The sequence below is a fragment of the Hordeum vulgare genome, chromosome 6H (genome assembly GCF_904849725.1).
Source record: "Hordeum vulgare subsp. vulgare chromosome 6H, MorexV3_pseudomolecules_assembly, whole genome shotgun sequence".
In the NCBI taxonomy this organism is placed as follows: domain Eukaryota; kingdom Viridiplantae; phylum Streptophyta; class Magnoliopsida; order Poales; family Poaceae; genus Hordeum; species Hordeum vulgare.
Window position 1 is genome coordinate 3,663,178 of NC_058523.1, and position 71,493 is coordinate 3,734,670.

General features: G+C 47.0%; 4 protein-coding genes and 1 long non-coding RNA gene across 5 annotated transcripts; 4 read left to right on the top strand and 1 right to left on the bottom strand.

The window, feature by feature from the left end:
* The first annotated feature begins 14,951 nt into the window (after nt 1-14,951).
* On the top strand, nt 14,952-19,506 carry LOC123401200. Its single transcript, XM_045094936.1, has 4 exons — nt 14,952-16,122; nt 16,226-17,644; nt 17,759-17,879; nt 18,988-19,506. The coding sequence occupies exons 1-4, from the start codon at nt 15,373-15,375 to the stop codon at nt 19,197-19,199; spliced, it is 2,502 nt and encodes an 833-aa protein (XP_044950871.1). The 5' UTR covers nt 14,952-15,372; the 3' UTR covers nt 19,200-19,506.
* A 763-nt stretch (nt 19,507-20,269) lies between these two features.
* LOC123403933 (ferredoxin-thioredoxin reductase catalytic chain, chloroplastic-like) lies at nt 20,270-22,538 on the top strand. The gene is made up of 6 exons (XM_045097840.1): nt 20,270-20,482; nt 20,581-20,717; nt 21,049-21,098; nt 21,232-21,303; nt 22,054-22,114; nt 22,215-22,538. The coding sequence occupies exons 1-6, from the start codon at nt 20,383-20,385 to the stop codon at nt 22,257-22,259; spliced, it is 465 nt and encodes a 154-aa protein (XP_044953775.1). The 5' UTR covers nt 20,270-20,382; the 3' UTR covers nt 22,260-22,538.
* Nucleotides 22,539-22,659: 121 nt separating this feature from the next.
* On the top strand, nt 22,660-25,003 carry LOC123403931. The gene is made up of 3 exons (XM_045097839.1): nt 22,660-23,392; nt 23,486-24,844; nt 24,875-25,003. The coding sequence occupies exons 1-2, from the start codon at nt 23,378-23,380 to the stop codon at nt 24,821-24,823; spliced, it is 1,353 nt and encodes a 450-aa protein (XP_044953774.1). The 5' UTR covers nt 22,660-23,377; the 3' UTR covers nt 24,824-24,844; nt 24,875-25,003.
* LOC123403930 (protein disulfide isomerase-like 1-4) lies at nt 24,976-29,982 on the bottom strand. Its single transcript, XM_045097838.1, has 12 exons — nt 29,341-29,982; nt 29,131-29,260; nt 28,155-28,320; nt 27,923-28,041; nt 27,741-27,821; nt 27,487-27,573; nt 27,278-27,352; nt 26,806-26,874; nt 26,642-26,722; nt 26,426-26,560; nt 25,513-25,569; nt 24,976-25,352 (listed from the first exon to the last, which is right to left on the bottom strand). Exons 1-12 carry the CDS (start codon nt 29,910-29,912, stop codon nt 25,164-25,166), a joined length of 1,761 nt encoding a protein of 586 aa, XP_044953773.1. The 5' UTR covers nt 29,913-29,982; the 3' UTR covers nt 24,976-25,163.
* Nucleotides 29,983-32,257: 2,275 nt separating this feature from the next.
* LOC123403934 lies at nt 32,258-33,044 on the top strand. The gene is made up of 2 exons (XR_006611595.1): nt 32,258-32,431; nt 32,767-33,044. It is a non-coding gene; the product is annotated as an uncharacterized LOC123403934 (long non-coding RNA).
* Nucleotides 33,045-71,493: the final 38,449 nt, after the last annotated feature.

Genomic DNA, 71,493 nt, shown 5'->3' on the forward strand with positions numbered 1-71,493 from the left:
GGTCGTAGATGTACCCGGCAGCAGCGTCAGTCTCGGGGTCTACCGGTAAGAAGAGGGGGAAGAAACAATAAATAATAGCACCGATGCAACACAAAGCATGACATGGAAAGATGCAGGCTAGACATGAGCTAACGCAGCAACATCCGTCATAGAGGCTGAGTTGAGCTGCGGTAGATCGCAGGGTTGAGACGACAGAAGTCTTGCAGTGTCACGCCTTGTGGTTGGTTCATGTTCGGCCTTTGGAACTGATCCATGAGCCCTTGCATAAACTGACGGTTCAGCTCAAACTGTTGGATCATCCCCGCCATATACTCAGGAGGCGGGGGTGGTGCATCGTTGGCAGGGCCACGCGGGCGGCCAACTGGTCTAACCATCCTGTTAAATATTTAGCAGGGGTAGTTTAGCTTAAAGTAATTGAAAGGCATCGCACGCATTCATGACGTAATCAAGCATAATGAAAGGGAAATGCGATAGATACTCCATAGTAGTTGAGTTCGACATACAGACCCATACATAAGTTCGATTACAGACTAACGATTAAAAACTCAAAATTTGGCGATAGCCCGGACGCATTTGACGATACCCTGGACTCACTAGGCGGCGCGCAGGCACGCGGTGGAAGAGTACCACAACGAGATGTAGCGATAAGGCTACATCAACGTCGGAGAGGACGATCGAATCCTGGTAGCTGGCGGTGATAGAAGGTAGGGACAGAACCCTGTGTCCCGTTGTGACTCTGGTGAGGGTACCGCATCCAGTCAAGCAGCTGAGGTCCAAGTGCAGGGGTTCTACCCCCAACATCAGTCCACTCGAGAGCTGATGGTAGCTCTGTCCTGCTCAGCTCGCGGATGCACATAGGTGGAACCCTCGGACAGTGTGATGGCTGCACCTCTGTCAACGCGTCGTAAAGACGAGCGCGCGTAGCATACAACTCCACAGTCAGAGCTCGGAAAGCACGATCCATTGCCTCAGTGTACTGCACCAGAATCCGCGCGTCGTAGCGACGCGTCACGTAGGGGGCGCAGACAGCGACGTAGGAACGGTCGCTGCGCTCCCGAACGTCAGAAGCATAGGCAGTGAGATCAGACCCAGTCTCATCCCCAGCAGGAGCATGCGGGATGTATCTGAAAGGGCTCTCCTCCAGGTGAGGGTACGCTCGACGGAGACGGGTGATGGCGATGTAGGCCGCATCATGGACGGCCATCTCGACCGACACTCCAATACCACAGAACACGTGGCGCTCGAGGGTCTCGCCGCCCCTCTGGTCGAAGATGCGAACCTCAGCCTGGTACTGGCACTGGTTGTACTCGCGGAAATCCTCGAACACAGTGTACTCGGGGTACCAGCGATATCCCAGCCTGGTCAGAAGATCGACCAAAATGGCCGGGAACCCAGTCGTCTCAGTGGCCTGTGTCAGGCGCACGTGCTGTCTTGCGGGACGCATCTGAAAATAAGATTGACGGATGTCAATGACAGTGTGTGTAATACATATTCAGTAGAAAAAGAGTAGATAGTCCAGCGCTCCGGATCGATGTGATTCGAGAACCTAATGTTAGAGTTAGTAAAATCTTTGACCCGAAAGAGAAGAGAAGGTAGAGCCCAGAGTATAGGAAAGGAGTAAAAGATACTAATACCACCCAATTGAGATGTGGGCCCGTAAGCCACAACATCAGTGTTAGTAAAGTTTTTCAAAACACCAGACTCAACTTCGGCCAAGGAGTTGGAAAGGGGGCTACCTACAGGCAGTTGGCTCTGATACCAACTTGTGACGCCCTCGGCTTAATCGTACGCTAATCATACACGCAAAGGCGTACGATCAAACCCAAGGACTCACGGGGAGATATCACAACACAACTCTAGACACAAGTAAAATAACATCAGCTTCATATTACAAGCCAGGGGCCTCGAGGGCTAGAATACGAAAGCTCGATAAACACACGAGTCAGCGGAAGCAACAAATATCTGAGTACAAACATAAAACATGGGGTGCCTTAGAGAAGGCTAGCACAAAGATACAACGATCGAACGAGGCGAGGCCTCCTGCCTGGGGACCTCCTAACTACTCCTGATCATCAGCGGCCTCCACGTAGTAGTAGGCACCGTCGGGGGTCCCACACTCGCGGGGTTGCGCGACAGAGGCGTCATCGGGAATGGTGAAAGAGGAATCACCCTCGATAACCACGACCGACTAGCTATACTACAGAGATATCATCAGGAGTACTTAGCGAGGTGTCACCCTCGGTACCCGATAGTATCTCTGTAGCGTCGTACAACGAAGGGGGGGGTGAATGTGCTGTGTCGGGTCTGGCTCGTCGATCAGAGATCGAGATTTGAAAACAAGCGGGGCAACTGAGCTACGGGGTCAGAAGGGATGACTGCTCCACCTATACTAAGCATATTAATTTAATATTAATATTAATTTTCAAAGTTTTATTAATTATTTAGGAATTAAAAACAGATTTAAAAGATTTAATAAAATCCTATTATGACATCATCGCGATGTCATGCTGACATCAACATTTGACCGGTCAACTGACCTGCGGGTCCCGAACGTCATAGACACAAGTTTTTATTAAGATTATTTATTTATTAATCAGATTAATTCAACGAGGGACCCACGTGTCATACTCTAATTATGTTAATTAATTAATTTAACTAATATATCTATTTATTTATTTATTTAATAAAAACATTATTTTTATAATTTATATTTCAACTAACGCGTGGGGCCTCCCTGTCATAGACAGCGGGTGCATTGGCCCCACCGGTAAGTGACCTAAGGCCAAATACACATTCTAAAACATAAATAAATAAACATACAAGTGTCGTATCTCTCCACATGCCTATATACGCAAATACATACATAATACGGGTATCGAATACATACATACATACATACGCATCTAATACATCTCTTGATTTTATTTCTTTTCTCTCAAAAACTCTCGACACTCATCTCCCTCTCTCTGTTAACAAAGAGAACAACTCTCTCTAACTCCACCTAGAAGAACACAAACTTCAAATCTTCCTACCGGAGTCCACCGTCGACGGATCGAGGCCCCGTTTGCCGGAACGGAACCGGGACGTCGAGGAGAACGACAAGGTGGGAGGAGCCCGAGGAGGGGCTCACCGACGGTGACGTGACGGCCCGGTGAAGCCGGAGTTCGCACGAAGGTGACGGTGGAGACGGCGTGGTTCCGGTGGAGACGGGCGTGCCGGCGAGGAGGAGCCGGCCGGGGGTTCGCCGAGAGGGGCCCCGGTGAGGAGGGGCCCCCAGAGATGGAGCCGCCGACGGGGAGGGGCGGCCACCGTAGAGAGGGCCGCCGGAGAGGGACCTCCCGGAAGGGGCCGGCCGCCGAGATGGGGGGGCCGAGGTGGCCGGCGCCCCTGCCGGCGGGGTGGAGGCCGAGAGGTGGGGGGGGCGCCGGGAGAGGATGGTCGGTGGAGGGAGGCGGCCGTGGGGAGAGGAGGCCGCCGGCGGGAGGAAGGAGGTCATGAGGGGCGGGGCCGCCGGGGGAGGAGAGGAGCCGTGGGGGGGGGGCTCGCCGGCGTGGTGAGGGGGACCGAGGGGGGCCGCCGTGGGAGGAGGGAGGAGGATGGATCTGGGAGAGGAGGCGAGGTGGAGAGGAGGGGGGCGACGGGGGTGGGATCTGGCGTGGGATGGGGAGGGGGCGAGATGGGGGCGACGGGAGTTACGGGACCGAGAGGGGGGGAGATGGCGCTGTCGGCGGGGGGGGGGGGGGTGGGGCCCCTGTCGGTGGGGTGGGGTGGTCACGGGAGAGTAGGGGGGGGGTGGCGGCGCACAGGGAGGGGGAGGGAGTAGCGAGGGGAGGAGGCGGCGGCTCCCTCGCCAGGGGGGTGGCGCTAGGGTTTTGGAGGGTGGGGGTGGTGGCCGGCTGGGCCTTTTGGCCCAGTTGGGCCGGTTGGTTTTCCTTTTTTTTTTATTTGTTTTATTTTGTTTTCTCTTTTCTATTATTTCTTATTCTAATCCCTTTTTCTTTATTCTATTCTTATTTACTTTTCTTTCATCGTTTATTATTTATACTTTTAGTCCTTTCTTTTGTTTATTTATCTTCATTTACTATATCTCTTTACTTATTTTGTTGGAGCCCCTTTCTTAATATATCGGGATCATCAACGATTCCAAAAGTACCCGACTTGATATTATAATCTGTTAGGGAATCTTTATAACTCCCCGACGTTGTTAGGTCAACAACATAAAAATCTTTCCACGTTTGACTTAATCCCGAAGCTTCGAATTATGATTCGGTTTCAACCATCACGAGAACATTGATATAGTCAACGGTGACGTGGCATCATTAGCGGGTGATCACTGTCGCTTAATTACAATAATTACTGTAGCAAAAGTCGAGGATGTCACAATTCTCCCCTACTAACAAGAATTCTCGTCCCGAGAATTAAGGGGTAGAGGGAAAGAGCCCGGGGTATTCATCGCGAAGATGATCCTCGCGTTCCCAAGTGGCTTCATCTTCAGAGTGATTGGACCACTGCACCTTAAGGAACTTAGTGACCTTGCGACGAGTCTTACGTTCAGCTTGGTCGAGAATGCGGACCGGATGCTCTTTATAAGAGAGGTCTTGTTGTAGCTCAAGCATATCGTGATCCACTGCTCGAATAGGGTCCTTGAAGCAGCGACAGAGCTGAGAAACATGGAAGACATCGTGAACCTGAGAAAGGTTCGCCGGTAGTTCCAATTGATAAGCCACTCTTCCACGCCTTTCGAGAACAGTGAAAGGACCAATATAACGAGGAGCTAACTTGCCCTTGATTCCGAAACGGTGTGCACCTCTCATTGGTGTGACACGAAGATAAGCCTTTTCGCCAGGTTGATAGACCATATCTTGATGATGACGGTCATACTGACTCTTCTGACGAGACTGAGCAGCCTTCAGATTCTCATGAATAATGCGGACTTGATCTTCGGCATGTTGAATAATATCCGGACCGAAGAGTGACCGTTCTCCAGTTTCTGACCAATTCAGAGGAGTCCGACACCTTCGCCCATACAATACTTCGAAAGGGGCCATCTTCAGACTAGCTTGATAGCTATTGTTGTAAGAGAACTCGGCATACGGGAGAGATTCCTCCCATTTCTTACCGAAGGAAATGACACAAGCTCGAAGCATGTCCTCGAGAATTTGATTGACTCGTTCAACTTGTCCCTGGGATTGAGGATGAAATGCAGTGCTGAAGGACAGATGAGTCCCCATAGCCTTCTGAAAACATTCCCAGAATTTTGAAGTGAACAAGCTGCCACGGTCCGAACTGATTACCAACGGAATACCGTGAAGTGAAACAACTCTTGACATATAAAGATCTGCCAGTTGACTAGCATTAATTGTTTCCTTGACGGCCAGGAGATGTGCAACTTTGGACAGTCGATCAATGACGACAAGAATAGCATCATTACCTTTCTGAGATCTGGGAAAATCAGTGACAAAGTCCATTTCAACATGGTCCCATTTCCACTCGGGAATAGAGATAGGCTGCAGAGTTCCAGCAGGCTTTTGGTGTTCTGCTTTGATACGCCGGCATATATCACATTCTGCCACATAGCGTGCAATGTCTTGTTTCATATTGGGCCACCAGAATCTTTGCCGGATGTCTTGGTACATCTTGGTACTACCCGGGTGAATAGATAATGGTGTGTCATGAGCTTCTTCCATCACCTTCCCAGTCATCCTGAGATTTTCCTTCTTATTTGGGACGAATAGGCGACCCTTGAAATACAAGGCGCCACCTTCATCAACACTGAAAAAGGAGGGTTTACCCTTTGCAATATAGCTCTTAATCCTGTCGACATCATCGTCAAAGTTTTGTATATTCTTTATGGAGCTCACAAGATCTGGTTCAACCACTAGGTTACTGAGGGAACCCTGATTAACAACACGGAGGTTCATCTTTTGATACTCTTCAGGAGGGGGAACAAGGTAACCCTGAGGAACAATGTGGAGGTTCAGCTTACGGAATTCCTCTTGCAAACGATCGTGAACCTGATGAACCTGGAGGTGGTTGCAGTATGACTTGCGACTTAAGGCATCAGCCATTACATTAGCCTTGCCAGGGGTATATGATATACTACAGTCAAAATCTGCTATACGCTCCATCCATCTTTGTTGACGCAGGTTCAGCTCCGGTTGAGTGAACAAGTACTTCAGACTTTGATGGTCGGTGTAGATTTCACAGCGATTACCGACAAGGTATTGTCGCCATTCCTTCAATTCATGAATGACTGCGGCAAGCTCGAGATCATGAACTGGGTAGTTCTCTTCATGAGCACGCAGTTGACGTGAAGCATAAGCGATCACCTTGCGATCCTGCATTAGGACACAACCTATTCCTTGACGAGAAGCATCACAGTATATGACGAAATCCCTTTTCGTATCTGGAGGAGCAAGTACTGGAGCGGACGTCAGTTTGTCCTTGAGCGCCTGGAAACTTTCCTGACATTTATCAGTCCATTCATACTTAACACCTTTGTGAAGCAGGTTGGTTAAGGGCTTCGCAATCTTGGAGAAGTTCTCGACGAATCGACGGCAATAGCTGGCGAGTCCGAGAAAACTTCTGACTTGTTTGACATTCTTCGGGGGAGTCCAGTCAAGAATAGCTTGAATTCGTTCGGGGTTGACCGCAATACCATCCTTGGAAATCACATGACCAAGGTAAGTCACTTCGTCTAGCCAGAACTCACATTTGGAATACTTCGCATAGAGTTTATGCTCCCGAAGCTTATCCAGTACAAGACGAAGATGTTCAGCATGCTCTTCTTTGTTCTTCGAAAACACCAGAATATCATCCAGATATACCACGACAAATTTGTCGAGGTAGTCCATGAATATATAATTCATCAGTCGAGAGAAGGTTGCCGGTGCATTGGTTAAGCTGAAGGACATGACGGTGTACTCGTATGATCCATATCGAGTAACAAATGCGGTCTTTGGAATATCCTCCTTGCGAACACGGATCTGGTGGTATCCCAATCTGAAGTCGAGCTTAGAGAAAACGGTGGAACCAGCAAGTTGATCATACAAATCATTTATTCGCGGGAGAGGATATTTGTTCTGAATAGTGGCCTGGTTGATAGGACGATAGTCTTGAACCAATCGATTTGTCCCATCCTTCTTCTTAACAAAGAGAGAAGGTGCTCCCCAAGCAGAGGAACTCGGATGGATGAAACCCAGACGGAGCGAGTTGTCAATTTCTTGCTTAAGTTCAAGGAGTTCATGTGGTGGCATTTTATAAGGACGCTTGGCAATAGGAGTGGTACCGGGTACCAAGTCAATGACAAACTCGACAGCTCGAGCAGGGGGAATCCCCGGAAGTTCTTCTGGAAAGACATCTTGGAACTCTCGGACCACTTGTATGTTTTCAATCCCTTCAAGAGGCGACGCATTTAATGCATTCAAAGAAAACAGCCGCGCCTCAGCATTACGGACGAGATGAGCATGGTAGCTTACTAGTTCATCTGAAGGGTGTAGGAGGTGGATGGTCTTGGTGGCACAAACGATCGATGCCGTATGAGCTTTCAACCAGTCCATCCCCAATATGAGATCAATGTTGGATGACTTTAGTAGGATGGGGTTGGCAAGGAATTCTAATCCTTCAATTTCAACTGGAACATGGGGGCAAACCACAGAGGTTCGGCATTCGCCCCCAGGGGTGTTTACCACTATCGGGATGTTCATCTCTTCGCTCCTAATGTCATGCATGTATGCAAAATGTTCCAACATAAAGGAATGCGATGCTCCTGTATCAAACAATACAGAAGCAGGTACTGAGTTAACGAGAAGTGTACCCTTTACGGTAGCAGGCTGGTCTTGAGCTTGACCCATATCAATGTTGTTGGCCTGACCACGAACATAAGCAGGCTTAGTGTTGAAGTTGCGGTTCTGGTTGTTGCCACGGCCAGTTGCGGGAAGTGCCAGCTGATTCGGATTCTGCCTGCAGTCTCTAGCACGGTGACCTGGACGGCCACACTTGAAGCACAGCCCGTCGTCAGGACGGGAAGGAGGAACTCGAGGCGGTGGAGCTGGAAGCCTCGGCTGCCTAGGTGGTGGAGGAGGCAGGCGAGGTGCAGCATAGGACGGCCTCGGAGTAGGAGCAGGTGCATGGTACATGTTGTTGGGGATCCAGATCTTCCGCTTCTGTGCAGATGAGCCCGAAGATGAGCCCATGTCACGGTTGCGCTTGCTGCTATCTTTGTATTCTTGCAGACCAGTCTCAACCTGAATAGCCTTGTTCACGAGGGTGGCGAAATCAGCATAGTCCTGAACGAGGAGTGTCAGCTTGATATCAGGGTGGAGGCCTTCACGGAACTTCTCCTGCCTGCGTGCATCAGTCGCAATGTCTTCTTCAGCATAGCGAGATAATTCCAAAAATTCCCGCTGATAAGCATCCACAGTCTTGTTGCCCTAGACCAAGTTGCGGAACTCACGCTTCTTCCGGTCCATGATTCCCTGGGGAATGTATCGAGCACGGAAAGCAGCCTTGAACTCTGCCCAAGTGATGATAGTTCCATCGGGCTGAGAGCGCCTGTGGCTGTCCCACATTGAGCAGCGGGACCCTTCAGAAAGTAGGCGGCAAAGTTGACATAGCTCGCCAGGGGCACATTGGCAGACTCTAGCTCATAAGAAATGTCACGGAGCCAGTCATCAACATCTAGAGGCTGAGTTGAGCTGCGGTAGATCGCAGGGTTGAGACGACAGAAGTCTTGCAGTGTCACGCCTTGTGGTTGGTTCATGTTCGGCCTTTGGAACTGATCCATGAGCCCTTGCATAAACTGACGGTTCAGCTCAAACTGTTGGATCATCCCCGCCATATACTCAGGAGGCGGGGGTGGTGCATCGTTGGCAGGGCCACGCGGGCGGCCAACTGGTCTAACCATCCTGTTAAATATTTAGCAGGGGTAGTTTAGCTTAAAGTAATTGAAAGGCATCGCACGCATTCATGACGTAATCAAGCATAATGAAAGGGAAATGCGATAGATACTCCATAGTAGTTGAGTTCGACATACAGACCCATACATAAGTTCGATTACAGACTAACGATTAAAAACTCAAAATTTGGCGATAGCCCGGACGCATTTGACGATACCCTGGACTCACTAGGCGGCGCGCAGGCACGCGGTGGAAGAGTACCACAACGAGATGTAGCGATAAGGCTACATCAACGTCGGAGAGGACGATCGAATCCTGGTAGCTGGCGGTGATAGAAGGTAGGGACAGAACCCTGTGTCCCGTTGTGACTCTGGTGAGGGTACCGCATCCAGTCAAGCAGCTGAGGTCCAAGTGCAGGGGTTCTACCCCCAACATCAGTCCACTCGAGAGCTGATGGTAGCTCTGTCCTGCTCGGCTCGCGGATGCACATAGGTGGAACCCTCGGACAGTGTGATGGCTGCACCTCTGTCAACGCGTCGTAAAGACGAGCGCGCGTAGCATACAACTCCACAGTCAGAGCTCGGAAAGCACGATCCATTGCCTCAGTGTACTGCACCAGAATCCGCGCGTCGTAGCGACGCGTCACGTAGGGGGCGCAGACAGCGACGTAGGAACGGTCGCTGCGCTCCCGAACGTCAGAAGCGTAGGCAGTGAGATCAGACCCAGTCTCATCCCCAGCAGGAGCATGCGGGATGTATCTGAAAGGGCTCTCCTCCAGGTGAGGGTACGCTCGACGGAGACGGGTGATGGCGATGTAGGCCGCATCATGGACGACCATCTCGACCGACACTCCAATACCACAGAACACGTGGCGCTCGAGGGTCTCGCCGCCCCTCTGGTCGAAGATGCGAACCTCAGCCTGGTACTGGCACTGGTTGTACTCGCGGAAATCCTCGAACACAGTGTACTCGGGGTACCAGCGATATCCCAGCCTGGTCAGAAGATCGACCAAAATGGCCGGGAACCCAGTCGTCTCAGTGGCCTGTGTCAGGCGCACGTGCTGTCTTGCGGGACGCATCTGAAAATAAGATTGACGGATGTCAATGACAGTGTGTGTAATACATATTCAGGAGAAAAAGAGTAGATAGTCCAGCGCTCCGGATCGATGTGATTCGAGAACCTAATGTTAGAGTTAGTAAAATCTTTGACCCGAAAGAGAAGAGAAGGTAGAGCCCAGAGTATAGGAAAGGAGTAAAAGATACTAATACCACCCAATTGAGATGTGGGCCCGTAAGCCACAACATCAGTGTTAGTAAAGTTTTTCAAAACACTAGACTCAACTTCGGCCAAGGAGTTGGAAAGGGGGCTACCTACAGGCAGTTGGCTCTGATACCAACTTGTGACGCCCTCGGCTTAATCGTACGCTAATCATACACGCAAAGGCGTACGATCAAACCCAAGGACTCACGGGGAGATATCACAACACAACTCTAGACACAAGTAAAATAACATCAGCTTCATATTACAAGCCAGGGGCCTCGAGGGCTAGAATACGAAAGCTCGATAAACACACGAGTCAGCGGAAGCAACAAATATCTGAGTACAAACATAAAACATGGGGTGCCTTAGAGAAGGCTAGCACAAAGATACAACGATCGAACGAGGCGAGGCCTCCTGCCTGGGGACCTCCTAACTACTCCTGATCATCAGCGGCCTCCACGTAGTAGTAGGCACCGTCGGGGGTCCCACACTCGCGGGGTTGCGCGACAGAGGCGTCATCGGGAATGGTGAAAGAGGAATCACCCTCGATAACCACGACCGACTAGCTATACTACAGAGATATCATCAGGAGTACTTAGCGAGGTGTCACCCTCGGTACCCGATAGTATCTCTGTAGCGTCGTACAACGAAGGGGGGGGGGGTGAATGTGCTGTGTCGGGTCTGGCTCATCGATCAGAGATCGAGATTTGAAAACAAGCGGGGCAACTGAGCTACGGGGTCAGAGGGGATGACTGCTCCACCTATACTAAGCATATTAATTTAATATTAATATTAATTTTCAAAGTTTTATTAATTATTTAGGAATTAAAAACAGATTTAAAAGATTTAATAAAATCCTATTATGACATCATCGCGATGTCATGCTGACATCAACATTTGACCGGTCAACTGACCTGCGGGTCCCGAACGTCATAGACACAAGTTTTTATTAAGATTATTTATTTATTAATCAGATTAATTCAACGAGGGACCCACGTGTCATACTCTAATTATGTTAATTAATTAATTTAACTAATATATCTATTTATTTATTTATTTAATAAAAACATTATTTTTATAATTTATATTTCAACTAACGCGTGGGGCCTCCCTGTCATAGACAGCGGGTGCATTGGCCCCACCGGTAAGTGACCTAAGGCCAAATACACATTCTAAAACATAAATAAATAAACATACAAGTGTCGTATCTCTCCACATGCCTATATACGCAAATACATACATAATACGGGTATCGAATACATACATACATACATACGCATCTAATACATCTCTTGATTTTATTTCTTTTCTCTCAAAAACTCTCGACACTCATCTCCCTCTCTCTGTTAACAGAGAGAACAACTCTCTCTAACTCCACCTAGAAGAACACAAACTTCAAATCTTCCTACCGGAGTCCACCGTCGACGGATCGAGGCCCCGTTTGCCGGAACGGAACCGGGACGTCGAGGAGAACGACAAGGTGGGAGGAGCCCGAGGAGGGGCTCACCGACGGTGACGTGACGGCCCGGTGAAGCCGGAGTTCGCACGAAGGTGACGGTGGAGACGGCGTGGTTCCGGTGGAGACGGGCGTGCCGGCGAGGAGGAGCCGGCCGGGGGTTCGCCGAGAGGGGCCCCGGTGAGGAGGGGCCCCCGGAGATGGAGCCGCCGACGGGGAGGGGCGGCCACCGTAGAGAGGGCCGCCGGAGAGGGACCTCCCGGAAGGGGCCGGCCGCCGAGATGGGGGGGGCGAGGTGGCCGGCGCCCCTGCCGGCGGGGTGGAGGCCGAGAGGTGGGGGGGCGCCGGGAGAGGATGGTCGATGGAGGGAGGCGGCCGTGGGGAGAGGAGGCCGCCGGCGGGAGGAAGGAGGTCGTGAGGGGCGGGGCCGCCGCGGGAGGAGAGGAGCCGTGGGGGGGGGGGGCTCGCCGGCGTGGTGAGGGGGACCGAGGGGGGCCGCCGTGGGAGGAGGGAGGAGGCGAGGTGGAGAGGAGGGGGGCGACGGGGGTGGGATCTGGCGTGGGATGGGGAGGGGGCGAGATGGGGGCGACGGGAGTTACGGGACCGAGAGGGGGGGAGATGGCGCTGTCGGCGGGGGGGGGGGGGGGTGGGGCCCCTGTCGGTGGGGTGGGGTGGTCACGGGAGAGTGGGGGGGGGGGTGGCGGCGCACAGGGAGGGGGAGGGAGTAGCGAGGGGAGGAGGCGGCGGCTCCCTCGCCAGGGGGGTGGCGCTAGGGTTTTGGAGGGTGGGGGTGGTGGCCGGCTGGGCCTTTTGGCCCAGTTGGGCCGGTTGGTTTTCCTTTTTTTTTTATTTGTTTTATTTTGTTTTCTCTTTTCTATTATTTCTTATTCTAATCCCTTTTTCTTTATTCTATTCTTATTTACTTTTCTTTCATCGTTTATTATTTATACTTTTAGTCCTTTCTTTTGTTTATTTATCTTCATTTACTATATCTCTTTACTTATTTTGTTGGAGCCCCTTTCTTAATATATCGGGATCATCAACGATTCCAAAAGTACCCGACTTGATATTATAATCTGTTAGGGAATCTTTATAACTCCCCGACGTTGTTAGCTCAACAACATAAAAATCTTTCCACGTTTGACTTAATCCCGAAGCTTCGAATTATGATTCGGTTTCAACCATCACGAGAACATTGATATAGTCAACGGTGACGTGGCATCATTAGCGGGTGATCATTGTCGCTTAATTACAATAATTACTGTAGCAAAAGTCGAGGATGTCACACATATCACTCATATAAATAGAACAACCATTATTCTCTGACTTAAATGAGTAGCCGTCTCGCATTAAGCAAGACCCTGATACAATATTCATGCTTAAAGCTGGTACTAAATAACAATTATTAAGGTTTAAAACTAATCCCGATGGTAGATGTAGAGGTAGCGTGCCGACGGCGATCACATCGATCTTGGAGCCATTCCCGACGCGCATCGTCACCTCGTCCTTGGCCAGTCTCCGCTTATTCCGCAGTTCCTGCTTTGAGTTGCAAATGTGAGCAACAGCACCGGTATCAAATACCTAGGAGCTACTACGAGCGCTGGTAAGGTACACATCAATAACATGTATATTATATATACCTTTAACGTTGCCGGCCTTCTTGTCCGCTAAGTATTTGGGGCAGTTCCGCTTCCAGTGACCCTTTCTCTTGCAATAGAAGCACTCAGTCTCAGGCTTGGGTCCATTCTTTTTCTTCTTCCCGGCATCTGGCTTACCGGACGCGGCAACAGCTTTGCTGTCTTTCTTGAAGTTCTTCTTACCCTTGCCCTTCTTGAAACTAGTGGTCTTGTTGACCATCAACAAATAGTTCTAAATTTAACATCAACGCGCTGGTCTAAATAGGTTCAAATAGTTAAACAAGAAACACTCGAAAGCGACATTTGGATAAATTTAAGGCAACGCTAACAACCATGCCTTCCCCATTTCCATGGGCGCCTTCATTAGAGCTTCAAGGGAACGCTTATCAAGAATCAACTTCCCATATGACCGCAAACATGTTTGGCTCTGCCAAGTATGGTAATCAACTAAAGTGCAGCGGGAGTGGTAGCTTTTGGCAGCAGAAGTGGACCGGTTGTTTTCGAAGCATCCTTGAAAGTAGCCCTCATTTCTCCGCAATTTTTATATAGGATTAAACATGCATCACAAAACACTTCTAGATTTTGCCGCTAAAAGAATTTTTGTTGAGATTGATGCTAATGCTGCTTATGAAATAATAGAGGGGATATTGAGGGTTCCGCCACTCAAAAAGGGATTTACTTTTACACAAGAAGGAGCTCAAACATTTAATTTTTTAATATAGGATTAAACATGCATCACAGAACACTTCTAGATTTTGCCGCTAAAAGAATTTTTGTTGAGATTGATGCTAATGCTGCTTATGAAATAATAGAGGGGATATTGAGGGTTCCGCCACTCAAAAAGGGATTTACTTTTACACAAGAAGGAGCTCAAACATTTAATTTTTTAATATAGGATTAAACATGCATCACAGAACACTTCTAGATTTTGCCGCTAAAAGAAATTTTGTTCCGTGGGTCGAGAAAACAATTGTTGCAAAAAGAAATTGCTGCAAACAGACCAACACGTATCTGCGGGTCAAGAAAACAATTTTAATGCTTACTTTATGGGGATCAAACATCTCGGTCAGAGATACGTGCTTTAGAGCGACATCCCTACGAGAAAAGAACAATGCTCCAATCGAGCGCTCATTTAATAAAAATATCGCTCAATTATTTGGTTTTATAAGCGATTTTACCAATTGTCGTGAGTGAATTGAATGAAAATACTTGGGTTGGCATGGGGTCAATATCCTATATTAGAATTTTAACATTAACCCGATAAGATACAATGCTCGCAAATTCGAGAAATGATTCAATTGCTTACTTCATGCCGCTCAAACTTCTCATGCTTCAGCTTGATGTTGACTCGATAAGGTGCAGAGCTCCTCGTCACCGCCTCAATCGATGGGAGAAGGGTGGACGAACCGGGTACTCGCTCCAACATTTACCATAATTATAAAAAATAAAAGAAACACTAAAAGAACCGGACGAAAACACTTTCGGCGGTGCGGTTTTTGCTCATGCGACACAGAGTAGCCAGAGATGAACCGAAACCACCCCGAAAACCCACCTCCCAAGGCTCTAGGGGCATTTTTGAGGGGGGTTTGTGGAGTTCAGGGGGGTGATAGGTTATTTCCTGAGACCCCAGGGGGGTATGTGGACTTTATCTGGTCTGCTCGTTCTAGTACCTTCCGGCCGGCCGGGCCCACCGTCAGTGCCTTCCTTGCAGCCCACGCCGGACGGCGCGCGGGCCCCACCGATCAACCGGCGCCGTCGGATTCCGATCGGACGGCCGGGCTCGCGTCATCTTCCACCTCTCGTCGGCCTCGAGGCGACCCCCCCCCCCCGCTCTCTCTCCTCCCCTCGATGAGAGAGAAACCCTAATCCCCCAATCCACTCGTCCAAATCCATCCCCTTTCCGATCCACCCCCCTCCGATCCGCCCGCCGCCAGCCGCCAGCCGCCAGCGGCAGATCTCGCCGACCGCCGCCCCGATCTGGTCCCGCCTCGCCGCCCCCGTCGGTCCTGGTCCGTCCCCCGATCTGGTCTCGCCGCCCGGTGGAGGGAGGGGGGCGGCGGAGGAGGAGATTCGATTCCGGAGGAGGATGGTCTGATGGGCGGCGGCGGGGCGTCGATGTTGGATGAGGACGAAGCGCGCCGGATCTGACCGCGCACGGCCACCCCCACCGCCCATGCCGGCCGTCGGGGCGCGGCGCTCCACGCGGGTCTTCCTGCCCAGGGCGCACAAGCAGGCCCCGCGCTCGCCGGAGCCCGCCAGGGTCACGCGCTCCGCCAAGCGCCTCGCCATCTCCTCAAACCACTCCCACTGGCTCGGCTGGGAGCAGCGCGCCGCCAGCACCAGCGACGACGACGACGACGATGACGGCCCCAAGCCGCGCACGCCGCAGCGCGAGCCGTCGCCCGACCGGCCCATGTCGCCGAGGTCCTTCGGGGCCGTGTACAGACGGAAGCGCCGCCAGAGGCCGCCGCCCGAGCCGGAGGACCTCGCCAACGGCGACGGCGACGACGGCAGCGACAGGAGGTTCGGGCTCGTGTTCACCAGGAAGCACAAGCGTGCCAAGCTCGCCCCTTTCGGCCTGTGCTCCTCGTCCAGGGAGTTGGCTTCGACCGTCGGGCTCCTTGAAGACGCACATTTTCTGGGTGGCGCTGTCGGCAGCCGCAGCGCCGTGCTCGTCGTCCTCGTGGACGCGTCTTCCCCCGGGAGCTCGAGCCGGTTCTCGCGCCTCCTCCTGCCGGTGTTGCTGTGGCTGCGCCGGCGCCAGCGGAGCCATGTCCGGAGCCTGGCCTCGTTTCTTCTGGCCTCGCCGGCTGTTGCCACCGCGTTTGCTTCGCACGGGGTGCACTTTATCAGGCTCCAGCGCCAGAGAGCTGTAAGCAGCTTCTGTTTCATTCTATACAGCTTCTGTTCATTCATGTGCCTGCACTGCATCGACTGTTTGATTGACGCAGGTGCTTTTTTTCTTCTGTATGTAGAGTGCGTTGCTGCAGAGGCCTACGGTGAACTGCGGGTGGTGCGAGCTCCGTGGTGCTGGCCCGTCTCGGCAGCCGGTGCTGTCGGTCAACTTCTCGGCGTTCCCTTCTTACTTCCAGGGCTTGCATTCTGCGACAGCTCTTCGTTTCATATATCTGCCAGCCGTGATTCGCCGGGCCATGGGTTTGGCTGGAGGAGCTGAAGAAGAATCGTATTCTCGAGATCATCCAGAGGTGGATTCTGGGTCTCCGAGCACCGGGGACGCCACACCCGCTGTCGGATCTTACGGAGCGGTTCAGGATTATGTGCCCCTTGAGCAAGCTCCAGGAGTGGTGCTGCATGGTCTGCGGCTGAAGAAGCACCAGAGGAAGCGAAGCTCGATGAGGCATCCCCTGAGCCGGCGCCGCCGTCTCACAGTGAGATTTTCTGACAAGGAAATTGGAGTGAAGGAGGGCACCGTGACCTCTCAGACGGAACTGCAAAATCCACCATTGACCGGAGGCCCTGAGGTTTCCGAGGAACCTGTCCAGCCCAAGCCAGCAATGGAAATTTCTCTTGATCTGCTTGATAACATGGATGACAGCGATGTCTCGACGCCCATGGGACCAAGTGGGAAGCAAAAGAGGTCTTTTTTCAAAAGTCCCGTTGACCGCACGAGTGAAAGGCCGGCCCTGTCAGAGGTTAGGCAGAATATAGATACCTTCCGCTGCAAAGCAAACCTCTTGATTATTCAGGCTGATAGGTGCTGGAGGGAAGAGGGAGCTGAAGTTATGCTGGAACTATCAAACTCCAACGGGTGGTGCGTGGCTGTGAAGCTACACGGTGTCACTAGAGTCTCTCTTAAGCCTTCAGAGCAGAGGTTCTATGTCGTCAACCGGCACACCCATGCCTACGTCTGGGCGGTCGAAGATGGATGGAAGCTTGAGTTCCCTGACAAATGGGACTGGCTTTTATTCAAAGAATTGCACATCGAGGGCCGGGAGCGCAATTCTCAGGGAAAGATCATCCCGATTCCAGGTGTGCATGAGGTTTCCGATGGCATGGGAGGGACTGTAGCAGATCCTTTCTCACGCCCTGTGACAGACTATATCAGAACGGCGGATGATGAGGTTGCGCGGGCCCTCTCGAGAGATTCAGCTTATGACATGGACTCGGAGGATGAGGAGTGGCTCATTCAGCTGAAGCATGGGCCTTCCGATAGAAGGAGGACCCGCCTGAACCAGATTTCCTACGAAGATTTCGAGAAATTAATAACCTTGTTCGAAAAGGACGCCTACAATAATCCTGAGGAAGCTAATGATGTGGATCAGCTTCTCTCCAGGCATCCTGCTTTAGGCAAGGGTGACAATGTCCTTGCCATATACGGATACTGGACTAATAAGAGAGATAAGAAAGGCACACCACTGCTTAGGATATTTCAGGTAAAGCCGGAGTATATCCCTTGCCTAATCCCCTGATGTGATCTTTACCGCAACCATCCTTTTTATTATGCCTTCTTTCATATTATCTAACCCAGCGAAATTGATTTTCCAAAGGGTGCACCTGCTGTAAGGCGAGGACGGCCGTCGCAGAAATCTTCTGTAAAAAAGAAGAGATCCGTGAAGAGACCACAAAGAAGCCAACCTGGCCGTGGGAAGCCTGGGTTCTTCTTGCAAGGTATTTAAAGCTCTGTAACATGCCCTGCTTTTGGATGCCGCAAAATCATTTTTTTAAAGTTTGCTGTACACAAATCGTGATGCTAGAGATCTTCTGTGACAGGGAACAATCAATGTCTTGTCTTTTTACGTTTTGCCATTTGACATAGTAACAATTAACCTCATTATGACCGAACATAGTGAACATTGCCGAGCTCAAGATATAGTATGTCTGTTGGCATTACCTTGGTTGTATATCTATTCTACCTCAGCATTCAGTTGCTGAAGTTATGGAACAATCTAACCTGTAAGGTATTTAAAGCTGTGTAACAAGCCCTGCTGTTGGTTGCCACAAATATTTTTTTTGTTGGCTTTGCTGTATTCAAGTTGTGATGCTAGAGATCTTTTTATGGGAACCACCAATATGTAGTAACTTTTATTTATGTCTCGGCCTTCTCCATTTGCCATTGGACATTGTAACAACCAGAGCTCATTATGCCCGAACATAGTAAACATCATTGTTCCCAATACATAGTATAACCACCCCCTTAGTTGTATATCTACTATACCTTAGCATTCAGTTGCTGAAGTTATTGGACAGTCCTGCTGCGGGTATTTAAAAACCCTGCTGTTGGACAGCACAAAATCTTCCTTTGTCTTTCGTGTAGTCAGACTGTGATGCTAGAAATCATTTGTGACAGGGAACCACCCGTACACTTGATGACTTTATAATACGTGACGTGTATGTCTTGTATTTTTGTGTTTGTCATTTATTTGACAATAGTATCATTTAAACTTCATTATGCCTGGATGAGCGTAGTAAGTAGGCATCATCGTCGCCGGCGGAGCTTAGTGTAGTCTTGGGGGGGAGGGGCACAGCCCTCCCAGCTTTGCACAATTCTTTGAAGGAAAAAAAAACAGAGGGATTAGTTGAAAGAAAATTAATAGTTTACTTCCTGAAATGTTCACTGATCATCGTGCTCAAAATATAGTAGTAAGCTTGTAATCATCCTCTTAGCTGTATATCTATCATGCCCAAAATATAATTCATTCAGCTGCTGAAGTGATGTAGAACAGTCTTATCTGGCCTGTACTCATCATCCTTGTGTTGTGCATTCTGCTGTGTGCAGGTGGCGAAGGTGAGGCCTTGCAGAGGGTGGTGGAAGCCGACCGTGCCGCGAAACAGGCCGTAGACAAGGCCATCCAGCTGCGCAGCAGAGCCCAGGCCCTCATGGAGCGGGCCAACCTGGCGGCGTACAAGTCGGTGATGGCCGTGAGGATCGCCGATGCCGCGAGCGTGTCTGAGAGGTGCCGGGACGTCGTCTGGAGGAGCCTCGACTAGGCCTTGCTTCTTTCTTTTGTTCCCGCCGCATGTGTGATATCATTGGCTAGTCTGCGAGGCTGTGTTTTTTTTTCGCCCCATCCTCCTCTCCTCCGGTTGTAACTATGCGCAGAAGAAGCAGAAGCGGAAATTGATGGGTCCCGGGTCGGACTCGTAGACAAAGAAACTGTAATTCGTTTGTGTAAATGATATAGTTTGGTAGCTAGATGTTGGTGGATGGATGGATGGATCCGTGCCTGACGACTCTGTATGTTATATGTAGTGCCCATGTTTTGACAGAGAAAAAAGATGAGGTATTGTTAGATCATAGAGGAGGTGAAAACAGTTGAATGAATGAACGAGTGGATGAATGGATCATCTGATCTGATGAGAGTGGCGTAAATGCGATTTTCCCTGAAACCTCCCATTATGAATGAATCATCTGATCTGATGAGAGTGGCATAAATGCGATTTTCCCTGAAACCTCCCATTATGAATGAATGAATGAATCATGTGATGAGCTGTGGGCCTGTGGTTTTGTTTGTTTGTTTGTTTTATCAACAGAGAAGAGATTGGCTTTAATCTTGGAGGATGAATGGACCTTGATGATCATCTTCTACTCCCTATGTGAATAGTATAGTAAGCTGGAGAGATAGATAGGAGGATGATCATCTTGTTTAAAAAAAAATTATATCATTTCATTATCTTGGGAAAGTGAAATCTTGTGTTCGATTAACCTTGTGGGGGGTGTGAAGTCTGATTTATTTAAAACGAACGGAACCTCGCCTCTGTATTTTTATATATACAGTATAAATTTGTGTATATTTCACAGCTTGTTACGTGCTCCCTTCGTTTTAAAATAAGTGTCTTAAGCTTAGTGCAAAGTTGAGACACTTATTTTGGAACGGAGGGAGTACAATTTTGTATTAGAGCTAGTACAAAGTTGAGACAGTTATTTTGAAACGAAGGGAATATATTGTTGCAGTCTTTTTTTTTTATTCATAATAGGAAAAAAGATGAGTTGCAAATGCAAAAATGGTAACTTTGAAGATGATGAAAACATGTGGCGAGAGGAGGAGAGGAGATGAGATGAGATGATCCGTCTCCAGACACACATGAGGGCGGAGGTGTTCCTCCTCTCGTCTCGCCTTATCCCTCTCTCCTCCCCACTCTTCCCCACTCGACCCACCCACGGCCACCGCCGATGATGTCCATCACCTCCACCGCCGGGACCCCGCTCTGCCCGCCGCCCGTCTCCAGGGGCGGACGGCGCGGAGGCAGGTTGTGCGCCGTCCGAGCCCAAGGTAACACTTCCTTCTCCCAACCAAACCCCCCAAATCCAAATCCAAATCCAAACCCTCTGAATCTGAAAAAAAAAATCGCTTCTTGCCGCGTTTTGCAGCGGCCGGAGACGGGGGAGCGGCGGATTCGTCGGAGCAAAAGTCCGTGGAGATAATGCGCAAGTTCTCGGAGCAGTACGCCCGCCGCTCCAGCACCTTCTTCTGCTCCGACAAGTCCGTCACCGCCGTCGTCATCAAGGTCACCGCCCTCCCCCTTCCCCTCATCCTTTCCCTGCTGCTGGTCATTACCTGGACCCTCGACTCCATCTTCTTCGTCCACCAGCCGCTGCAAATGCCAGCTAATTAAGGTCAAACAGTGTGGTTCATGATGGTGTACTTCATTCACATACCTCCTCCTGCTGCTGCTGCTGTACTGATGTGATGTGCCTCCTTGTTGATTGATTGATCGATTGATTCAAATTAAGCTCTAACAGCGTCCATGTTCACGCCCATGATGTGTCTGCCCCTCTCCTTTGATGATTAGTTCATTGATTTTGTTAACTAGAAGAAGAAAACCTCTTTTTTTGCAGGGGCTTGCTGACCACAAGGATCAACTCGGAGCTCCTCTCTGCCCCTGCAGGTAGTATTCAATCATCTCATGCCTTGTTAGGAACGCATCGTCTGTTTTTGTTTCCGACACACAGACATGTGCCGTTACTTACTTACTTACATGCCCGCCTGAACGTGCTGCTTTTGGAATCGAATCAAACCAGGCATTACGACGACAAGGCCGCCGAGGCGGCCCAAGGCTTCTGGAACTGCCCGTGCGTCCCCATGCGAGAAAGGTGAGGCAAAACTTCCCTGCCTTCTGCTATCACTTGTTACGGTAGCGTGTAGAAAAAGGATGGGAAGGGATGGGATGCTCTTTTTTCTCGTCGTGTTTAAATGCCAGAGATGTACCAGGTGGTTCAGTTTCAACCCCTCTTGGCTTCTTATCATTGTCCGACATATGTTCCTTTCTGTTGCGTATACATTTCGCATTAACTTTGATTTGCCACCGGAGAACAAGTTAGCCGGACGCGTATCTCCTGTGACGTTAGCACATATTATTGACTACCCCCTCCGATCTGTCAACATACATCCATTTGAGCGATAAATAATATGGATCGGAGGGAGTATTACTTATGTATGATAAAGAACCGTGGCACGCAAGTCGTGCTAGCTTTCAACTGAAAAGGGATTTATTACAGTGAAAGCTCGGTTAGAATCATCTGTTCTTTACCCACTCACTTGTGCATAGCAGTAAACAAACTACCGTGGAATGTAAGTGGTATCAAGCGAAAGCTCGGTTTGGATAATTTGGTTCCTCACCCACTGATGTTATTATAGTAAACAGCCATCAAACATTATTTAGACTGTGCTGGTATGTGACCTGGAGGAAAGTATAATAATAATAATAATCTCTGTTTCTTCAACTCTGTGATCTACTTGAATCTCGGCTATAATAATAATCTCTGTTTCTTCAACTCTGTGATCTACTTGAATCTCGGCTATAATGATCTCTGTTTCTTCAACTCTGTCATCTACTTGTGCAGGAAGGAGTGCCATTGCATGCTTTTCCTTACGCCCGACAACGATTTTGCCGGAGAGGACCAGGCATGTCCATCTCCTTTTCATATTGCCGATGCCGCAACTTCAGATACTGCCTAGCTCTATATTATCTCATTCTTACACGTGGACGCATACCTTTTTGCAGGCCATCAGCTTGGAGGAGATCAAGGAGGCGACGTCCAAGTACTAACCAGAAAACGCCTGTTTTTGCTCGAGAGGGGGATATAGTCGGTCGGTCGGTCGTCGTTGTCGGACCTGTATATGTAGTATCTCTGTAACAGCAGCAGGAAAATAAAAATTTGTGTCTGGAATGATGTCTGTTGTCATCCGTCTCGAGAGAAATTAAGGCCTGATGGTTGCATTCCCCGGCTTGTCAATGTTACCAAATTTATTGCGTGTTTTTGGGCTCGCGTAAAGCCTACTCCATTGTGATAGGAAGGAAGCAAGGAAGGAAGGATGTTGTGTGAAACGTCGTCGTCCTGATGCTTCATTTTTCTTCCTGAGTGAATGAATGGTGTGTGGAAGGGAAGCAACAGCAACGTGCCATTGCCCGTGTCCATGGCACCCAACAACCTTTTATATCTGTTCATTGTCATTATTATGTCTTTTGTTATGCATCTGTGTGTTGCTTTTGCAACCACAGTGTTATATACTCCCTCCGCCCTGAATTACTTGTCGTCTAGATCTATTTTAGTTTTAGATTCATCCATTTTCATACAATTCCGCGACAAGTAATTCCGGACAGAGGGAGTATATGCGATTTGCTCCATGTGCCCTCGTGCGCTCCATTTATCTGATCAACATCTATTACAGTACCATTTAGTGTACAATTGTTGCATTTTATTGTTGTGGACCTCAGTTTTCCATTTCTTGGCCTCGATGTGCCGTCTTGGATGAAACGAACCAAAAAACCGAGTTCATTTCATTTTACAGAAGAAACGGAGGAACCCTAGATAGGTAGCCAGGTGATCACCAGTGTGTGATGGTGAGTGAGGAGGGATGAGTTGTTGCAGTTAGGCTGCTGTATAGATAGATAGATAGGTAGTAGAAGTCCATGACTCGCCATCACCCACCAATCAATCTCACTCCCTTCCTCCCATCACTGACTTAAGTGTGTGTGTGTGTGTGGGCTTCTTCATCTTTTTTTTCTCCCTTTCCCACGGCTCCATCCATTACTATTCGTCACTGTCCTGGTTTTATTGCTCTAGCAGTACATAAACATTGCAAATAATTTGTTGATTTGCTCTCCTTCTGTGGCCTCTTGTTAATCATCCACCCATCCATCCATCGCTGGGGTGCTTGTTTGCCATGGCTCCTCAGCAGGTGAAGCTCGTCTCCACCATCTTCCATTCAAGAATATGGATGGCTTGCGTGCCTTGAAGATGACGCTTCTTTGTTTGTTTGGTTGTCTTGCAGGAGGGCAGCAAGATGGAGGAAGAGGAAGACGAGGAGGAGCACCGTCGTCATCGTCATGGCGAGCGGCCGCTGCTCTCGGCGTGCGCGCAGGAGGAGCAGGAGGAAGCCAGCAAGCCGTTGCCATTGCCGGCGAAGAGGAGGAGGAGGAGGAGCCTGAGCAGGTCGTCAAGATCAGGCGAGCAGGAGGACGGCGCCACCCGCTCCCTCTCCTTCTCCAGGCTCTTCAGCAGCTTCAGGATGATCGCCGCCGCCGCCGTGGACATTGATCAGGATCAGCTAGCTGCTGCTGAAGACGGACGTGCAGCCCTCAACCCTCACCACCATCATCATCACCAGCCGCCGTATCCCAAGCCGGTGTGCCGGACGCAGTCGCTGCCGATGACCAGCATCTCCAGGAGGCTCCCTGCACCCCACGGCCACCACCGGAAGCGGGTGGCCGACTCGAGCTCCCTGCGCCGGTTCCGGGTCTCGTCGTCCTTGTCGTCGGCGCCGCCCGTGCCATTGCCCGAGTCAGAATCGTCACCACCCTCTTCGCCATTACCATCACCATCAGAAGAGGAAGAAGGAGAGGAGGTGGGGGAGGAGGAGGCGGTGTGCCGGATCTGCATGGTGGCGCTGTGCGAGGAGGAGGACGAGGAAGAAGAAGGAGGAGGCGACGGCGACGGCGTGGTGCTGAAGCTCGAGTGCCGGTGCAAGGGCGAGCTGGCGCTGGCGCACCGGCGCTGCGCGCTCCGGTGGTTCGGCATCAAGGGCAACGCCAACTGCGACGTCTGCGGCCACGACGTCCTCAACCTCCCCGTCACCCTCCGCCGCCTCCCCGTCCCTCCCCCACCACCACCTCCCACCGCCGGCAACAATGGCGGCGCCAACCAAGAAGGAGAAGGAGGAGGAGAAAGGAGGGGGCTGAGAGGTGTGTGGAGGCACGGGACGGTGATCCTGGTGGTGGTGAGCATGCTGGCATACTTCTGCTTCCTGGAGCAGCTGCTGGTGGGCGACCACGGCAGCAACGCCGCGGCGGCCCTCGCCGTCTCCGTGCCCTTCGCCGTCGTCCTCGGCACCTTCTCGGCGCTCACCACCGCCGGGATGGTCTCCTCCAGGAGATACGTGTGGGCATACTCGGCGCTGCAGTTCCTGTTGGTCGTCCTCTTCACCCACCTCTTCTACCGCTACGTCAAGCTCCAGGCCGTCATCGCCATCATCCTCTCCACCTTCGCAGGCTTCGGCGTCGCCATCTGCACCAACGCCGTCCTCCTCCAGGCCATCCGCTGGAAGGCCGCCGCCGACACCGCCCGCCGCCCCTCGCCGTCCGAGCCGGACCACCATATCCCTGAGCCATAGCTACCACATATATATATATATATATATATATATATATATATATATATATATACTTTCTTACTGTATATATATGCAGTTACCTGTTGCTGTTGGCCACCCTTCTCCCAGATTTTGTGTATGAATATGTATAGAGTATGAAATGTTTGAAAATGTATAGTGAAGGACTTCATGCTTTTATTATTGGATTCTAGTTAACATTTGTGTTCTCATTTCAACATACACTTGTTCCAGCTGCCCAACCTGACAACTCCACCTAGAAGCAACTATTCCTTCTGCACCCTCTGCTTTCGGCATCGGCGCCTGCCTCGTGCTTGTCGTCAATGGCGTAAGTAATCATCCCCTACAACTCGTCCTTCGGGTTCGAGCCGGAGCTCTTCTCGGCCTCGGTCGATGAGCCTGGGCCATCGGTGCTGTCGGTCTGCGTCGCTGACGAGTACGAGTCAGGGCGCTTGAGCTTGAACGGGATGGCGGCATGCTTCTTGAGGAACTTGTACATCTCCACCACCGTCCGGTCCCCCTCGAAAGTTATCTGCAAAGTTTCAGCCAGCAAATTGAGTCAGTATATCAGGTTTCCCAGTTGAGTAGGACCCCATAGTGCCATTCAAGCTCCACTCATGAGCTTCGCTAGCTGTCTACTGAATCTACTACCACTACCCAAAACTGGAAACATCAGATCTATAAGCACTTACAGGCTCAAAGCTTTTCTTCCCCGCTGGATAGAAGAGTATCGTGGGGAATCCATCCGGCTGTAACAGGAAGCAAAGTGTCAAATTCCATCCGTATTTCGGGAAGTCTACATAGCAGCGAACATGAAAGATCGAGCATCTATATTTTCCATGTATAAATTCAAGAAAGATAATCAAAAGGAAAACAGAGCTAAATGAAAGGCAGCTTCAACGCTTCAGCATTCAGGGAATCAGATCCTTTCCTTTGTGTAACAGTCATAATCATAGTGCTACATCAAAAACAGAAGAGCACAAGCCTCTCCCATCATGCCTTATTTAATACCGCGTACATCAAAGTACTGTTGCACTATTTCTAGATGTTATTATGGACCTTGAACTCAGCCAGATAACCGGGGGAGATGGCACTATCTTTCAACAACCAGGCAACAGTGCTCGTCTCTGAGGCTCAACTCGACTCAAGCTCTATCGCTATCTTCCTAACCAAATCTGTCTTACCAAATACGACCTATTTCTCGAATTAACTTGTCCCTAACTCCTAACAGCATGTGATTCAAATCTGGCAATAGCCTATTAATACTTTGCTACGCACGGGCTGGTTTACCTCTTTAGCCCGTTAGAGAAACTGTACCATCACACTGTAGCGTATGGATAAATAGGCGCGGAATAAATACATTTAGCATATACTAGATGGCAGCAGACAGATAATGGATCTACCCTTTCCATGCACCATAAACAAGTGCAATTGCACATTTAAGTGAAGAAAATGTTAAAATAACTTCTACATGTTTTATAATTAGCATTGTTTTGTTTCATATACAATGTATATACAGGTTCTATGACCGTTGATGGCCCGGCACTCAGACTAGTCTAGCAAGTAATATCCAGTTTGAAGAAGTCAACAGACAGCGACTCAGACCTTGGCACGAGGATGCTCATTGTTTGTGCCGTCCATTTTGGCTATTACAAGGGAGTCAATGCCATGGAGAAACTTGGCCAGCTTGTTGTAGATAGGCTCCAGTGACTGACAATGGCCACACCATGGTGCATATATCTGCGTCCAAAATGATGCGGCGTTATGGACAACACGCATTTTTTTATCTTCTCAAATCTACCTGGCAAGAACTGAACTTACCTCCAAAAGGACATCCTTTGACTCATCCAGAACTATTTGATCTAGACTCTTGCCAACAACAACTTTGACGTCCTCATCATTCTGCATGGAAACACAAAGAATGTCTCATTGCTGTGTAAATAATGATAGAGAAAGTAGATATCGGATAATTCTTCTCGACTCACGGATTCAGGTACTGGGTCGGACTTGTAGAATGGTGTGAGCTTGTCCTCCAGGAAATCTTGAGCAAATGCCTGGGTATTACAAGAAGTAGAAAGATTTTGTTAAGGAACATTTTACTTTCTTGAACAATGATACTTGATACCATCCTACCCAACAACATTAGCAGAGCCTCAACATCAGCAATGATGAAACAGCAACGACTATAGTGGTTACATAAAGCATCTTCTACAGGCAAGTGCTAGTTTCACGAAAGATTAGAAAATGTACTTGGACATGCAAGTTTCTGAAGCAACATATAGTTCAGTATTAAGTATAAATATGCAATGGTAAAGAAGAACAGCACAAAAAAGCAAAAACACGTTCGTCAGCTTATATATTGCTAAGATAATATATTCTCTTGCAACTGTTGACCATGCTCTTACGATTTTACTTCTAATCCGGTACTGAATTTGCAAGAATGTTTTCAGAAATTACCTTAATGCTGTCCAGTGATATTTCACCACTGAAGAAAAACTTCTTAGCGTCCTCATTCCCAGTGTAAGCAAGAACCTACAAATTAATCAAATCAGAATGTCAAAAACAGAAAGAGCAGAGACATTAAAACCAAAGTAAAACTGCTGCATTCTGTTTCTGTGCAATAAACTAACACACAAATAAACATGACAAAAAATAAGAGGTATTACCGTGGTCTCTTGTCCAGTAATTCCAAAGTAATCGGCAACAGGTTCACCAACTTCCTCATTGTCACGCTCCACAAAAACAAATAAAAGCTGCATTTGAGACACAGGCCACATCAGTGCTTAGTGAGACTCCACCTCAGCAAAAACGCACGAGCCACAAAGGAAATAAGTGATGGCTTGGATTTGAGTATAAAACGTGGAACATGACAGAGGGAAAAAGTTCATGAAACACTGGTCCGATCAACAGAACAAAGTACCTTCCCCTTGAATGATTTTGCTGTTTCCTTCAAGATGGGCAGGAATTTCGAGGACTCCTTTGCAACAGCGAATAGCAAAATCTGATTTTGAAATTAGGATACAGCACATCAGCAAAGGAGTAATAATACATGGGCCGAGAACGTGATGAAAATAAAACCCCATGGCATACAGCATGACATACTTGCTTCTTGATCGGATTATCGAAAATCGCAGGGGCGGTTTCCTGTGTGAGGGTGGTGATCAATGGGATTTTGTTCGCCGAAACAAACTCGGCGATCGCAGACGCTCTGAACTCACCATCTGCAAGACACACGGTACATTATTGTCGAATTTAACGGTCAAACAAAATTGTGTGTAGAAATGGAAATGAAAGGCCGGTGGTGAAAGCTAAAGCAACTTGGGGGTGAAGATACCAAAGACGGTCAACTTCTCCTCCTCTTTCTTGAGCAGGACTACTGACGGGCGCTTTGCCTCCGGGTCAATGTGGAAAAGCTTGGCCACATCGGGGCTGGTAGTCTGGTAGAAGCTGACGGTATCTTCCAGCCTTGAGGCAGCAGCAAGCTCATCGCTGTGCGCACCCTATATATCGTTTGAGGACAGAGTAATCATAATGATTCATCACCATAGTGTATATATGCAGCGCAGAACAGCTAAAAATACAAGCGCATCTCGGATTTGTTTTCAGTACATGGTAACAGACCATGCGGGTTGACATTTTATCTACGTAGTAGTTAGCAAAGGAATCATGGCATAACAGGTGCATTGTAATTTTGGATCAGTCTAGGGTAACATGTCCACATGGACGGCTGTTGCAATTCAAGCCTTGAAGCAGCAGCAAGCTCATCACTATGAGCACCCTATAACATTCAACGATGGAGTAATGAAGGACTTTATCACAATGCTGTATGTAAGTGTCCGATAGCTAAACGTACGAGCACATCTAGGGATCGTTCTCAGCACATTGTAAAGGAACATGCAGGTGCACTGTATTTGCGGTCAACTACAGTAATTTTTTGGTAACATGGCCAGATGAGCGCTCTGGTTGGAATTCAGGCATTGAATTTTGGGTAACATGGGTTGCAATTTAAGCAAATTGGGTTGCTTGACTTTGCTGCGCTTGGAGAACATACGGGCGGATCCCAGATTCGTTCTTAGCACATGGAAACAGAACATGAAGGTTGACATTTCATCTAGAAAGAAAGCAACAAGAATATTCAGGGGAACTGTGAGCATTGTATGTATCTGTGGTCAACTAATTTGGGGTAACATGGCCACATGAGCTGTTTGGTTGCGATTCAATCACAGTATTCTTGGGTCAATCTGGGTAACATGAGTGGGTTTGCAATTGAAGCAATTTTGGGGTGGGTTGGTTGACTTTGCGTAGCGTACCGAGAGGTGGTGGAGGTATGCGAGCACGGCCACGTCGTCGCCGGTGACGATCTTCTCGGCCTCGTCGACGGCGGTGAGGTTCTGCACCGCAGGGCCCAGCTTCTTGGTGATCCAAGCCACAATGGCGTCCCTGCAGCAAAGCAAGTAGGCATGAGGTGGAGCGGGGAATTGGGGATCTGGGATGCGGCAGGGCAGAGTGAATTTGCTCACTTTGTCCTCTCGCCGGCGTAGTCCCTGGGCACGCCGTCGATGAAGAAGAGGAGGGTGGGGTAGCCCTGCACGTCGTGCGCCTGCGCCAGGTCGTGGTCCTCGGTGGCGTCCACCTTGGCGAGCGCGACGTCGAGGCCGGGCTGGTCGAGCGCGAGGTGGGCCGCGGCGGCGGCGTAGTGGGGCGCGAGCGCGCGGCAGTGGCCGCACCAGGGCGCGTAGAACTCGACCATGACGTGGCGGCGGGCGGCGAGGACGGAGGTGAAGTTGGCGGCGGTGAGGAGGAGCACGTGCGCCTCGTCCACCGCCTCCTGGTCCTGGGAGGAGGACGCGTCGGGCACATCCTCGTCTAAGAGGTCCTCCTCGTCGTCGTAGTCGGCGTCGAGGCCGGGGAAGTCCGGGGCGCCGTCCTCGGTGGTGGTGTCGTCGAGGCCGGCGTTCTTGATGAGGTAGTCGAGGTCGATGTCCGGGTTGGAGGTGGGGGTTGAGGAGGCGAGGAGGAAGGGGGTGGCCAGGAGCAACAGCAGCAGCAGGAGAGATCGGGTGCTGGGCGTCGGCATCGGCATCGCCGCCATGGCCGGCCGGCGAGGAGGAGCGTGTGGGGAGTGGGAGTGGGAATGGACCGGACCAGCCAAAGACTCGATTTTTAAGGAAGGGAGAGGAGAGTCCACCGCATCACATGAGGAGCGTGTGAGCGAGAGGAGTGGGCCCAACGACGTACTGCTGGGCTGGGCTGGGCTGGGCTGGGCTGCATCGACCCAACCAATGCCCACAATGGATTGAACTAAGAAAAAAGGATTGGTCATACCACATATATTCATCACCATCCAACGTGAAGAATTAATTTGAGAAATTTAGAGTATCTCACATATAGACAAATAGAATCACATTAAACGGATACAAATATACTCCCTTCGTTTTTAAATATAAGTCTTTTTAAAGATTTCACTAAAGGAACTACATACGAAGGAAAATGAGTGAATATACACTCTATAGTATGTCTATATACATCCATATGTAGTCTCTTAGTGGAACCTCTAAAAAGACTTATATTTAGGATGGGAGAGAGTAAACAAGAGAGCAGCAAGTTTGTATGAATGAGAGCAAATTATTAGAAATACAGATATCGACACAAAATCATAACATCTCATAAGTGTTCTTTTCTCTCGCAAAAGACATTAAATAAAGAATCATTTATAGATACTTGGCTAAGATATGGTCGTCGGAACTGCAATATCTAAACACACATTTAATTCTACTACTCTCTCTGTCCTAAAATAAGTGTCTCAACTTTATAATAGTTTTGCGACACTTATTTTGGGACGGAGGAAGTATTAGATAGAGCTTATTAAGACATAGTGCAGTGGGGCTACCCTGATAATGATGCGGTTGGGGATCTTTTTCATCTAATTTTAATGAAGTATGAATATATGTTCTCTAAAATAAGTCTATAAGTATAGCGCTTCATCTATGCTTCTTTATTTTAATATAATAATTGAATATACATCTTATATGCGAAAAAAATATACATCTTATTTTAATATAATAATACGCTTGGTTCCTGGGTGTATATACATCTTATATGCGGAAAAAAATTATGATAATTGATTAGAAGGTCAAACAATTCTGGAAATATTTTTGAAATAAATTTAATATTTCATTGTACTTGTAAAAAAATCCACAAAAAAAATACTACACGTCGACGTCTTTTCAAAAAAGACAAAACTTTGGTCAAAACAGTGTGAATAGTGACCTATAATAGCAAATAAATTTTGTCTTTTTGCCCAGAAGTCAATATTGGTTTCTTTTTCATGAATTTTTTTATACTAGTGCAAAACAAAGTCAACTTTAATCCAAAGATATTTTTGAACTATTTTGACTTTTTGTTTAATTATTAAAGAAAATCCTCATATGGGGTGCATATACAAAGCAGGAACCAAAGTGTATCTCCCTTGGTCATGTCACACATATTCATCATCCGATGTGAAGAATTAATTTAGGGTATCTCCCACAGACAAACACGGACACAAATACAAAATAAGAGAGCGAGTTTGTATGAATGAGGGCAGTGCAATGCTACACCGTATATCATACCCCCTCTGTCCTAAAATTATTGCCTTAAGTTTTTCTAGAAATGAATGTATCTAAATACTGAAACGTAACTAGATACATTCATATCTAGAGAAATATAAGACAAGAATTTGAGACGGGCGGAGTACTATGTTATTAGTCATGCCACTTTATTAAGCTAAAGTTTGATGTGGCACCCCATTTAAGAGGAGATAGATAGCGCAACCGCATCTTCATCTAGATATACAAATATCGACAAAAAATCTGTAACATCTCATAAGTTTTCTTTTCTCTCACAAAAGACATTAAATAAAGAATTGTTTCTAGATACTCCCTCCGGAATTACTTGTCATAAAAATAAATGTATCTAGACGTATTTTAAATCTAGATACATCCATTTCTTTTTATTTTGACGACACGTAATTCCAGACGGAGGGGTACTTGACTAAGGCTGGTCACAATGGGGAGAAACTTAGCAGTAACATCACACACTCTAATACAACTTTGCTTATGTGGCACATATTTAATGAAGAGAGAGGTGCTTGTGGTAACTAGCTAAGTTACCGGAACATCACACACTCCAACAAACAATGAGTCTATAGCCTAATAAATGCATTGTTGCATGACACTACATATATGTTACTCCCCATTGTGGAGGTAGGAACATAGTCTAGAAAAGTGTGTAGGTTCCTACCTTATGTTACTCCCCATTGTGACCAGCCTAAGATATGGTCGCCGGAACTGCAATATCTAAACGCGCATTTAATTCTACTATTAGATAGAGCTTGTTAAGACATAGTGACAATGATGCAGTTAGGGATCCTTTTCATCTTATTTGAGTGAGCTAGGAATAAATGTTCTCTGAAATAAGTCTATAAATATAGCACTGCATCGATCTATGCTTCTTGAAGCCCAAATAACAGAGACGGGACAAAGAACAAGTTTGTGGTTTACCTTATGGGGGAGAAAACTATTCTGCTTTGCCTTATGGTGCTTCTGCTGCTAGGAAATTCCACCCGCGCTGGTACAAAATCAATCTCTCTATTCCTATGTGTGTGTGAGTGTGTTTCCTTTTTTCATTCCAATCGGAGTAGAAAAAGTCGTCTTGAATATTGTCAACTCAACTGCACAAACTTCTTTGAACCCTTTACTAGTTTTGCTAGGTTAGCGAAATTTCCTTTGCGACAAGGGGTTGGTTCGAGGAGCCTAAATATGGTTGAAACTGTATCTTTTCTTATTGACGATGTAACTATTATTTACTAATTAAACAAAGTCGACGTTTTAATCCAAAAAAGGAACTTCTTTGAACCCTTTTAGTTTGGAGGTTCTTTCACTGACGAATGTGTATGTTGTCCACAGAGCATTGCGTGAAGAAGAGTACGCCTATCTCGGACATCCTGTGCCTGAATTTCAAATGCTATTTCATGTGCGCGCGTCACTGGGACAATATCAGGAAAGCCTACTGCGCCGGCACTTTCTTTTTCCGTCATTGCGATTGCGTCATTTGCAAGTAGAGTTGCAGTCTAGCATCATGCCAAAGAACTGACAATTAATGATGTCCAGTAATAAGATCTTCTCGTGACTCGCATGCAAGAACCTTGATCGCCAAATAAAATCTTCTTGTGACGTGCATGCAAGAACCTTGATCGATTACCAAGTTTTACCAAGAACCATGCATGGTTGTCTGGTAGACGAAGCCAACGCCAGAGCCAATTAATTGCTGGCACCATTTGTTTGTATAGGCTGACGAATCATGCATCCCATAGAGCAAGTTCTTCTTTTTTACAAGGAGTAATTCAAGAGCGATACTCGGGCAGAATCACTGGAGCAATTTCTCATAAAAACGGCGTCGATTCATCAGTCGTGGTAAATAGCCCAAGCAACAATTACATGAACGGTACTAATATATAGCAACACAAGTTGCTGTGGACCAGTAATTAATACTCCCTTCGTTCCTAAATATAACTCTTTTTAAAGGTTCCACTAAAGACTACATACGGATGTATATAGACATATATTAAAGTGTAGATTCACTCATTTTGCTCCATATGTAGTCTTCTAGTGAAATTCCTAAAAAGACTTATAGTAATATATAGATAGATAGACGAAGATGGATGGTCGAGTAACATAGATAACCACGGTGGCCATAGAACATTCGGCATGATTAGTGAGCTATCTAAAAAAAACAATGAACAACATAGGTCGCCATAGTTCAAATATATGAGATCATGCTACTGTTTTATGTATGTCAAATATATGTTTCTATGACCATGAGATCATGCAACTCTCTGACACCGGAGGAATGCCTTGTGTGTATTAAACGTCACAACGTAACTGGATGACTATAAAGGTGTTCTACAAGTATATCCGAAGGTGTCTGTTGGGTTGACATGGATCAAAACTAGCATTTGTCACTCCGTATGACAGAGATGTATCTCGGGGCCCACTCGGTAATACAACATCACAACAAGCCTTGCAAGCAATGTGACTAAAGAGTCAGTCACGGGATTTTGTATTACGGAACGAGTAAAGAGACTTGCCGGTAACGAGATTGAACTAGGTATAGAGATACCTACGATCAAATCTCGGGAAAGTAACATACCGATGGACAAAGGTAATAGTATACGGGATTAACTGAATCCTTGACATAGAGGTTCGACCGATAAATATCTTCGTAGAATATGTAGGAGCCAATATGGGCATCCAGGTCCCGCTATTGGTTATTGACCAGAGAGTGTCTCGGCCATGTCTGCATAGTTCTCGAACCCACAGGGTCTTCTCACTTAAGGTTCGGTGACGTTTCGGTATAGTTGAGTTATGTATGTTGGTGACCGAAAGTTGCGGAGTCCCGAATGAGATCCCGGACGTCACGACGAGCTCCGGAATGGTCTTGAGGTAAAGATTGATATATAAGAAAGTTGTATTTGGCTTCCGGAAAGATTTCGAACATAACCGATAAAGTACTGGGAGTGACGAATGGGTTCCCGGTTTTCACCGGGAGGGGCCACCTACCCGGGAGGGGACCTAGTAGGACTAAAAGTGATGCATCAGTCCCACGGCCATCCCAATAATACCTATTTCGGCCAAGTGTAAAAAGAAAAGGAAAAAGGAAAAAAAAGGGAAGGTGGAGACCAACTAGGAAGGGAGTCCTCCACCAAACCGAATTGGAGAAGAACTATCCTCCCTAGCTCGGCCAACCTATCCTCCTTGGAGGAGGAGGCAAGGCAGCCCTCCCACCTCTTCCTCCTATATATAGTGGAGGTTTTGTGGGCAACACACATATGAAAAGCCACGTGTTGCCCTCTCCTCCAGAGATTGTCTCCTTCGTCTAGATTAGTCCGACATAGCTTGACGAAGCCCTACTGGATTAGTTCACCGCCACCACCACTACACCGTCATGCTGTCGAAGAACTCATCTACCTCTCGGCCCCTCTTGTTGGATCAAGAAGGCGGAGATCGTCATCGAGCTGTATGTGTGCTGAACACGGAGGTATCGTCCGTTCGGCACTAGATCGGGATGGATCGTGGGATCGCGGGACGGATCATGATGATTTCGTGGGACGGACTGTGATTTGGATCGCGAAGATGTTCGACTACATATCAACCGCATTATATACGCTTCCCCCCTCTCGCAGATGGTTATCACCATGGATAGATCTTGTGTGCGCGTAGGATTTTTTTTGTTTTTCATGCAACGTTCCCCAACACTGTCTAAGTAAAGATATAATATAATACAAATAGTGAATGTGGGATAGTGATGATATGATGTGCAGAATTGTCCCCAGGGCGGCCGTGGCAATCTAGAGGCCCTTGTGCCAACATCATATAATGGGCCCCAATAATAGACAAAAAAAAAAACTTCCACGCCATGTACCACAAAAAGTCATCATAAAAACAAGTGTAATTTCATAAGCAAATATGGTCTTAATACGTCATGGATATCTCTCCCTAGGATTAGGGTAGAAGCTCCAACAATCCATCTGTTCTTAATCTGGAACCAATTCCACCGAAGCTACAACTCCAGCTCTAGCAGTCCAACCCCAAACGTGCATCAGCAAATATAAGGAGCCGTGTATCTTTCACCTGAAAAATACACAGAAAGAAGTGAATGGCATACTCAAGAAAAACAGCACCTTGGACCATTTTGGAAGCAAAATCACTAATAAGAAAATCTCTTGAATCTCTTGGTCTCTTGGATTAAATTAGAGGAAATGACACGCTGCTCCAAATGTCCAAAAATTCAATTTCAAGCAATACGACAACAGCAAAATCTACGTGCCTGCAATGTCATACAAAAAGCAAGGAATCAAGCAGGTCAAACATTCGTACATCAATTTATCATAACAGAAAATAGACAAGGAGAGAAATTGAGACGCAAAAAATTAAAATGAACTGCCTGCCTCAGACGGTGTAACACCCCGGACATGCCATTGAACTTCAGATCTGGCACCTCATCACATCTAAGACGACGAAGGAGGAAACCATATATGTCATCCACGAACCACAAACCCAGCACATGTTCCGTATTCGAGATGTCATCGATGCAGACCACAATATGCATCTGCTTCTGGACTACCTCCCAAGCTCTACGCCGATATTTGAGCAAACGCCGTCGCAACAACGAAGCCCGAGGACACAGGTCCACTACAAGGATGCCACCATCGACATGCCATCCTTGCTTGAACAGACTGGTTTCCAAATTTATCCCCAATCATAGGCCGATGGCCTCGTTAGAGAAGGATCGGAAGAATCTTTATTCAGCGCCTCATCGTGGCCGCCGAATCGAAGACGATGAACGGTCTTTATTCAGTTTCATGCAAAGCACATAAACTCTGTACTATAGGCCATTGCATTTATTTTTACTTGGTATATTAAGAAATAAGAGCACAATTGTAGTCATTTTTTTTGTTACTCTTGTATTTCTAAAAAAGATCTAGTATATATGAGATACCGGGTATCCATTGCTAGCTAACTATACAACACTAACATATGTGGAGAAAATCAAGCCATCATGATCCAATTGACATGTTAAAACTTGCATCAAAATTCAAACATAGTACAAATATCATTTTGAAAATGAACATCCTAAAATCCAGAAAATACATTGATCCAATGGATAACTCAAACACAGAGAATCGCTCACTCTATTATTAATGAGTAAAGATAACAAGAAACTCATGTACACACCCCGCAGACATAACAAAACTGATGCAAAAAGGCACTATATATATATATATATATATATATATATATATATATATATATATATATATATATATATATATATATATATATATATATATATATATATATATATATATATATATATATATATATATATATTGTATTACCCGATCACAACAATAGCGCAGTCAGTCTTGGTTTGATGTTCTTGGTCAGAAGCAGCAGAGTGGGACTGGAGGACGACGCAACATCCAAGGCAGTGGCTGAATCATCTGCTCAGGCAGAAGGCGCACATCACGTAGTTGACTGATGATATCAAGGCTACAAATATTTAAGGAAGTGATACACATACAACATAGATTACTAAGAGATGTTAATTGAACCAAATAGGGAACAAAAAAGAGATTTTTATCCTAACCAGCATGCTATTCTCATGTCCTATATGGAAAGTTTCAAATATGTGAATCATTCTCAGCTAAATCAACCCAGGTACCATATAAAAATAGTGACCCTCACAAAATCAGTAACCATTGCATGTAGAGAACTTCTAATATAGTGATGCAGGAAAACTAACTCACAAATTGCTAATTATAATGCTACCAAATATCCGAAAACAACACAAACAACAAAAAATGATTCCATCAATAGCCTCTTCTCCTTGTGAGCCGTATAATATAGCTGAAGGAGAAAAATATTGATACCTCGTCAGTCGTATAAAACATAGATAATTACTAAAGCTTCTCAAGTAAGGATCAAAGTACAATGCACGTCTTGACTAATATAAAATGCACATATCCAAAGCAAAATATTGGAGTCTGACTTTAAAAAATAAGATATCTGACAAAAGAATTAACAGTGAAGGCAAAAAACAAAAGAAATAGTTAAGACCCAAATTTGTCAAGCTGGCAGTTGTGTCTCTGACCATTATGAAGAGGACACCTTTGTCCCCTATGAAGAAACAAGTCAGACCTACATATATATGTCCAATTTTCATATATCTAGAGAAATACAAACAAAATGAAAGACTGCACTTCTGAATCATCATGTTGCAAAAAGAATAGTACAATCTAATAGCAGATGGTAACACATAGATGAATTTTTAGTACCTCTTATATCTCATTTCCTTGCTGACGCCTTTGCCATTTCAAAAATCTTCCTCCAGCCTTCCATTTGACTGTACTTCTGAAATCATCATGCTGCAAAAAGAAATACCAAGCTAAAAGTTCATTTCTTCTATATATTACCAAACTATATGTTTGTAAGTTAGGTCCCAAAGTTCAGTTAGCCAAAAGTTTATTCCAGTTCAGTTTTTTGTTGGAGATCCTATGTCGCTTGGACGAAAGTACAGCAAATGGATTTGCATTGTCCATCCTATAATACTGAGTATATGTACATCAAGTAGTTCATGTCTTGCTATCTTGTAATTTGCATCTATTAAGTAGGATTGGTTGTTGCTTTTATCTAAAAATTGATGCATATGTCGTCATGTAATATGAAATTCACCGAGATTAGCCGATATTTCTTTCTTCAATTCCTTCTCCTACATATTACAATTGGGAATGCAAACGACTCCTTGGAAATTCGATGAACAGAAAAATGTAGATTGAAGATAGGGATCGTCAGTATATTATCATGGGTGTCTCACGAACAACTTGTTGGCCAGGGCTGGACTTCATCCTTTGCTTGGGCAGACATGATGGATGCATATGGAGTGGAGCAGGGCGGGGCGTGGTCAGATCACACCATGGTTTCCTACCCGCGTCACCATTAAGACATGCAGCAAATCGCACCGGTGACGCTCCTGCACAATGCAGCTCTTGCCTCAGCGCCGCTGCACCAAGCGCTCGCCGCACGCCCTCGCCAAGTGCCTTGCCAATAGGAATCGGGTGCCCCGTCGTCGCCTTACTTGGGGCTTGTTGGGGAACGTCGCAAGGGAAACAAAAAAATTCCTACGCGCACGAAGACCTATCATGGTGATGTCCATCTACGAGAGGGGATGAGTGATCTACGTACCCTTGTAGATCGTACAGCAGAAGCGTTAGAGAACGCGGTTGATGTAGTGGAACGTCCTCACGTCCCTCGATCCGCCCCGCGAACAATCCCGCGATCAGTCCCACGATCTAGTACCGAACGGACGGCACCTCCGCGTTCAGCACACGTACAACTCGACGATGATCTCGGCCTTCTTGATCCAGCAAGAGAGACGGAGAGGTAGAAGAGTTCTCCGGCAGCGTGACGGCGCTCCGGAGGTTGGTGATGATCTTGTCTCAGCAGGGCTCCGCCCGAGCTCCGCAGAAACGCGATCTAGAGGAAAAACTATGGAGGTATGTGGTCGGGCAGCCGTGAGAAAAATCGTCTCAAATCAGCCCTAAAACCTCCGTATATATAGGTGGGAGGGAGGGGAGGAGGCAGCCTCAAAACCTAAAGGTTTGGCCGAAATTGGAGGTGGAGGAGTCCTACTCCAATCCTACTTGGAGTAGGATTCCACCTTCCCACTTGGAAACTCTTTCCACCTTGTGTTTTTTCCTTCTCAAACCTTATGGGCCTTAGTGGGAACTTATTCCAGCCCACTAGGGGCTGGTTTATCTCTTCCCATAGCCCATGAGACCCCTTGGGGCGTGACACCCCTCCCGATGGTCCCCGGCACCCCTCCCGGCACTCCCGGTACACTACCGATGAGCCCGAAACTTTTCCGGTAATGCACGAAAACCTTCCGGTAACCAAATGAGGTCATCCTATATATCAATCTTTGTTTCCGGACCATTCCGGAAACCCTCGTGACGTCCGTGATCTCATCCGGGACTCCGAACAACATTCGGTAGCCAACCATATAACTCAAATACGCATAAAACAACGTCGAACCTTAAGTGTGCAGACCCTGCGGGTTCGAGAACTATGTAGACATGACCCGAGAGACTCCTCGGTCAATATCCAATAGCGGGACCTGGATGCCCATATTGGATCCTACATATTCTACGAAGATCTTATCGTTTGAACCTCAGTGCCAAGGATTCGTATAATCCCGTATGTCATTCCCTTTGTCCTTCGGTATGTTACTTGCCCGAGATTCGATCGTCAGTATCCGCATACCTATTTCAATCTCGTTTACCGGCAAGTCTCTTTACTCGTTCCGTAATACAAGATCCTGCAACTTACACTAAGTTACATTGCTTGCAAGGCTTGTGTGTGATGTTGTATTACCGAGTGGGCCCCGAGATACCTCTCCGTCACACGGAGTGACAAATCCCAGTCTCGATCCATACTAACTCAACGAACACCTTCGGAGATACCTGTAGAGCATCTTTATAGTCACCCAGTTACGTTGCGACGTTTGATACACACAAAGCATTCCTCCGGTGTCCGTGAGTTATATGATCTCATGGTCATAGGAACAAATACTTGACACGCAGAAAACAGTAGCAACAAAATGACACGATCAACATGCTACGTCTATTAGTTTGGGTCTAGTCCATCACATGATTCTCCTAATGATGTGATCCCGTTATCAAGTGACAACACTTGCCTATGGCCAGGAAACCTTGACCATCTTTGATCAACGAGCTAGTCAACTAGAGGCTTACTAGGGACAGTGTTTTGTCTATGTATCCACACAAGTATTGTGTTTCCAATCAATACAATTATAGCATGGATAATAAACGATTATCATGAACAAAGAAATATAATAATAACTAATTTATTATTGCCTCTAGGGCATATTTCCAACAGTCTCCCACTTGCACTAGAGTCAATAATCTAGTTCACATCACCATGTGATTCCAATGAATCCAACACCCATATAGTTATGGGGTCTGATCACGTCTTGCTCGTGAGAGAGGTTTTAGTCAATGGTTCTGAAACTTTCAGATCCGTGCGTCCTTTACAAATCTTTATGTCATCTTATAGATGCTGCTACTACGTGCTATTCGGAAATGCTCCAAATATCTACTCTACTATACGAATCCGTTTCACTACTCATAGTTATTCGGATTAGTGTCAAAGCTTGCATCGACGTAACCTTTTACGACAAACTCTTTAACCACCTCCATAATCGAGAAAAATCCCTTAGTCCATTAGTTACTAAGGATAAATTTCGACCGCTGCTAGTGATTCAATCATGGATCACTCTCTGTACCTCTCAACATACTTTGAGTCAAGGCACACTTCAGGTGCGGTACACAGCATGGCATACTTTAGATTCTATGGCTAAGGCATAGAAGACGACCTTCGTCTATTCTCTTTATTCTGCCGTGGTCGGGTTTTGAGTCTTACTCAAATTCACACCTCACAACGCAACCAAGAACTCCTTCTTTGCTGGTCTATTTTGAACTCTTTCAAAAACTTGTCTAGGCATGCATCTTGTTGAAACTTCTATTAAGCGCTTTCGATCTATCTCCATAGATCTTTGATGCTCAACGTTCAAGTAGCGTAATCCAGGTACTCCTTTGAAAACTTCTTTCAAACAACCTTGTATGCTTTACAGAAATTCTACATTACTTCTGATCCACAATATGTCAACCACATATACCTATCAGAAATTCTATAGTGCTCCCACTCACTTCTTTGGAAATACAAGTTTCTCATAAACCTTGTACACACCCAAAATCTTTGATCATCTCATCAAAGTGTATACTCCAACTCCGAGATGCTTGCACCAGTCCATTGAAGGATCACTGGAGCTTGCATACTTGCTAGTATCTTTAGGATCGACAAAACCTTCTGGTTGTATCTCATACAATGTTTGCTCAAGGAAACCGTCGAGGAAACAATGTTTTGACATCCTACGTGCAATATTTCATAAATAATGCAGCAACTACTAACATAATTCCAACAGACCTTTAGCATCGCTACGAGTGAGAAAGTATCATCATAGTCAACTATTTGATCTTGTCGAAAACATCTTTGCGACAAGTCGAGCTTTTCTTAATAGTGACTTATCACCATCATCGTCTGTCTTCTTTTAAAGATCCATTTTTACTCAATAGTCCTATGACCATCAAGTAGTTCTACCAAAGTCTACACTTTGTTTTCACACATGGATCCTCTCTCGGATTTCATGGCTTCCAGCCATTTGTCGGAATCTGGGCCCACCATCGCTTTCTCCATAACTCGTAGGTTCACTGTTTCTCAACAACATGACCTCCAAGACAGGGTTACCGTACTACTCTGCAGCAGTACGCGACCTTGTCGACCTACGAGGCTTGTAGTAACTTGATCCGATGCTTGATGATCACCATCATCAGCTTCCACTTCAATTGGTGTAGGCGCCACAGGAACAACTTCCTGCGCCCTGCTACACACTGGTTGAAGTGATGGTTCAATAACCTCATCAAGTTCTACTACCCTCCCACTCAATTCTTTCGAGAGAAACCTTTCCTCGAGAAAGGATCCGTTTCTATAAACAAACACTTTGCTTTCGGATCTGAGATAGGAGATGTACCCAACTGTTTTGGATATCCTATGAAGATGCATTTATCCGCTTTGGGTTCGAGTTTATCAGACTGAAACTTTTTCACATAAGTGTCGAAGCCCCAAACTTTCAAGAAACGACAGTTTAGATTTCTCCAAACCTCAGTCTATACTGTGTCATCTCAACGGAAATACGCGGTGCCCTATTTAAAGTGAGTGCGGTTGTCTCTAATGCATAACCCATAAACGATAGTGGTAATTCGATAAGAGACATCATAGTATGCATCATACCAAATAGTGCGTGGCTATGATGTTCAGACACATCATCACACTATGATGTTTTAGGTGGCATGAACTGCGAAACAACTTCCACATTGTTTTAACTGCGTACCAAAACTCGTAACTCAGATATTCATTTCTATGATCATATCGTAGACAGTTTATCCTCTTGTTACGACGAACTTCACTCTGAAACAGAATTGAACCTTTCAATATTTCAGACTTGTGATTCATTAAGTAAATACTCTAGTATCTACTCAAATCGTCAGTGAAGTAAGAACATAATGATATCCACTGCGTGCCTCAGCACCCATTGGACTGCATACATCAAAATGTATCACTTCCAATAAGTTACTATCTTATTTCATCTCAATGAAAACAAGGCCTTGCTCACGTGGTATGATTTGCATGTCACTAGTGATTCGAAATCAGGTGAGTACAAAGATCCATCAGCATGGAGCCTCTTCATGCAATTTATACTGACATGACTCAAGCGGCAGTTCCACAAGTAAGTGGTACTATCATTATTAACTCGTATCTTTTGGCACCAATGTGTAACACTACAATCGAGATTCAATAAACCATTGAAGGTGATCATTCAAGCAAATAGAGTAACCATTATTCTCTTTGAATGAATAATCGTATCGCAATGAACACGATCCAATCATGTTCACGCTTAACGCAAACACCAAATAACAATTATTTAGGTTCAACACCAATCCCGATGGTAGAGGGAGCGTGCGACGTTTGATTATATCAACCTTGGAAACACTTCCAACACGTATCGTCACCTCGCCTTTAGCTAGTCTCCGTTTATGCCGTAGCTTTCATTTCGCGTTACTAATCACTTAGCAACCGAACCGGTATCCAATACCCTCGTGCTACTAGGAGTACTAGTAAAGTACACATCAACATTATGTATAACAAATATACTTCTCTCGACTTTTGCCAGCCTTCTTATCCACCAAGTATCTAGAGTTGCTCCGCCTCAGTGACTGTTCCCCTTATTACAGAAGCACTTAGTCTCGGGTTTTGGGTTTAATCTTGGGTCTCTTCATTAGTGCAGCAACTGTTTTGCTGTTTCACGAAGTATCCCTTCTAGCCCTTGCCTTTCTTGAAACTTAGTGGTTTTACTAACCATCAACTATTGATGCTCCTTCTTGATTTCTACTTTCGCAGTGTCAAACATCGCGAATCACTCAAAAGATCATAGTATCTATCCTTGATATGTTATAGTTCATCACGAAGCTCTCATAGCTTGGTGGCAGTGACTTTGGAGAACCATCACTATCTCATCTGGAAGATTAACTCCCACTTGATTCAAGCGATTGTCGTACTCAGACAATCTGAGCACATGCTCAACGATTGAGCTTTTCTCCTTTACTTTGTGGACAAAGAATCTTGTTTGGAGGTCTCGTACCTCTTAACAAGGGCACAAGCATGAAATCACAATTTCATCTCTTCGGAACATCAATTATGTTCCGTGACGTTTTACAACGTTTTCGGCGCCTTGCTTCTAAGCCATTAAGTATCTTGCACTGAACTATCGTGTAGTCATCAGTAACGTGTATGTCGGATGTTCATAGCATCCACAGACGACGCTCGAGGTGCAGCACACCGAGTGGTGCATTAAGGACATAAGCCTTCTGCGTAGCAACGAGGACAATCCTCGGTTTTACAGACTCAGTCTGCAAAGGTTGCTACTATCAATTTTCAACTAAATTTTCTCTAGGAACATATAAAAACAGTAGAGCTATAGCGCAAGCTACATCGTAATTTGCAAAGACCATTAGACTATGTTCATGACAATTAGTTCAATTAATCATATTACTTAAGAACTCCCACTCAAAAAGTACATCTCTCTAGTCATTTGAGTGGTACATGATCCAAATCCACTATCTCAAGTCCGATCATCACGTGAGTCGAGAATAGTTTCAGTGGTAAGCATCTCTATGCTAATCATATCAACTATACGATTCATGTTCGACCTTTCGGTCTCATGTGTTCCGAGGCCATGTCTGCACATGCTAGGCTCGTCAAGCTTAACCCGAGTGTTCCGCGTGTGCAACTGTTTTGCACCCGTTGTATGTGAACGTTGAGTCTATCACACCCGATCATCACGTGGTGTCTCGAAACGAAGAACTGTCGCAACGGTGCACAGTCGGGGAGAACACAATTTCGTCTTGAAATTTTAGTGAGAGATCACCTCATGATGCTACCGTCGTTCTAAGCAAAATAAGGTGCATAAAAGGATTAACATCACATGCAATTCATAAGTGACATGATATGGCCATCATCACGTGCTTCTTGATCTCCATCACCAAAGCACCGGCACGATCTTCTTGTCACCGGCGCCACACCATGATCATCCATCAACGTGTTGCCATCGGGGTTGTCGTGCTACTTATGCTATTACTACTAAAGCTACATCCTAGCAAAATAGTAAACGCATCTGCAAGCACATATGTTAGTATAAAGACAACCCTATGGCTCCTGCCGGTTGCCGTACCATCGACGTGCAAGTCGATATTTCTATTACAACATGATCATCTCATACATCCAATATATCACATCACATCATTGGCCATATCACATCACAATCATACCCTGCAAAAACAAGTTAGACGTCCTCTAATTTTGTTGTTGCATGTTTTACGTGGTGACCAAGGGTATCTAGTAGGATCGCATCTTACTTACGCAAACACCACAACGGAGATATATGAATTGCTATTTAACCTCATCCAAGGACCTCCTCGGTCAAATCCGATTCAACTAAAGTTGGAGAAACCGTCACTTGCCAGTCATCTTTGAGCAAAGGGGGTTACTCGTAACGATGAAACCAGTCTCTCGTAAGCGTACGAGTAATGTCGGTCCAAGCCGCTTCAATCCAACAATACCGCGGAATCAAGAAAAGACTAAGGAGGGCAGCAAAACGCACATCACCGCCCACAAAACCTTTTGTGTTCTACTCGAGAAGACATCTACGCATGAACCTAGCTCATGATGCCACTGTTGGGGAACGTCGCAAGGGAAACAAAAAAATTCCTACGCGCACGAAGACCTATCATGGTGATGTCCATCTACGAGAGGGGATGAGTGATCTACGTACCCTTGTAGATCGTACAGCAGAAGCGTTAGAGAACGCGGTTGATGTAGTGGAACGTCCTCACGTCCCTCGATCCGCCCCGCGAACAATCCCGCGATCAGTCCCACGATCTAGTACCGAACGGACGGCACCTCCGCGTTCAGCACACGTACAACTCGACGATGATCTCGGCCTTCTTGATCCAGCAAGAGAGACGGAGAGGTAGAAGAGTTCTCCGGCAGCGTGACGGCGCTCCGGAGGTTGGTGATGATCTTGTCTCAGCAGGGCTCCGCCCGAGCTCCGCAGAAACGCGATCTAGAGGAAAAACTATGGAGGTATGTGGTCGGGCAGCCGTGAGAAAAATCGTCTCAAATCAGCCCTAAAACCTCCGTATATATAGGTGGGAGGGAGGGGAGGAGGCAGCCTCAAAACCTAAAGGTTTGGCCGAAATTGGAGGTGGAGGAGTCCTACTCCAATCCTACTTGGAGTAGGATTCCACCTTCCCACTTGGAAACTCTTTCCACCTTGTGTTTTTTCCTTCTCAAACCTTATGGGCCTTAGTGGGAACTTATTCCAGCCCACTAGGGGCTGGTTTATCTCTTCCCATAGCCCATGAGACCCCTTGGGGCGTGACACCCCTCCCGATGGTCCCCGGCACCCCTCCCGGCACTCCCGGTACACTACCGATGAGCCCGAAACTTTTCCGGTAATGCACGAAAACCTTCCGGTAACCAAATGAGGTCATCCTATATATCAATCTTTGTTTCCGGACCATTCCGGAAACCCTCGTGACGTCCGTGATCTCATCCGGGACTCCGAACAACATTCGGTAGCCAACCATATAACTCAAATACGCATAAAACAACGTCGAACCTTAAGTGTGCAGACCCTGCGGGTTCGAGAACTATGTAGACATGACCCGAGAGACTCCTCGGTCAATATCCAATAGCGGGACCTGGATGCCCATATTGGATCCCACATATTCTACGAAGATCTTATTGTTTGAACCTCGGTGTCAAGGATTCATATAATCCCGTATGTCATTCCCTTTGTCCTTCGGTATGTTACTTGCCCGAGATTCGATCGTCAGTATCCGCATACCTATTTCAATCTCGTTTACCGGCAAGTCTCTTTACTCGTTCCGTAATACAAGATCCCGCAACTTACACTAAGTCACTTTGCTTGCAAGGCTTGTGTGTGATGTTGTATTACCGAGTGGGCCCCGAGATACCTCTCCGTCACACGGAGTGACAAATCCCAGTCTCGATCCATGCTAACTCAACGAACACCTTCGGATATACCTGTAGAGCATCTTTATAGTCACCCAGTTACGTTGCGACGTTTGATACACACAAAGCATTCCTCCGGTGTCCGTGAGTTATATGATCTCATGGTCATAGGAACAAATACTTGACACGCAGAAAACAGTAGCAACAAAATGACACGATCAACATGCTACGTCTATTAGTTTGGGTCTAGTCCATCACATGATTCTCCTAATGATGTGATCCCGTTATCAAGTGACAACACTTGCCTATGGCCAGGAAACCTTGACCATCTTTGATCAACGAGCTAGTCAACTAGAGGCTTACTAGGGACAGTGTTTTGTCTATGTATCCACACAAGTATTGTGTTTCCAATCAATACAATTATAGCATGGATAATAAACGATTATCATGAACAAAGAAATATAATAATAACTAATTTATTATTGCCTCTAGGGCATATTTCCAACAGGGCTGGCCCTAGCTTTGCCCCGAGATGCCCTCCAACGACGGCGAGGTGAGAAGAAGCAGGGAAGGGAAGGAGTGGCGGCTAGGGTTCTCCCCCGAGACGCATGGAGGCAACAGGATGGTTGCGATTTGGAAATCCCTTTTGCGTTGACGAAGCATTGTACGCGGACGCGCGTGGAATATTCCTCTGCGGGTGGAGTGCGTTCGTCCTACTAAATTGCTAATTGCACAGATAGCTCGGGATTAAATTATAACCGTTAGATATTATTCAGAGGGGCTAATTTGACAATGAAAGTTAGGTTGGGTACATCTACGGGGTGGCTTTAAGAAAGTTTTAATTTGCTTGTTTAAAAGTAGTATAGACTTGAGACAATAATGGATTTGGAAAAAAGGAAGAAGGTGAGAACGGGAGTTGGCGGCGTGTTCCTAGGAGGAACTTTTCAGTGCACGACTTCTCCTTTCTTAATGGTCTGGGCTTCTTCTAATGCGTGCTGTTTTTTCCAGACGGCCTAGGAGTATATACAGTATGGGCCCCTGCTCAGGCTGTGCCCTAGGCCGCACTCACCACCATGGCCCACGGCCGGCCCTGATTGTCCCTAGGAAATTAGCTAAGTTAGCATTCCTTACTTGAAATTTTATGTACTTATGATTTAAACTATTAGTAAGCATTCGCAACTACTTATAAGTTAATCATAGCATCAAAATATATTGGTCCCCCTCAATCTTATATATGCATCAATTTCTGCACTCAATCTTGGTAGCATCTTTCACTCGGCCGACCAATGCATGGTCCTAACAACATCATACTATTAGCCCTAAGATGTGATACACACACATGCTCATATAATAGGCATCAAAGGACAACAACAAAATAATCATGCAACTTAAACCAATCATAGCAATTCACCACTTAACCCAAACGACGACAAGAATCTACTCACACACAATAGCGACGACACATAATTCATAGAACCAAAACACAATGTTAAAGTAGGGAATCACAACGGTTTGTGGGAGAGTGGACCGCAGAAAATAGATGAGGAAGGTGATCAATATGTTGGTGAAAACGATGACGTTGATGAACACGATCACCGATCTTTTCCTAGGCAGCACTCCGACGCCACTAGGAGAGAGATGGAGAGAGGCCCCCCTACGACTTCTTCCTTCATGCCCTCAGGATGGGGAGAGGTTCTACACTCTAGTCCTTGGCCACCATGGCTCCTCGAGGGGTGGAAGCCCCTCCAAGTTTGGATCTCTTCTCTCTGTGTCTATATTTTTCGTTCCTGTTTTTTTTAACTTCGATCAGGCTGGAATTTTGAGAGGATATTTTCCAAAAAATAGCTTTCCTGGGGCAAAAAAAGAGCTGCAACCGACTTAATGGTTGCTCACACGGCCCCACACCATTTCTTGATTACACAATTGTTTATTTTATAAATTGGCAGGAGCTATTGTGTAAGTCACATGACCGCATTCGATATGAGCATATATCAAATGATCAAATTGCATGTATGTAAAATTAGAATTGGTGACAATTTGTATGCCAAAAGATTAAAAAGCACGTACATATTGCCAACGTATGAGCAATCCAAACTTGCCACACATATTTTCAAATAGTACAATTTATACTCTAGAAGTTTCTATGAGTATAATTACATAAAATACTCCAGAAATCACATTTAAGATATTAATTACATTATATGTTTAGATATATCAACATCATGATAATTAATGATATCAAAATACATATGGACACACACATGCATATACACACACAAGATATATATGATCAAAATCTAGTTCAAATATAACTTTGTTCAGTTCCCAGTTTGCAGAAAAAATACCTTAGTATATACATTGCAACTGTGTAATAAACATTATTATAATTACTATTTTGGAGGCATTAGTATATGGTTAAATACTAGAATAGAATAATAAATTATATTTTCACTAAAATTGTATGATAATAATAACTTTAAATAGATATAAAAGTTTAGTATAAAAATATCTCTACCAAATAATAAAGGAAATAGTGCTTTTAGTCGTACGCCGTTAATAAATTTGCAAAAAAGTCTCTTGGTTTTTGTCAATTCAACCCGCATTCCTATTTTAAGTTAAGAAAACGTTTCATTTTTTACATAAAAGCCCCTGGCCGCTTAATTGAACGGGTTCACCACGGCGCACCACAACGGCTTATCCTTTCTCTCGTTTTCCACCGTCGGGCTCGTGCCGCTTCTTATCGACATCCGTGCTGCAGGAGCCAAGGAAGTGCGTAGGAATGGGGTGAGGCATCACGGCTGCCTTTTGCGAATCAATTACCGGCGGCGTCGGTGGCTTCCGGTGAGGAGGAGAGGGAGCTCGGGGAGATCTAGTGGGGGGCTTTCATCGACGAGGCATGACCGAGGCAGAGGCACGTGGTAGCGAGGCGGCGGGGTCGAGGAGGCGCAGGAGGACGTCGGCCGGTGGCGCTCCGGCAAGGGCTTGGCGAGGGTGGCAGCCAACATGCTCGCTTGGGAGGATGGAGGCCGCCTTGCCAGGGCTCGGGCGCAGCAGCATGGCGTCAGACCGTTGCCGATGGCGGCGGGGCCGGGGCGATGGTTTGATGGGCGACAAGGAGGAGCTGCTGTCCTGGAGGCAGCGACGACGGCTGCAACGAGACGATGCAAGTGTGTCAACATCTTGCTTCACGGGGCTTCGGGGCATGGGCAGCGCCGTGCTCGCGCATGAGACATTTGTCTGATTTCGATCGAATTACAAAGGGATAATGCGGACATCAACGGATAGTATCTAGACAGAGCAGCTTCACGACGCCATGGTCGCTGTTCTAGCCCAATCCTAGCTCACACGAAGAAAAGCGAAGAAAGGAACTAAAGAATCTGGAAGAAAAAAAACCAGAGCCCAGAAGTATAGTTGCGTTTTTTTTCGTGGAAGCATAGGTTATGTTTTTCCATTTTTTCAGGAGAAGACAAGATGTGTTTCTCACTAAAGCATATATGTGTTTCTCGTAGGAGTATAGCGTATGTTTTTTCTCTCCTAATTTTCAGGGAAGCACAACTGTATTTTCTTTTCCAGAAAGCACAAATGTGCTTCTCGTGGATGAACGTGCGGTACCATGTGCATTTATTTGCCCGTGATGAAACACTATATCCGTGAGTAGAGTAGCAGCAAAAGGAGCATGCAAACATCTTTTTTCCTTTCTCTTGCATCATGATGGTTCCAAGTCAATTTCTTGACTCCATTTTACAACTTTCTACAGGTAGAAAAGCAGCCGCGTTCATTGCCGAAGCTATATGTATATATTCATTTCTTTCTCTGTAAATCATTTGCAGAGAACAAAATAAAAAAGGCTCTATGTGGTGGCAACATAAAGAGTAGGTTATTGTGTCTGCACAGTGGTGTCCCTCCTCCCATGTTTTTTTTTATCCTGGATAAATGTGGTACATCAAACCAATAGGAAATTGTCAGTTTGGCCTCAACACCATCTCCAATCTGCCTTGACTGGCAAAGATAGGGGTGCTAGTTTATTTCACCTATCCGAGATCTCAAACTCTGTCCTCAAGGGAGTAAATATATATTAAAATCTGAAACTGGAATTGCGTAATTGTAAGTATAATAAAACAAGCTCTCGCCGTTGCAAAATATTCCGTGTATACTTTTTTACAATCTATGTTTGTACCCACCCAGTCTGTTAATACAAATCATGTGGTTGTAAGGGCCGCATGTTCGCTCTGTTGATAGAAAGCTTGTGATTTCCAAGCTTGAAAAATAAATAAGTTTCAAGGTATCCGTCCATCTTTTCTTTTCTTTGTAGATAGATAGAAAACTCCGGGAGCCTAGTCATCGCACGATTCAGGCAACTCCAATATAGAAACTAATTTCGCGATAATTTGAGTCTGCTCGCGAGCTCATCTGCTTCCGTTGACGATTTTTTTTTACAGAGGACCTCACACATCTAATTGTCTACCACAATTTTTTTTCGGCATTTTCTGAAATTTTCTAGTATTTATTTTTAATTTTTTTCATCAGCGGGAGCAGACTCAAATTATCGCTCTATCCAGCCTTACCCATTCGTGATCTTTCTCTCAAAAGTATATTGGGCCAAGCCAGCGCTCGCAACGTATATTGGGCCCAGCCTGGGCCGGCCGATGAGTAGGAGCGTTTGTGCCAATTCTCCTATCCGACACAGAAGGCGTCCATTAGAGCATCTCCAACAGACGCGCTTCGCGCCGCGCCTAAAAAACTAGTTTGCCGCGCGCTGGTCGCCTGGTTTGACGCGTCGCGCAACGCTGGCTCCAGCAGTGACTGTAAAATGCAGCGCGCGCGCCGCTGTAGCAGCGCCCAAATATATGGCATTTGGACAAAAAATAGTTTGAAACATTCATCAAAATGCAATGAACATGTGAAATTTAACACAAACAAGTTGATGAATAAAAGTCATGCCCACAAGTTCATCCAACCAAGTTCAAAATACAAGTTCATCCAACAAAGTTGAAGACATATAACACATCAATCATCTTCCTCGTCGTCTTCCTCTTCTTCCGAAGACGATTCTTCCGCCTTCGAAGATGAATCTTCCTCCCTAACCTCATTACGCCCGCCTCGCTAGGGTTTTCGGCGGAGGAGGCGGCGGCGGCGGGAGGGTCGCGGCTGTACAGCGGGGTCAGCGGGGCACCGGTGTGCGCGTCCATGGTGGTAGGGGCGCTGGCGCCGGCGCGCACGGGAGCAAAGGAGGAAGAAAAGGGAGAGTTCGCGCGTGCGCTCGAGTCTGCCGCGCGCGGAAGTGGACGCCCGAAATACACAGCGCGGGATGAGGCTATGGCCAGCGCGCCCAAATCGTTTTAGCGCGCGCGCGATTTTAGTGCGCCCGCTGGAGCTGTCCGCCGCGTTGCGCGCGCTATATTTACCTTTTTTGCGGCGCGGCGCTAGTATGGCGCGGCTGTTGGAGATGCTCTTAGGAGCACCTTGTGTGCTATGTTTTTTCCGGAAGAGGAGCGAGGACCTCATCAGTCACACCAATGATACATCGCTGGTACTGTTGTGCTGCACTGTGTCGGTGCACGTGCGCAGCAGCAATGGAGGAATTCATCAGTGGTCACAGGCTTGGTGCAACCTGCCCGGTTTCATGCTGTACCGAAAAACTAACCGAAGATGAACCCATCGGCGTGACATGCACGGTCAGCACAAAAAGTAGGGAAAAAAAAAATAAGATGAGATAAAAAGCGGCACACATTTTTTAAACGGGGTGTAAATAGATTCAGAAAAATCGCTAAATGGGGTAATATCTGTCACAAATGCGAGTGAAACTGTGATGTAATAAGTGAAATTAACTCTTTCTATTAATATATGACTACCAAGACACACTACACATATTACAAGCGGAAATGCACTTTGGTGGCCGAGCTCTATAGAGGGCCTTTAAATTTGGAACTCAAATTTTATGAAAATTCATATTTTTACATTTCAAAAGATTCTAAAAAAATACAGAGATAAGTGAAGGTGTATCACATGTACATGTGTGTAAATTTTTAGAAAAAATACATTGAAATGAGGGCTGTGCAAAAAAGATAAATATAAGGCTTTATTGCACATAATACTATTCATCGTTTTAGGTCATGAATTTATCATTTTTGTGCAGATCATATTTCAAGGTATTTCATTTTAAAATTTTACACACATACAGATAACATCCTTCTTTACTTTTTTTCCAGATTTTTTTAAACAGAAAAGTTTGAATTTTGATTTTTTCAAAGATTTCAGCCTCCATGGAGGCCGAGCTCCAAGCGTTCACTCTCTATTACAAGACAATAGATAGATAATTATTAGACTACGACTACATGAACAAGCAGTACTAGATCATGTAATATTTCTTTCATTACCACCAACTGACCATAGATCCACACGCGTACACAAGACAAACCTAACGCCACACACGTACAGTATTACAAGTGAGTAGTGAATTGTATGATCACATACATCTACGTCTCGTGGTGTGTCATAGAATCTGATGACTAATGGGCTGACATGACAGCACTGCCGAGCGACTCGCTGGTGTGGATGGCAGCCCATAACAACACCTTCCATTACTTCCCATCTCCGCTCTCCCTTCTCGGTTTGTCGAGGAAGCGGAGTGCGGACCACACCATCTACAACCGCCTACTCTTGGAGAAACTATGTAAACTAGTTAGCGTGCAAAACGCAGTGACCATCGGTTTTATCTGACTCAGCCATGCACGCGCAGCCGTAAACGTCCAGACATAGCGGAACAACACATACACATAGCGGAACAGCAGTAAACGTCACTTTCTCCGCTCCGTTATCTCCAACTACAGCTCCGCCTACTCCTAAAGCAGAGTCATGGACCGGAGAACCTCCGAATAGGCCCTAAGGTATGGAGGTGGAGCACATGAATAGATTGCAAGAACTATGCAAGGAAAATGAGGGAGAGGGGAGTTGTTTGATAGAGAGTGGATGGGAGGAGTACTAATAAGTGAGGAGCTACGAGATAAGATGGGTTGGATGAAAATGCAGAGTTGCGGTTGAAAGGAGGTGGATGTTACCTAAAGTGTGTGTGTGTGTGGGGGGGGGGGGAGGTTGAATAGGCGCTTTAAAATAATTACCGTTTAGAATTGAACAAATACGGAATAAAACTAACGTTTAATTTGTCAAGCACAAAACCTAATGATCTAGTTAGTATGTTGTTATGTTGTGGTGAACCATATGCGTGTTGTCCAATTTAAGGGCCCAGACAACATGATCTCAAGACCTACACATGTAACATATTGTTTAGGAACTATGTGACCTCTCATGTGACATGTGAAGATATCTGTGAGAACCGAAGACAATATGAGAGAACGATGATCCATTGAATTTAACGTTTGGTTCCGGTATTATGACCTTAATTGTGGAAATGACCACTATGTGGCAACGGAGAAGCAGGACCATAGAATGAAACATAACCCCGCGTGGAGGAGTTTCATGACTCGAGGGAGAACCGCCTACAGAAAGTTCATATCATATACTATGAGTAAAATAACTGGTATTACCATCGCACTGGCACAATTCATATATTCTTACCATAAACTGAAATCTCTCCGCACCTAATCTCTTCATTGCAGAGAACACCATTTACATTTTCAGTTCTTGTTATTTACTTTCATTAGTTTTTTAATAGACACCTTTAAATCCTCTTTTTTCATATTTAGAGAGTGGATGGGAGGAGGATTAATAAGTGAGGAGCTACGAGATAAGATGGGTTGGATGAAAATGCAGAGTTGCGGTTGAAAGGACGTGGATGTCGCCTAAAGCGCGTCGGGGGGGGGGGGGGGGTGAATAGGCGCTTTAAAATAATCACGGTTTAGGATTAAACAAATACGGAATAAAACTAGCGTTTAATTTATCAAGCACAAAACCTAAAATAACTAGGCTCACCTATGTGCACCAACAACTTATGCTAAGCAAGATAAACAACTACGTGATAGCAAGATATATAACAAGAAACAATATAGCTATCACAAAGTAAAGTGCATAAGTTAAGGGCTCGGGTAAGAGATAACCGAGGCACGATGAGACGATGATGTATCTCGAAGTTCACACCCTTTCGGATGCTAATCTCTATTTAAAGCGGTGTGGAGGCACAATGCGCCCCAAGATGCCACTAAGGCCATCTATTCTCCTCATGCCCTCGCACAATGCAATATGTCGTGATTCCACTAAAGAACCCTTGAGGACGGTCACCGAACCCGTACAAGCAAGGTTGGGGCAATCTCCACTACTTAATTGGAGGCTTCCAACAACACCATGGAGCTTCACTACAATGGAATATGGCTTCGAGGTAACCTCAAATGCTCGAGGCAATCTCGAGAACCTAATTGGAGAGCTCGATGCTTGCCCGGGGTTCTACACCATAATGATTAAGCTTCGAGGCACCACCAAGCTTCTAGGACGCCAAAGCATCCACGAAGAACAATCTCTAGGATACCAAGCACCCAAGGGTAATAAGCTTCTCAACTTTTCACTTCCACGTATCACCGTGGAGAACTCAAGCCTATGCACCAAATGCAATAGCAAGGACACACGGAGTGCCCAAGTCCTTCTCTCCCAAATCCCTCCACAACAACTAATGATATGGAAGAAAATGACAGCAAGACCGAAGAAGAAAACAAAGAACTCCAAGATCTAGATCCAAGGGGTTCCCCTCACATAGAGGATAAAGTGATTGGTGGAAATGTGGATCTAGATCTCCTCTTTCTTTTCCCTCAAAAACTAGCAAGAATCATTGAAGGGATTGTGAGTTAGCAAGCTCGAAGAAGGTCAACAATGGGGGGAAACACGAGCTCAAAGGACATGGTCCATTGGGGAAGAAGATCCCCTTTTATAGGAGGGAAAAAAATCTAACTATTACCACCTCAGCCCGCACATGAGCGGTACTACCGCTCGGGCGGATGAGGCAGCCAACCAGAGCAATGGCACGAGGTACGATAGTGCTGCCAGAGCGGTTGTGACGCCCTCGGCTTAATCGTACGCTAATCATACACGCAAATGCGTACGATCAAACCCAAGGACTCACGGGGAGATATCACAACACAACTCTAGACACAAATAAAATAACATCAGCTTCATATTACAAGCCAGGGGCCTCGAGGGCTAGAATACGAAAGCTCGATAAACACACGAGTCAGCGGAAGCAACAAATATCTGAGAACAGACATAAATCAAGGGGTGCCTTAGAGAAGGCTAGCACAAAAGATACAACGATCGAACGAGGCGAGGCCTCCTGCCTGGGAACCTCCTAACTACTCCTGATCATCAGCGGCCTCCACGTAGTAGTAGGCACCGTCGGGGTAGCAGTCGTCGGTGGCGGGGACCTCCATCTCCTGGGCTTCATCATCTGGTCGCAGCAAACGGATCAAGGGGACAAGGGGGGAGCAAAGCAGCGGTGAGTACTCATCCAAAGTACTCGCAAGTCTTACATCAGTACTAGTCTAATTATGCATCAGTATCAAAGAAGGGGGTTATATGTGGACTGACTGCAGCAATGCGAGAATAGAGAGAGAAGGCCTAGTCCTATCGAAGACTAGCATCTTCAGGGTCTTGCAGCAATAGACGAGAGTAGAACAGGGGTAACACATTAATAGTCATATTGTTGCAGCAATATTAAAGTGGGTTCACGCCTAAGGATCCTCCCTCGACTCCCTGCGAGGAAGAAATCCCGAGGCAAACTAATTCCAGTTAAGTAACAATTGTAGTTGTAAGAGATCGGGGCACAACTCCAAGTCGTCCTGTAACCGTGGACACGGCTATCCGAATAGTTAATTTTCATCCCTGCAGGGGTGCACCACATGTCCCGTCACGCTCGATAACACTCTGGCCGGACATACTTTTCTGGGTCCTGCCCGGCCTCGGAATATCGACACGTCGCAGCCCCACCTAAGACTAATCAGAGAGGCCAGCCCGCCGGTCTAAATCCTAAGCACAAAGGGTTCATGGGCCCAGTTCCCCTTCACGCTCCTGCACGTGGCGTGGGCGGCCGACGTCAGTCCTAGCATCCCTTAATCACAAGCGCGATGCATCTCGGGACCACTCGGGCGCGCGCCGCTACACTGCTGGCATCTGAAAAGCTTCGGCTGATACCGCGACGTCGAGTACCCATAATTCTTCCCGCGTAGCCGGTTAGTGCGAAAAGGTCTCCGACCAACCCAGATCAAATACCCAAATCCATTAGCATTTTAAATAGGCCAACAACACAGTCTCGCGGGAATCCACCCGTCTTACAACTAATCACCAATGAACCCAGTAACATGGTCGAGTAACTGTGTGGTTGTAACATCAGGGGAATCCGAGGAATCACCCTCGTTGGATTCCGAACGATGTACCCGTCAAGGTGGGCTTAGAGGAATCACCCTCGGGGGTCCCACACTCGCGGGGTGGCACGACAGAGACGTCATCGGGAATGGTGAAAGAGGGATCACCCTCGATAACCACGACCGACTAGCTATACTACAGAGATATCATCAGGAGTACTTAGCGAGGTGTCACCCTCGGTACCCGATAGTATCTCTGTAGCGTCGTACAACGAAGGGGGGTGAATGTGCTGTGTCGGGTCTGGCTCGTCGATCAGAGATCGAGAATTGAAAACAAGCGGGGCAACTGATCTACGGGGTCAGAGGGGATGACTGCTCCACCTATACTAAGCATATTAAAGGTACAGGACTGAAAGTAGCAGTTCATCAAAAACAGGCTATGCATCAGATATAGGAGCTAACTACAACAGTAGCAATATACTAATGCAAGCAGTAGGAAGAAAGACATAGGCGATATAGGAATGATCAAGGGGAGTTTGCTTGCCTTGCTGCTCTGCGGCAAAGGACTGATCGGCAGGGTCGTAGATGTACCCGGCAGCAGCGTCAGTCTCGGGGTCTACCGGTAAGAAGAGGGGGAAGAAACAATAAATAATAGCACCGATGCAACACAAAGCATGACATGAAAATATGCAGGCTAGACATGAGCTAACGCAGCAACATCCGTCATAGACGGGTCGGAAGAATATCTGACGATATTTTCCGGGTCTCGGGCTACTACCGGTTACACTGGAAACGATGGAAACGTTCCATGTTTGCTATGCTAGGGACGCGTGACAGACGAACGGGCCGTGTATCCGGGTTCGTCTCGCTTTGCTGATCAACTTTCATGTTGAAATTATTTTGATCTGACTTACGGATTATTTAATATTAATTTTCAAAGTTTTATTAATTATTTAGGAATTAAAAACAGATTTAAAAGATTTGATAAAATCCTATTATGACATCATCGCGATGTCAGGCTGACATCACATTTGACCGGTCAACTGACCAGCGGGTCCCGAACGTCATAGGCACAAGTTTTATTTAAGATTAATTATTTATTAATCAGATTAATTCAACGAGGGACCCACGTGTCATACTCTAATTATGTTAATTAATTATTTTAACTAATATATCTATTTATTTATTTATTTTAAGAAAACATTATTTTTAATTATCGCGTGGGGCCTCCCTGTCATTGACAGCGGTGCATTGGCCCCACCGGTAAGTGGCCTAAGGCTAATTTTTTATTTATTTTTATTAGATACCTATCCGTGCAAATACCGTATTCCTCTAAATATCCATATACGCAAATACATACATAATACGGGTATCGAATACATACATACATACATACATACATACGGCATCTAATACATCAATTGTTTTTATTTCTTTTCTCTCAAAAACTCTCATCTCTCATCTCTCTGCTAACAGAGACAGAGAAGTTCTTTTGCTACTCCACCTAGAAGAACACAAACTTCGAATCCTTCTACCGGAGTCCACCGTCGACGGATCGAGGCCCCGTTTGCCGGAACGGAACCGGGACGGCGAGGAGATCGACACGGTGGGAGGAGCCCGAGGAGGGGCTCACCGACGGTGACGTGACGGCCCGGTGAAGCCGGAGTTCGCACGAAGTGACGGTGGAGACGGTGACGGTGAGGTTCCGGTGGTGATGTGCCGGCGAGGAGGAGCCGGTGAGGAGGGCCCCCCGGAGATGGAGCCGCCGGCGGGATGGGGAGGGCCCCGGCCGCCGGATCCGGAGGGGGAGGTGGGCAAGGAGGCCGTGGGGGGGAGGAGGTGGCCGTGGGGGATGGAAGGAGGCCGCCGGCGGGAGGAGGGGGTGGCCGCCGGCGTGGTGAGGGGGACCGAGGGGGGGCCGCCGTGGGAGGGGGCGGTGGAGGGAGAAGGGGCGACGGGAGTTGGGAGAGGAGGGAGTCACGGGAGCGAGTTGGGGCGAGATGGGGGGGTGTCGGTGGGGTGGGGAGGGTCACGAGAGGGGAGGGAGAGGTGGCGGCGTGGGGGTGGGGCCCCCCACGAGGGGGGCTGGCGGCGGCGTGGGAAAGGGGGGAAGTAGCGAGGGGTGGGAGGTTCTGGTCGCCAGGGGAGGGCGCTCTAGGGTTTGGGGAGGCCGGCTGGGCCTTGAGCCCAGTTGGGCCAGGGGGGGGGGTTGTTTCCTTTTCTTCTTTTTTTGATTTGTTTTATTTTGTTTTTGTTTTACCTTTTTCCTTTTTTTACTATTTCTTTCTTTCAGTTTTCTTTTCTTTCTTTTAGCATTATTATTTCTTTAATACTTTCTTTTTTTATATATGTTCTTTTAATATTTGTAATGAACCGATAAAGTGCTTCCTTTTGCTTTCAAATCATCGACCCGGACAGACGCGAATCCACGCAGGTCTGTGATGGGAATTCGATGACGTGGCATCATTAGCGGTTGATCACTGTAGCTTAATTACAATCACTACTGTAGCAAAAGTCGAGGATGTCACAATTCTCCCCTACTAACAAGAATTCTCGTCCCGAGAATTAAGAGGTAGAGGGAAAGAGCCCGGGGTATTCATCACGAAGATGATCCTCGCGTTCCCAAGTGGCTTCATCTTCAGAGTGATTTGACCACTGCACCTTAAGGAACTTAGTGACCTTGCGACGAGTCTTACGTTCAGCTTGGTCGAGAATGCGGACCGGATGCTCTTTATAAGAGAGGTCTTGTTGTAGCTCAAGCATATCGTGATCCACTGCTCGAATAGGATCCTTGAAGCAGCGACGGAGTTGAGAAACATGGAAGACATCGTGAACCTGAGAAAGGTTCGCCGGCAGTTCCAATTGATAAGCCACTCTTCCACGCCTTTCGAGAACAGTGAAAGGACCAATATAACGAGGAGCTAACTTGCCCTTGATTCCGAAACAGTGTGCACCTCTCATTGGTGTGACACGAAGATAAGCCTTTTCGCCAGGTTGATAGACCATATCTTGATGATGACGGTCATACTGACTTTTCTGACGAGACTGAGCAGCCTTCAGATTCTCATGAATAATGCGGACTTGATCTTCGGCATGTTGAATAATATCCGGACCGAAGAGTGATCGTTCCCCAGTTTCTGACCAATTCAGAGGAGTTCGACACCTTCGCCCATACAATACTTCGAAAGGGGCCATCTTCAGACTAGCTTGATAGCTATTGTTGTACGAGAACTCGGCATACGGGAGAGATTCCTCCCATTTCTTACCGAAAGAAATGACACAAGCTCGAAGCATGTCCTCGAGAATTTGGTTGACTCGTTCAACTTGTCCCTGGGATTGAGGATGAAATGCAGTGCTGAAGGACAGATGAGTCCCCATAGCCTTCTGAAAACTTTCCCAGAATTTTGAAGTGAACAAGCTGCCACGGTCCGAACTGATTACCAACGGAATACCGTGAAGTGAAACAACTCTTGACATATAAAGATCTGCCAGCTGACTAGCATTAATCGTTTCTTTGACGGCCAGGAAATGTGCAACTTTGGACAGTCGATCAATGACGACAAGAATAGCATCATTACCTTTCTGAGACCTGGGAAAACCAGTGACGAAGTCCATTTCAACATGGTCCCATTTCCACTCGGGAATAGAGATAGGTTGCAAAGTTCCAGCAGGCTTTTGGTGTTCTGCTTTGATACGCCGGCATATATCACATTCTGCCACATAGCGTGCAATGTCTTGTTTCATATTGGGCCACCAGAATCTTTGCCGGATGTCTTGGTACATCTTGGTACTACCCGGGTGAATAGACAATGGTGTGTCATGAGCTTCTTCCATCACCTTACCAGTCATCCTGAGATTTTCCTTCTTATTTGGAACGAATAGGCGACCCTTGAAATACAAGGCACCACCTTCATCAACAGTGAAAAAGGAGGGTTTACCCTTCGCAATATAACTCTTAATCCTGTCGACATCATCGTCAAAGTTTTGTATATTCTTTATGGAGCTCACAAGATCTGGTTCAACCACTAGGTTACTGAGGGAACCCTGATTAACAACACGAAGGTTCATCTTTTGATACTCTTCAGGGGGAGGAACAAGGTAACCCTGAGGAACAATGTGGAGGTTCAGCTTACGGAATTCCTCTTGCAGACGATCGTGAATCTGATGAACCTGGAGATGGTTGCAGTATGACTTGCGACTTAAGGCATCAGCCATTACATTAGCCTTGCCAGGGGTATATGATATACTACAGTCAAAATCTGCTATACGCTCCATCCATCTTTGTTGACGCAGGTTCAGCTCCGGTTGAGTGAACAAGTACTTCAAACTTTGATGGTCGGTGTAGATTTCACAGCGATTACCGACAAGGTATTGTCGCCATTCCTTCAATGCATGAATGACTGCGGCAAGCTCGAGATCATGAACTGGGTAGTTCTCTTCATGAGCACGCAGTTGACGTGAAGCATAAGCGATCACCTTGCGATCCTGCATTAGGACACAACCTATCCCTTGACGAGAAGCATCACAGTATATGACAAAATCCCTTTTCGTATCTGGAGGAGCAAGTACTGGAGCGGACGTCAGTTTGTCCTTGAGTGCCTGGAAACTTTCCTGACATTTATCAGTCCATTCATACTTAACACCTTTGTGAAGCAGGTTGGTTAAGGGCTTCGCAATCTTGGAGAAGTTCTCGACGAATCGACGGCAATAGCTGGCGAGTCCGAGAAAACTTCTGACTTGCTTGACATTCTTTGGGGGAGTCCAGTCAAGAATAGCTTGAATTCGTTCGGGGTTGAGCGCAATACCATCCTTGGAAATCACATGACCAAGGTAAGTCACTTCGTCTAGCCAGAACTCACATTTGGAATACTTCGCATAGAGTTTATGCTCCCGAAGCTTATCCAGTACAAGACGAAGATGTTCAGCATGCTCTTCTTTGTTCTTTGAAAACACCAGAATATCATCCAGATATACCACGACAAATTTGTCGAGGTAGTCCATGAATATATAATTCATCAATCGAGAGAAAGTTGCCGGTGCATTGGTTAAGCCGAAGGACATGACGGTGTACTCGTATGACCCATATCGAGTAACAAAGGCGGTCTTTGGAATATCCTCCTTGCGAACACGGATCTGGTGGTATCCCAACCTCAAGTCGAGCTTAGAGAAAACGGTGGAACCAGCAAGTTGATCATACAAATCATTTATCCGCGGGAGAGGATATTTGTTCTGAATAGTGGCCTGGTTGATAGGACGATAGTCTTGAACCAATCGATTTGTCCCATCCTTCTTCTTAACAAAGAGAGAAGGTGCTCCCCAAGCAGAGGAACTCGGACGGATGAAACCCAGACGGAGCGAGTTGTCAATTTCTTGCTTAAGTTCAAGGAGTTCATGTGGTGGCATTTTATAAGGACGCTTGGCAATAGGAGTGGTACCGGGTACCAAGTCAATGACAAACTCGACAGCTCGAGCAGGGGGAATCCCTGGAAGTTCTTCTGGAAAGACATCTTGGAATTCTCGGACCACTGGAATGTTTTCAATCCCTTCAAGAGGCGACGCATTTAATGCATTCAAGGCATACAGCCGTGCCTCAGCATTACGGACGAGATGAGCCTGGTAGCTTACTAGTTCATCTGAAGGGTGTAGGAGGTGGACGGTTTTGGTGGCACAAACGATCGATGCCGTATGAGCTCTCAACCAGTCCATCCCCAATATGAGATCAATGTTGGATGACTTTAGTAGGATGGGGTTGGTAAGGAATTCTAATCCTTCAATTTCAACTGGAACATGGGGGCAAACCACAGAGGTTCGACATTCGCCCCCAGGGGTGTTTACCACTATCGGGAGGTTCATCTCTTCGCTCCTAATGTCATGCATGTATGCAAAATTTTCCGACATAAAGGAATGCGATGCTCCTGTATCAAACAATACAGAAGCAGGTACTGAGTTAACGAGAAGTGTACCCATCACGGTAGCAGGCTGGTCTTGAGCTTGACCCATATCAATGTTGTTGGCCTGACCACGAACATAAGCAGGCTTAGCGTTGAAGTTGCGGTTCTGGTTGTTGCCACGGCCAGTTGTGGGAAGTGCCAGCTGATTCTGATTCTGCCTGCAGTCTCTAGCACGGTGACCTGGACGGCCACACTTGAAGCACAGCCCGTCCTCAGGACGGGAAGGAGGAACTCGAGGCGGTGGAGCTGGGAGCCTCGGCTGCCTAGGCGGTGGAGGAGGCAGGCGAGGTGCAGCATAGGACGGCCTCGGAGTAGGAACAGGTGCATGGTACATGTTGTTGGGAATCCAGATCTTCCGCTTCTGTGCAGATGAGCCCGAAGATGAGCCCATGTCACGATTGCGCTTGCTGCTATCTTTGTATTCCTGCAGACCAGTCTCAACCTGAATAACCTTGTTCACGAGGGTGGCGAAATCAGTATAGTCCTGAACGAGGAGTGTCAGCTTGATATCAGGGTGGAGGCCTTCACGGAACTTCTCCTGCCTGCGTGCATCAGTCGCAATGTCTTCTTCAGCATAGCGAGATAATTCCAGAAATTCCCGCTGATAAGCATCCACAGTCTTGTTGCCCTGGACCAAGTTGCGGAACTCACGCTTCTTCCGGTCCATGATTCCCTGGGGAATGTATCGAGCACGGAAAGCAGCCTTGAACTCTACCCAAGTGATGATAGTTCCATCGGGCTGAGAGCGCCTGTGGCTGTCCCACCATTGAGCAGCGGGACCCTTCAGAAAGTAGGCGGCAAAGTTGACATAGCTCGCCAGGGGCACATTGGCAGACTCTAGCTCATAAGAAATGTCACGGAGCCAGTCATCAGCATCAAGAGGCTGAGTTGAGCTGCGGTAGATCGCAGGGTTGAGACGGCAGAAGTCTTGCAGTGTCACGCCTTGTGGTTGGTTCAGGTTCGGCCTTTGGAACTGATCCATGAGCCCTTGCATAAACTGGCGGTTCAGCTCAAACTGTTGGATCATCCCCGCCATATACTCAGGAGGCGGGGGTGGTGCATCGTTGGCACGGCCACGCGGGCGGCCAGCTGGTCTAACCATCCTGTTAAATATTTAACAGGGGTAGTTTAGCTTAAAGTAATCGAAAGGCATCGCACGCATTCATGAAGTAATCAAGCATAATGAAAGGGAAATGCGATAGATACTCCATAGTAGTTGAGTTCGACATACAGTTCCATACATAAGTTCGATTACAGACTAACGATTAAAAACTCGAAATTTGGCGATAGCCCGGACGCATTTGACGATACCCTGGACTCACTAGGCGGCGCGCAGGCACGCGATGGAAGAGTACCACAACGAGATGTAGCGATAAGGCTACATCAACGTCGGAGAGGACGAACGAATCCTGGTAGCTGGCGGTGATAGAAGGTAGGGACAGGACCCTGTGTCCCGTTGTGACTCTGGTGACGGTACCGCATCCAGTCGAGGAGCTGAGGTCCAAGTGCAGGGGTTCTACCCCCAACATCTGTCCACTCGAGAGCTGATGGTAGCTCTGTCCTGCTCGGCTCGCGGATGCGCATAGGTGGAACCCTCGGACAGTGTGATGGCTGCAGCTCTGTCAACGCGTCGTAAAGACGAGCACGCGTAGCATACAACTCCACAGTCAGAGCTCGGAAAGCACGATCCATTGCCTCAGTGTACTGCACCAGAATCCGCGCGTCGTACCGACGCGTCACGTAGGGGGCGCAGACAGCGACGTAGGAACGGTCGCTGCGCTCCCGAACGTCAGAAGCGTAGGCAGTGAGATCAGACCCAGTCTCATCCCCAGCAGGAGCATGCGGGATGTATCTGAAAGGGCTCTCCTCCAGGTGAGGGTACGCTCCACGGAGTCGGGTGATGGCGATGTAGGCCGCATCGTGGACGGCCATCTCGACCGACACTCCAATACCACAGAACACGTGGCGCTCGAGGGTCTCACCGCCCCTCTGGTCGAAGATGCGAACCTCAGCCTGGTACTGGTACTGGTTGTACTCGCGGAAATCCTCGAACACAGTGTACTCGGGGTACCAGCGATATCCCAGCCTGGTCAGGAGATCGACCAAAATGGCCGGGAACCCAGTCGTCTCGGTGGCCTGTGTCAGGCGCACGTGCTGTCTTGCGGGACGCATCTGAAAATAAGATTGACGAATGTCAATGACAGTGTGTGTAATACATATTCAGGAGAAAAAGAGTAGATAGTCCAGCGCTCCGGATTGATGTGATTCGAGAACCTAATGTTAGAGTTAGTAAAATCTTTGACCCGAAAGAGAAGAGAAAGTAGAGCCCAGAGTATAGGAAAGGAGTAAAAGGTACTAATACCACCCAATTGAGATGTGGGCCCGTAAGCCACAACATCAGTGTTAGTAAGTTTTTCAAACACTAGACTCAACTTCGGCCAAGGAGTTGGAAAGGGGGCTACCTACAGGCAGTTGGCTCTGATACCAACTTGTGACGCCCTCGGCTTAATCGTACGCTAATCATACACGCAAATGCGTACGATCAAACCCAAGGACTCACGGGGAGATATCACAACACAACTCTAGACACAAATAAAATAACATCAGCTTCATATTACAAGCCAGGGGCCTCGAGGGCTAGAATACGAAAGCTCGATAAACACACGAGTCAGCGGAAGCAACAAATATCTGAGAACAGACATAAATCAAGGGGTGCCTTAGAGAAGGCTAGCACAAAAGATACAACGATCGAACGAGGCGAGGCCTCCTGCCTGGGAACCTCCTAACTACTCCTGATCATCAGCGGCCTCCACGTAGTAGTAGGCACCGTCGGGGTAGCAGTCGTCGGTGGCGGGGACCTCCATCTCCTGGGCTTCATCATCTGGTCGCAGCAAACGGATCAAGGGGACAAGGGGGGAGCAAAGCAGCGGTGAGTACTCATCCAAAGTACTCGCAAGTCTTACATCAGCACTAGTCTAATTATGCATCAGTATCAAAGAAGGGGGTTATATGTGGACTGACTGCAGCAATGCGAGAATAGAGAGAGAAGGCCTAGTCCTATCGAAGACTAGCATCTTCAGGGTCTTGCAGCAATAGACGAGAGTAGAACAGGGGTAACACATTAATAGTCATATTGTTGCAGCAATATTAAAGTGGGTTCACGCCTAAGGATCCTCCCTCGACTCCCTGCGAGGAAGAAATCCCGAGGCAAACTAATTCCAGTTAAGTAACAATTGTAGTTGTAAGAGATCGGGGCACAACTCCAAGTCGTCCTGTAACCGTGGACACGGCTATCCGAATAGTTAATTTTCATCCCTGCAGGGGTGCACCACATGTCCCGTCACGCTCGATAACACTCTGGCCGGACATACTTTTCTGGGTCCTGCCCGGCCTCGGAATATCGACACGTCGCAGCCCCACCTAAGACTAATCAGAGAGGCCAGCCCGCCGGTCTAAATCCTAAGCACAAAGGGTTCATGGGCCCAGTTCCCCTTCACGCTCCTGCACGTGGCGTGGGCGGCCGACGTCAGTCCTAGCATCCCTTAATCACAAGCGCGATGCATCTCGGGACCACTCGGGCGCGCGCCGCTACACTGCTGGCATCTGAAAAGCTTCGGCTGATACCGCGACGTCGAGTACCCATAATTCTTCCCGCGTAGCCGGTTAGTGCGAAAAGGTCTCCGACCAACCCAGATCAAATACCCAAATCCATTAGCATTTTAAATAGGCCAACAACACAGTCTCGCGGGAATCCACCCGTCTTACAACTAATCACCAATGAACCCAGTAACATGGTCGAGTAACTGTGTGGTTGTAACATCAGGGGAATCCGAGGAATCACCCTCGTTGGATTCCGAACGATGTACCCGTCAAGGTGGGCTTAGAGGAATCACCCTCGGGGGTCCCACACTCGCGGGGTGGCACGACAGAGACGTCATCGGGAATGGTGAAAGAGGGATCACCCTCGATAACCACGACCGACTAGCTATACTACAGAGATATCATCAGGAGTACTTAGCGAGGTGTCACCCTCGGTACCCGATAGTATCTCTGTAGCGTCGTACAACGAAGGGGGGTGAATGTGCTGTGTCGGGTCTGGCTCGTCGATCAGAGATCGAGAATTGAAAACAAGCGGGGCAACTGATCTACGGGGTCAGAGGGGATGACTGCTCCACCTATACTAAGCATATTAAAGGTACAGGACTGAAAGTAGCAGTTCATCAAAAACAGGCTATGCATCAGATATAGGAGCTAACTACAACAGTAGCAATATACTAATGCAAGCAGTAGGAAGAAAGACATAGGCGATATAGGAATGATCAAGGGGAGTTTGCTTGCCTTGCTGCTCTGCGGCAAAGGACTGATCGGCAGGGTCGTAGATGTACCCGGCAGCAGCGTCAGTCTCGGGGTCTACCGGTAAGAAGAGGGGGAAGAAACAATAAATAATAGCACCGATGCAACACAAAGCATGACATGAAAATATGCAGGCTAGACATGAGCTAACGCAGCAACATCCGTCATAGACGGGTCGGAAGAATATCTGACGATATTTTCCGGGTCTCGGGCTACTACCGGTTACACTGGAAACGATGGAAACGTTCCATGTTTGCTATGCTAGGGACGCGTGACAGACGAACGGGCCGTGTATCCGGGTTCGTCTCGCTTTGCTGATCAACTTTCATGTTGAAATTATTTTGATCTGACTTACGGATTATTTAATATTAATTTTCAAAGTTTTATTAATTATTTAGGAATTAAAAACAGATTTAAAAGATTTGATAAAATCCTATTATGACATCATCGCGATGTCAGGCTGACATCACATTTGACCGGTCAACTGACCAGCGGGTCCCGAACGTCATAGGCACAAGTTTTATTTAAGATTAATTATTTATTAATCAGATTAATTCAACGAGGGACCCACGTGTCATACTCTAATTATGTTAATTAATTATTTTAACTAATATATCTATTTATTTATTTATTTTAAGAAAACATTATTTTTAATTATCGCGTGGGGCCTCCCTGTCATTGACAGCGGTGCATTGGCCCCACCGGTAAGTGGCCTAAGGCTAATTTTTTATTTATTTTTATTAGATACCTATCCGTGCAAATACCGTATTCCTCTAAATATCCATATACGCAAATACATACATAATACGGGTATCGAATACATACATACATACATACATACATACGGCATCTAATACATCAATTGTTTTTATTTCTTTTCTCTCAAAAACTCTCATCTCTCATCTCTCTGCTAACAGAGACAGAGAAGTTCTTTTGCTACTCCACCTAGAAGAACACAAACTTCGAATCCTTCTACCGGAGTCCACCGTCGACGGATCGAGGCCCCGTTTGCCGGAACGGAACCGGGACGGCGAGGAGATCGACACGGTGGGAGGAGCCCGAGGAGGGGCTCACCGACGGTGACGTGACGGCCCGGTGAAGCCGGAGTTCGCACGAAGTGACGGTGGAGACGGTGACGGTGAGGTTCCGGTGGTGATGTGCCGGCGAGGAGGAGCCGGTGAGGAGGGCCCCCCGGAGATGGAGCCGCCGGCGGGATGGGGAGGGCCCCGGCCGCCGGATCCGGAGGGGGAGGTGGGCAAGGAGGCCGTGGGGGGGAGGAGGTGGCCGTGGGGGATGGAAGGAGGCCGCCGGCGGGAGGAGGGGGTGGCCGCCGGCGTGGTGAGGGGGACCGAGGGGGGGGCCGCCGTGGGAGGGGGCGGTGGAGGGAGAAGGGGCGACGGGAGTTGGGAGAGGAGGGAGTCACGGGAGCGAGTTGGGGCGAGATGGGGGGGTGTCGGTGGGGTGGGGAGGGTCACGAGAGGGGAGGGAGAGGTGGCGGCGTGGGGGTGGGGCCCCCCACGAGGGGGGCTGGCGGCGGCGTGGGAAAGGGGGGAAGTAGCGAGGGGTGGGAGGTTCTGGTCGCCAGGGGAGGGCGCTCTAGGGTTTGGGGAGGCCGGCTGGGCCTTGAGCCCAGTTGGGCCAGGGGGGGGTTGTTTCCTTTTTTTTTTTTTGATTTGTTTTATTTTGTTTTTGTTTTACCTTTTTCCTTTTTTTACTATTTCTTTCTTTCAGTTTTCTTTTCTTTCTTTTAGCATTATTATTTCTTTAATACTTTCTTTTTTTATATATGTTCTTTTAATATTTGTAATGAACCGATAAAGTGCTTCCTTTTGCTTTTAAATCATCGACCCGGACAGACGCGAATCCACGCAGGTCTGTGATGGGAATTCGATGACGTGGCATCATTAGCGGTTGATCACTGTAGCTTAATTACAATCACTACTGTAGCAAAAGTCGAGGATGTCACAGCGGTACTACCGCTAGACAGCGGTAGTACCTCGCCCTACTGCCACTGAGGGTAGCATGGGGTTCTAGAGAACAGAAGAGTAGCTGGTAGTAGCGAGCGGTACTACCGCCCTACTACCGTGCATCCTTTCTATCCAAAATCAAGGACAAAAGAGTAGACTATAGTACATGACGGTACTACCGTTGACCTGGGCGGTACTACCGCTTGGACCTCTTCAGGAAGAACACATGCACCAGATGAAAAGAAGGAATACCAGAACTGGCATAACTTTCGCATACGAGCTCTGACTTGAGCAAACTCAATCTTGTTGGATTCAGGACGACAAGAGCTATCCAACATCGATGAAGAAAGAGAGAAGAGGTGTATATGGCTGTTATTGAGAAGGAGTAGATATGTGCATCTACAATCAGACGCCCCAAAAGACCTCTCATACGCCCGCGGACGCGTTCGGTTAGTGACGAAGAGAGAAGAAAAAAAGCGACCCAACCACATCCCTCATATCATCCCTATACGTCTCGACTGTGCCCGAACCTTCGTATCGTCGACAAATATAGACAGGATATGTGGGCTCACGGACACTCCCGGGTGCGTCGGGCGAGTCCGCCATATAGGACGCGACCCCACCCCGGACTACCTTTTCTTTTTCTTTATTCATTATTTTATTTCTCTCTCTTCCTCTCAACCAATGACGTGTAAGCGTCTGTATATATGAAGAAAAAAATATGGATTGTGACTATGCGGATGGACAAATAAGGAAGGAGCTTTTAGGGGTCATATTTGCCCCGTCTAGCTGTAATACTCTAAGAACAGAGAGGAAAAGACACCGGTGAGGTAAAGCAAGGCTGCCACGTCATCGATCCATGTGATTTCGTGAGATTGGTTGAGAGTGTGCTTTCTCTTAGGCTGACTTTTACTGCAAGTAACCCTTAGAAATACAAAAAATTACATTAGAAATATAGTAAAAGAATCAAAAAATTGTGAATTGCTATTAAATATGGTCTACTTTATGTGAAAAATGGAGAAAAGGACACTTTTCTGTACTATAATTAAGAACAATTGAAACAACAGGCCTTAACAGAGTAGGAAAAATAGACTCTAGCAAGCCAGCACAAATACGAGGAATAAGTGTTTCTTCAGGAAAAAATCAAAAGAAGTAGAAGAAGATGTCTTCAGGTGCCTTCCCAAAGCAAAAAAAGGGAGATGCACATGCATTGATAATGGCTTTATTCTTGGCCTCCAAACCCAAGCAAAGAAGCATGTGTCGCTCCCTTTATCCAAAACCCAGTGACCAAAGCTATGTACGTTGATCAGCAAAACCACATGTGAGTTGCTCCCCAATCCCCATTGTTCCTCCTCCATCTTTCTTCCCGGAGCAAACAGCATCAACAAGTACTACTGGATATGTAATGTAGCTGCTGATTAAGGTACTAGTATCGATCCTTCTTCTGCTACCTGGATATAGCTAGTCGTACTAGTTGCTTCAACTTGGTTTTAAGAAGCTACAAGTGTACATAGAACTGATTAATAAGATGCTCTTGTAGTTGTAGGTGCTCGCAAGGCTCGGATGGGTTAGATCATTTGGATCTTGAGCCTCTTCTGTTTAATTGTTGGGCGCCCGGGCCGGCATATTCAGAAACTCGCCATGCCTAGCAATTGGGAGGTATTTTTCTTACATATGCATGCTTGTCTCACTAGATCGAGTTGTGTTCTTGTTAAAAGTTATTGGCTTTTTCGGTTTGTCATGTCACTATGTACACACAGCTATTCTTCTTAATATATGCGCCATGTATTTGAAATAGTGAACTCTCTTTTAAACCTCGCATTAATACGGCTGGTCGAAAATGAACCTTAACCTTTCAATCCCAGAAGTCCATGTCCTGTATTCATGAATCCCGGTCAATTATGACCCTAGAGTTGTTTGGCACACCGGAAAAATACGATCTCTCCTGGGTTCACCTAACTACTCTCACTGACTATAGGACCCACATGCCATATGTCTCTCGCATCAGGTTGCTACCGAAAATCCTGCTCGCTGCAGCTCCACTTGACTCGAACGAGCAGCGCGTCGTGTTCCTGTTCTCTTTCCACGCAATGCAGAATGTGCTAGTCGCTCTCTCTCCACGCAATGCAGAATGTGCATGTCGCGACTAGCTAGCTCGTGTCCATGTTTGCATTGTTAGACTATTACTTGGATCTCAAGTTACCTAGTTCTAGTCGGTTTGTAATAGTTCTGTGAAGCCGGCCAGCGTCAAGTTGTGCTATGGCAACGCTACGCGGCAACATCCACACCACCTTAAATGCGCCCGCTCGGGTTACATGGTATCAGTTTTTG

Bases quoted from the DNA above. Each gene is read 5' to 3' on its own strand.
- LOC123401200 (XM_045094936.1), top strand. From the start codon at position 15,373: ATGAGGACGAAGCGCGCCGGATCTGACCGCGCACGGCCACCCCCACCG. The intron at 17,645-17,758 runs GTAAAGCCGGAG...GATTTTCCAAAG, and splicing joins CACTGCTTAGGATATTTCAG to GGTGCACCTGCTGTAAGGCG. The intron at 17,880-18,987 runs GTATTTAAAGCT...TGCTGTGTGCAG, and splicing joins GCCTGGGTTCTTCTTGCAAG to GTGGCGAAGGTGAGGCCTTG.
- LOC123403933 (XM_045097840.1), top strand. From the start codon at position 20,383: ATGATGTCCATCACCTCCACCGCCGGGACCCCGCTCTGCCCGCCGCCC. The intron at 21,304-22,053 runs GTGAGGCAAAAC...CTACTTGTGCAG, and splicing joins TGCGTCCCCATGCGAGAAAG to GAAGGAGTGCCATTGCATGC. The intron at 22,115-22,214 runs GCATGTCCATCT...ACCTTTTTGCAG, and splicing joins ATTTTGCCGGAGAGGACCAG to GCCATCAGCTTGGAGGAGAT.
- LOC123403930 (XM_045097838.1), bottom strand. From the start codon at position 29,912: ATGGCGGCGATGCCGATGCCGACGCCCAGCACCCGATCTCTCCTGCTG. The intron at 27,353-27,486 runs GTAATACCTCTT...ATTAATTTGTAG, and splicing joins TTACTGGACAAGAGACCACG to GTTCTTGCTTACACTGGGAA. The intron at 26,875-27,277 runs GTAATTTCTGAA...TGTAATACCCAG, and splicing joins TATCACTGGACAGCATTAAG to GCATTTGCTCAAGATTTCCT.